The 72,089-nt window shown below is 43.8% G+C and overlaps 1 protein-coding gene across 1 annotated transcript; it reads right to left on the reverse strand.

Annotated features, from left to right (window-relative positions):
* Nucleotides 1-11,295: 11,295 nt before the first annotated feature.
* Nucleotides 11,296-41,294, reverse strand: TGM6 (transglutaminase 6). The gene is made up of 11 exons (XM_036752471.1): nt 41,201-41,294; nt 35,007-35,249; nt 34,571-34,689; nt 34,025-34,153; nt 31,888-32,065; nt 31,323-31,461; nt 28,626-28,729; nt 28,257-28,499; nt 16,738-17,085; nt 13,475-13,629; nt 11,296-11,328 (listed from the first exon to the last, which is right to left on the reverse strand). Exons 1-11 carry the CDS (start codon nt 41,292-41,294, stop codon nt 11,296-11,298), a joined length of 1,785 nt encoding a protein of 594 aa, XP_036608366.1.
* Nucleotides 41,295-72,089: the final 30,795 nt, after the last annotated feature.

The raw sequence follows: 72,089 nt of genomic DNA on the forward strand, positions 1-72,089 counted from the left end.
ATATTTGGAGTGTCCTCTGGGTCAGACTGAATAATTCTGATTTTTGAGGTAATAGAAACATCTTTTTTATTTCCTTGCTTGGTCTTTGTGAGGGAGGAGATGGAAAGTGAGACAAGGGAAGGGACTAGAATAGTACAGTATTGTAGTTAGGTGGATTTAGAACCAGTAGGTTGGCTGGACCCAGAGGATTTGAAGTCAGCTTGGAAAGAGGTTGCTAGTGGCATGACCTAAGGCTTGGCTTTGTGCAATTTTCTAAAAATGAGATTTTATAGAAGTTACTTGTTTTTTTAAGTCACCATAGTGTTCCCTAATATCCTTCCCCTTTCTCCCAGAAAGCTATCTCATATAAGAAATATTTTTTAAAGACAAAAGGAAAAGAAAAAAAATCAGCAAACTGATCAATATGTTGAAAAAATCTTAAAATATTCTACTACTACTTGTCATAGCTCCATTAATTTTGTATAGAATATTTTCAGTTGCATGTAATCAAAATTATCTTTTGTAATTGTCTCTGTTCCATGTTTGGTTAAGAATACAATCTGTCCATAGCTGTGAGAGGTATGATTTGTTTCTCTTGTAATTTTTAAAAATAATTATGATCTTTGCTCTTAAGGTCACTTCATTTAGAATGTATTTGGGAATACGGAGTAAGGTTTTTATACAGTTTTAATGGCATTTTTAGTGACTTGAACAAAGGCTTGGAAAGAATGCTTATTAGATCTGCAGGTAGTACAAAGATGAGAAGGCTAGCTAAAACTGAGTAACAGTACCTAAGTCATGATGGGCTGAATCTAAGAAGATAAGCTTTATAATAGGAACACATGTAAAGTCTTTAAATTCAGTTATAATTTTCCAAGTACAAGAGAGGGAAGGAATGGCTCTACAGCCGTTCATCTGAAGATCTTTTGGATTTAGTGGTGAGTCAGCTCAGTCAAAAAGCATTTATTAAGCATCTGCAATATTCCGGGCTCTGCTAAGCACTAAGGATATAAAGAATTGAAATAGCCCTGTCGCTGACCTTAAAGGTCTCAGATTATAATGGGAAGGAACACATGTGAATTACTATGTGTATAAAAGATAGATGACATCATCTCAGAGGGAAGGCCAGTAGCAGTGGAGGAGGGGGAAGGTGGATGAAACAAGGAAAGGCTTCTTGTGGAAGGTGGAGCTAAGTCTTCAAGATTGGAGGCAGAGGTAAGGAAGGACAGAATTTTAGGCATAAGGGACAGCCAATGAAAAGGTATAGAATTGGAGATGGGAGTGTGTGTGTGTGTGTGTGTGTGTGTGTGTATGCATGCGTGCACGTGTATGTGTGCAGGTTGTGAAGGACTTTAAAAGCCAAACAGGATTTTGTTTTTGATCCTGCAGGTAATAGGAAGCCATTAGAATTTATTGAGTGAGTAAGTTGATATGGTAGATTTATACTTAAGATCATTTTGGCAGCAGAGTGGAGGATAGAGTGGGGAGAGATGAGGAGGGAGACCAACCAGCAGACTTTTTCAGTAGTGCAGACAAGAAGTGTTGAGGGCCTGTAGTAGGGTGGAGCCTTTATAACTGGAAAGAGGAGATATATGTAAGAGATGTGAATGTAGAAATGACAAGATTTGTCAATAGAATGGGTATGTGGGGTGAGTGCAAGTGAAGAGTTGAGGAGAATGGTGGCACCCTTGACCGTTGTAGGGAGCCTGAAGAGAGTTGGGTTTGGGGGCGGGGGAAGATAAGAGTCATTTTGTATATGTTGTTTGAGGTGTCTATGGCATTTAGTTCCAGATGTCTCATTTGGTAATTGGTGATTTGGAACTAGGGCAGCTAGGTGGCACAGTGGGTAGAGCACTGGGCTTGGAATCAGGAAGACATCTTCGTGAGTTCAGATTCAGCTTAGACATTTAGTGGCTGTGTGACCCTGGGCAAGTCATTTAATCCTATTTGCCTTAGTTCCTCATTTGTAAAAATGAGCTGGAGAAGGAAATGGCAAACCATTCCAGTATCTTTGCCAGAAGAACCCCAAAATGAGGTCACAAAGAGTTGGATATGGAACTGTAGCTCAGGAGAGCGACTAGGGTTGGATATATACATCTGCAAGTCATCTATAGATACATGATAATTGAACCCATAAGAACTGAGAGATCACTGAGTAAGACTGAAAAGAGGGAAAAGTGAAGAGGGTTTCGTAAAGCCTTTGGTATAATCCAGTCAAAGACCAGCAACTGGATCATTCACTTAGATAGAACCAGAAGCGAGCAGTGTTATGAAAACCTAGAGAGGAGAGAGCTAGAAGAGTGTGAATGACAGTTTCAAAAGTTGCAGAGAAGTCAAGGTTGATTATTGAGAAAAGTCCGTTCCCATATATGTAGTAGCAAATAACTGGAAGCAGGATAGATGTGCAGTGATTAAGGAATGACTAAACAAATTGTGGTACATGAAGGTAATGGAATATTGCCACGCTGTAAGAAATGATGAATATGATGACTGCAGAGAATCATGGAAAAAGAAAAGGCTGTTAGATTTTCAATTAAGAGATCACTGGTCACTTGAGAAAGCAGTTTCAGTTTAATAATGAAGCTGGAAATCATGCTGCAGAAGGGTTAGAAGGGAGTGAAAGGAGAGAAGTGGAATCACCAAATGACAGATATTTTCAAGGTTAGCTGTAAAAGAGTCAGAATAGTTCAAATGAGGGCTTTTTAAGGTTGGGGGAAGAGATGGGTTTCTAGACAACAGGGAAGTAGCAGTAGGCATGGACTGGAGATCTGTGTGAGTGGGGGCGATCTGCTGGAGAAGACAGGATGGAATAGGAAAGGGTGTCCATTGAAGTTTTGCCTTGTCAAGGAGAAAGGGCCACCTGGTCATGTGAGATGGTTGAAGGAAGAGATAGTGGGGCAAGACATTTGAGTGATGGGAGATGTGGAGAAAGATCTTGGTGAATGGCTTCGATTTTATTTTATTTTTGTGAAGTATGAGGCGAGGTCCTCAGCTGAGAGTTTTGGGGAGGGGAGTGTTGTGTGAGGCCGAAGAGGGGTGAAAGGTTTGCGATAGTCGCTGTAGTGAGTGGGATAGTGACTCCATTAGGGAAATGTTAAAGGACTGGCTTGCTGCAATGAGGTCGAGTTGAGATTATGTAACATAAATTTGCAGTGGACCTAGCACAGTTTTATGATATATAGGAGCAAAGGCAGGTGATGGTGGGAGTAATACAAGGTTGCCACCTGGCAAGGCATGAATAGCAATACAAGGGGGCAAGGAATGCAAGTGTAGAGGAACTCACCAAGGGGTGGAGAGAGGGAAAGGAGAGTATGAGGCGAGTGTGGTCACTGTAGTGATGGCTTGGGAAAGAACTGAGGGGTAGTGATCACCACCCAGATGAAGAATAAGTGTTAGGGGTCTTAAGGATAGGAAAAATAAAAGATAATGACTTGACAATGGTCTTGAGTTGGCCTTAAAATGTTGAGTTGGGCTTATGGTCAGAAAGGTGCCCTTTCCCCAGGGGCATGTGTCCCCAGTTCCTTTCCTCCACATCCAACAAAGGGAGTTGGTTGAACTGCCCCTGATTTTGGGTCTGAAAGTTCTTTCACTGCTGTGATTCACATGTAGTCCATTAGGGGGAAGCATGGGACAGAGGACTGGAGCTGCCATCAGGCACTGGGCTATGAACATTAGTAGAGTCATGGAATGGTACTCTTAGACTTCTGGCATTGGCCCATATGGCTCATAGTCATTTCCATCTGGGGGGAGCCTCTCCACCCAGGTAGCTGAGGACTGCCCAGAACCCAGGGCTACTGGAAATTGGGAAGGGCAGGTTGGCTTCAATTTTGCTCAGGTTTCTATTTCCACTTTGCTGGACCAGCTAAGGCTCAGCAATGAACATGTGCATGTGTACATGATAATAGTGCACATTTATAGAGTGCTTTAAGGTTTTCAAAAAGTTAGCGACCTATGATGTAGGTAGTGAGAGTATTACCCCTATTTTATAGATGTGGAGCCTGAGGCCTAGAGGGATGAAGTGAATTGCTGAAGGTTGACTAGCTTGTTAAATGTGTTAGAATTTGTTTTGGAACCCAGGGCTCTGACTCTGAAGTCTCTTGCACTTTCATAGGATCATAGATTTAGAGCTGGAAAAGAGCTTTACAGGCCATTGAGTGCAACCTGTTCATTTTATAGATGAGAGAACTATGCCTAAGAGAAGTTAAGTGACTTGTCCATGGTCAAATCTCTGAGTTGGGATTTGAATTTAGCTCCTCCTGACTCCAATCTCCTTGCTTTATCCACTATATCTTGATGCCTCTCACAAGGGAGCACCTGTCTAATGGTGTCTTTTTGGGGAGTCAGATAGAGAATTCATTAGGAAGGAGTAAATGTATTGCCTCAATTGAGGGTAGATGTCATATAAACAATGGATCCAGTCAGCTCAGTTGTGTGACTTTAGCTCCATTTGGCGACACTGAGAACACATTATAGGAAGGACATTGACAAGGCAGAGAATGTCCATAGTAGCGCAAGTAGGATATTAAAGGATCTTGAGATCATGCTATGTATACAAGGATCAGTTGAAGGAGCTGGGCTTGTTTAGCCTGGAGAAGAGAATTAGGAGAAACAAGGAAGCTGTCTTTAAGAATTGGAAGTACTTTCCTACAAAAGAGAGATTACACTTGTGCTTGGCCCACAGGGCCAAAACAAGGAGCAGTGGAGGTTGGAAATGTCAGCAAAGACTTCTTTACATTTAGAACTATCCCAAAGTGGAATAGGATGACTTAGAAGGTTGGGGGTTCCTTTTCACTTGCAGTCTTTAAGAAAAGGTAGGATGAGATTAATGAGTGTGTTGTAGAGAAGATCCTTGTTTGGGTATAGGTTAAACTAGATATCTTCTGAGGTTCATTCCAACTCTAAGATTCTGTGATTTTATGTCACTATCTTGCTCAAAAATATTTGGTGACTCCCTGTTACCTACAGGATAAAAATATGAAATTCTTAGTCCAGCACTTAAGCCCCTCCATAACCTAATTCCTACTTGACTTTCCATACTTTTCTTTTCCTCTACTTCCCTTTGGGTACTCTACATTCCTAGAAAACTGAACTACTAGCTGTTCCTTGAAACTGACCTGCCGTCTGCCTCCTTCATATATTTGTGCAGGCCATCTCAATGTCATCCTCAAGTTGGCCACCAGAAGATGATTTTTTTTTTTGGCAATTGCAATTCATAAAGTCCATCTACTAGGTCATGGAGGCCTTGCAGTCTTCCTTGATGGAGGGAGCAGCCACACTGATGGAATCACAAATCTTTTGAATACTAATAGCTCGTATTTATATAGCACTTAAAGTTTACACAGAGTTCCTTCCTCACAACAATTCTGGGAGGTCATTATAATGTAAGAATTATGACTCCCATTATACAGATCAGGGAGCAAAAGTCTAGAATGGTCAAGTAATAATCTCTTTGGCTTATTAAAACAATTTCTTTCCTCTAGACTTCTGCTTGGGTGCCACTTCTTCCATGAAGCCTTCCCTCATCTTTTCAATTGAAAGTGAATTCTTTTAGATTTTTCTCAGGACATTTTTTCTAGATCTTTTCTTTTCCCATCACACTCTTCCTAGTATTCACTTGTGTGCATGCTCTGTCCACATTGATAGACTCTAAGCTTCTCTGAGGTAAGAGACTGTGTCATTTTGCGTCTCTGTACTGCCAGCAAGCACAAAGCCTTACACACAAGTATTTCTAAAATGCTTATTCAATCAAATTCAATAGATTTTAATTGGGAGCATGTCTGGGCATGTGTCTAATAATAATGATAATTAATTCATGTTTTCTATACTGCTTTGTGGCTTACCAATGAATGCACATACTTGGGTGTTTATATTGTGTGTGTGTGTGCACGCATACACACATCTTTATGTGTGAACATCTCCATGTGGGTCTGATTTTTTAATCCAAAGAAAGTTTGGGTTTCAGCTCTTGCAGGAAAACAAGCTCTTGACACTCCCATGGCCAAGAATCCACAAGTAGCTGAGAACACCAGGGAGCGTCTGCTCAGTGGGTCCCTGAACCAAGGAAGAAACTCAGGCTGCTCCCCAATCACATTTGTCCAGCCAGGTGCCTCCCAAATGGACTTTAATAAGCTCCAGGAACTCTAGTATTATCCTCCTCCAAACTCTGTCCCCTCACCTTCCACACCCTCCCTGCCCCCAAATTCGTACACATTTATTCTCATAGCTACATCTCAGGATCAGGATGGAGAAAAAGGAGGCATTCTAGACCAGGGGTGGGGACCTGTGGCCTTGAGGCCACATGTGGCCCTTTGAATCCAAACTTCACAGAACAACTCCTTTTATGGGGATTTGTTCTGTGAAGTTTGAATTCAGTCAAAGGGCTGCACTTGAGGACCTAGAGGGCTGCATGTGTCCTTGAAGCTGCAGGTTCCCCACCCCTGAACTCTAGATGAAGCCACAGCATGAGTGCTATCATTCTGAAACAGTCCTCTGTATTACTAGGGGAGGCTGGAGATCTCTAAGAAAGCTCTGCCACTCAGGGCTCAGCCTGTGACAAGCATTCAGGGTATGTCTAGGGTTCATCCTATGACTAGAGTTAGGGTTCAGTCTGGGGCTGGGCTAAAAGTTCTCACCAGGGTCAGGGCTCAGTCTAGAACTGGAATCAGGGATCAGTCTGAGCCCAGGGTCAAGACTTAGTAGGTTACTTAGGACAGGATGTCCTACAACATTAGGAAATTAGCACAGAGGATCTGTGTTTCACCCCACTGCCATCCTGCTAGTAGGATCTCAGGCCTGGCGCTTATTGGATCCAGTTTCTTACTGAGAGAAAGTGTGCTTTCAGGATCTTAGGCCTGTTTGATAGAACACGTTAATCTAAGATGTTTTTGACAGTCTCCAGCCTTACCCTTCTGATTCTCCCTTCACTCTTGCCCCTCATTTTCAGCCCACGTGACTCATTGTTGGCCTAGCCTGCAGTGGAGATGCAAGAATCACACTTTGTGAAGTTCAAGTATACTATTGGCAACATTGCTGACAAATTAATCCCTAGGCGCCAGAAAGCTGGGAGGAAGACCAGGGCAGGGCAGAGTAGGGATAGGCAGGATAGGGCAAGGCAAGGCAGGGACTGGTTCCCAGGGAAGCTGCTACAGGGTGCCAGACTTGCTGTTGGGTATGGTTCATTCTGACATTGAAACTGGTAGCTTCAAAAGGCAGAGTCCTTGGTTCAGATTCCCCGGCTGGGTATCCTGCCTGTTTTGTAAGTTGGGAGCAGGGCTGGCCCTAAGTAGTATAGGCTGTGGACATGTGATACCCACTTTCCCATCCCAAAATACCTCCCTCACTGATGCTTAAATTGGCCCCAAGGGTAGAATGAGAATTGGCTTTCCCTCCTTTGTAATTCTTCCTTGAATTGGGTCCAGTCACATTCTCTGGTGAATGGAAACCAACTCAACCCACGGTCCCAGGAGGTGGGAGGCAGGAAAAGCATTGTTAACACATGGGCCCAATGGCAGGAAGAATGTTTGTGCCAGGTTTGTTCCCATTAAACCAACCAATACAACTAACTGGTTTAGAGACCTCTTGACCTTTGGTTTTCTGCATCAGTCTGGATCGGGAGAGGCCCAGTCTGTCTCCGTGTGCCCCTTTTGGTTGAGAATGTAGACCTATGGAAGGGGACTCTGGCCCCATGGAATCCTAGGTCCAGCAACTCCTTCCCCAAAAGGCTTGCTTTCAACCAGCCTCACATGGGATAGAACTATTCAGTGTCATTGGCAAACACAAGCTTGGTCCTAATGTCTAGGAAGAGCCCTCTTCAATGGAGTACCTAGAACTAGGCTCTACCCAGTCCTTGAATTCAGGAGTGTTGGATCCTCAGTGTCCTAGTTGTCTGTGGCATAATCTACCCAAAGCCTGCTCTCCACATGTCCCTCCCCAACTCAAGAAGCTACACTCTCTATTACCTTCAGTGTTATGTCCAAGCTCCTCTTGGAGCTCAGGCTTTTCAAGGATCCCCCTCTCTTCTGGCCCTGGCCAGTCACCAGGCCACACCCACCCACCCCCTCACAGGGACTTCTGTACTCTAGCCATCCTGCTGTTCGGCTTGTCTTTCCTCTCCACATATCCAACTCCTATGTATTCTTCAAGGCCCATCTCAGGTTCTTAATCTTCTCTATGAAACCTTCACTGACCACACCCAGCCGTACTCTTCTTCTTCTCCCTGACTGTAGCACACTTCTTGAACCCCTCCAATGATGGGGAGCTTACCATGTCATGGAACAAGCCATTCCATTATTTGGAATTTGGGGTTTAATTGTTAAATCAGTAAATAAATAGAGGGACTGAGTTCCTAACTGAAGCCCTGTTATTGCTTCAGGGTGCCACTGAGATTGTCTTACTGGGATGCCACCTTCTTCCATGAAGCCTTCTCTGAGACCTCAGCTGAGAGTAAGATCTTCCTCCTTGAATGATCCTTGAGTTCTTTCTATGGAGCTCTCCTTTGCTCATATCATATGCTACCTTCTATTGGACTTATTTATGTGCAGGTTGTATCCCTTCTAGCAGACTGTAAGTTCCTTGAGGAGAAGAATTATGTCCATTTTTTTCTATATCTACCATGAGTGTAGCTCCTTGCATACAGCAGGGCCTTAATAAATGCTGGTTGTGGAATGAATGAATAAATAAATGACTCTTGGAAGATTCCAGTTGGAGGATCCTCCCCTTCCTATCAGGGATTCAAGAGAGGGGGCAAAGCTGCAGGGTGCCAGCTATCAGCACAGCTGCTCCACATCCGTATTTGGACCCTGGGATTGTCAACACAGCTTTTCTGTCTTGGCCTCAGAGCCCTGAAAGCTGTTCTTACTCCCTAGGTGTTTGTGAGGGTCTTCACTGAAGGAAGGAAGCAGACTATCCTGGTGACTTTGGTGGACTTGGCCCCAATGTAGGCTCTGCATAGTACAGTGGCAAAACACTTTGCCAGGGCAATCAAGAAGCTTGGGTTCTGTTGCTGACTCTTATGTGACCTTAGGCAACCCACTTCCCTCTCTAGGGGTTGGAGGAGGTCATCTCTAATGCCCCTGTTAGCTCTGACATTTTTCTAAGATCTCTTTCAGCTCTGACCTTCTCTATTCTGAGGCTCCTTCCAGTTCTCATGTTCTATAATTTTATGAAGAGAGGTAGGAGAAAGGAGGGAGAGGTAAGTTCTAAGGTCCCAGGCACTGAATTAGATATAATTTAAGCCAGAGAGAGTCCAGGCCATCAGAACCAGGAGGAAAGAGGAAAAGGGCCATGAGTTGAAATATTGGCTAAGTGAGTTAAACTCATAATACCACCTAATAACCTGGCCAATACACATCCTGGCTCTCTGGAAGGTGCCCATTGTGGGGGATGCTCTAAGTGGGAATGAGGCTGAGTCACTCCTACCACTGACTCCTTACTCCAGTCCACTTGGGCATTTCTCCTACCCAGGGCCTCACTTGTAGTGGTGGCACTTGCTATCTCATCCTTAGTTATGGGATTCTGGCAATAGTTATGGAAAGTGGATGACAAACAGGTGGGAGAATAATAGAGCAATCCTTGAGGGGAGTGAAGGGGCAGAGGCTAATTCTAGGTGGGAAGGGCCATCCCTAGAGAGTGTGAGGGGCTTCAGAGAAAAAACACACCATTATCCCTGTTCCTACTTCCTCAAATAGTATAGGGTCCATTGGACACCCAAGAAGCCCTGTGAAGGAGAAGGTTGTCCCAGTAGGGAAGTCTAAGGGAATATGGAGGGCAGGCTGGAGAGGGAAAAAGATAACTCTCTGAGTTTACCTACATGAGCCTTGGGTATTTTTAGTGCCAGCTGGAGAAGCCCTCAAATGCTCGTCCACAAGCTGACTCCTCCCCCCAGGGACAGCTCTGGGGAAGGGCTGGGGAGACAAACATGGAGGTACAAAGTATGACTTGGGGCTGGAGGGTCTTCAAGGGCAAGGCCTTTTTCTTGTGGAGCATCAGAACGGAAGCTAAGGAATGGAGCAAGATGTGCCGGGGTGTGTCTGGAGGTAGTAACATGGAGAAATCCCTTTAGCTCAGGTTGGTCTTCAGACAGAACCTGATGTGGGAGCTGTAGGCAATGAAGTTGGAGATACTGAGAATAGCAGAGATAACCAAAGTGGGACAGGCCCCTGAGGAGCTGCCCCCATCGCTCCCCCTGGTTTGAAAGATGACCCATGGAGGATTCCAGTGTCCTTTTGCCAATTCTCACAAGTCATAGGGGTCATGGAAGTTCCTGAGTCCAACCAACCCATGGTACATCAGAGCCAGACAAAACCTTAGGATATAGAAGACAATGTCAGAGCTGGGGGATCAGAACACAGAATGTTGGTTTGCGGTGGGGGGGCCCATGAAGGGTTAGGGTTGGAAGGAAGGAGGCTCAGGGCACCACAGAACATAGAGTGTTGGAGCTGGAAGGAGCCGTCGAACACAGAATATCAGAACGAATTAGAGTTAGTCCAACTTCCTCATTTTACCTTTAGAAGGAATCTGAAGGCCAGAGTAGGCAAAGAAACTTTCCCAAGGCCACACAATAATTTTATATAGTACTTTTTAAAGTCTGGTGGTTGTTTTTTTTTTTTTTTTTAAGATGGTACAGTAGATAGAGTATAGGACTCAGAGTCAGGAAGACCTGATTTCCAATCCTGCCTCAGACACTATCTGTGTGACCCTGGGCAAGTCACTTAACCTCTCTGTGACTCAGTTTTCTCATTTATAAAGTGGCGATAATGAAAGCACCCTACTTTACAGGGCTCTTGTGAGGATCAAATGAGTTAACATATGAAGTACTTTGCAAACATTGAAATGCTACATAAATGCTAGTTATTATTATTTATATAGTTTTTTGTTTTTTTAATTTTTAGTTCACAAAAAAATATTTCCTCTCCCTCTTACATCTCCCCGTTGGAAAAAACAAAACAAAACAAAACTCTTGTAACAAATATGCATAGTCAAGAATAACAAATTTCCTGAATTGGCCACGTCTGAAAATACATCTCGTTCTGTACCTCGAGTCCATCACCTTTTTTAAGGAGGCCGCATGATGAGTTAGAAGCTTGGCTGGGTTTAGAACTCAGGCCCTCCAAGATGAGTGAGTTCTTGGAACTAGAAGAGGGTGGACTATGATACGTGTCTCCCATCACTGCTTCCCCAGATCCTCACCAGCCCAATCACTTCGTGGTGGCCACGGGGATGACAAGGAAGCCTTTGACGTTTGGGAAGTAGGTGCTGATGAGATCCACCTGCAGCTGCCTGTTTCCACTTTTGTATGGTGTGATCTCGAACCGGACTCTAGCCCTCTCTTGGGGCTCCAGGGCTGGCACGCTAGAGCAAAGAAGAAAGAACGAGGGTCTGACCTTTAGGCTCCTCTTGTCTCTAGGACTGAACAGTACAAAGTCCTTCATAATTAAAAACCTCCTGCAGATTCCTGTGGCCTACAATAGGACCAAGTCCAAACTCCCCTACCTGGTGTTTGATGCTCGTCACCCTCTGGTTCCAGTTTAACTCTCAAGTATCACCTCTCTGCCCTCATCTCTCCTCTATTATCCTGCATCAACCTTCCCTCAACTTCAGACAGTTAAGACCTCCTCAAGGTCCTTTCCCACTTCCATGGTTTTGCTTATGTGGTTCCCATGCCTGGAATACTCTGCTTTCTCTTCTCCACTTGTCTAAATCCTTCCAATCCTTCAAGGCCCAGCTAAGTCTCACTTCCTCCAGGAAGCCTTTATTGATTTTCCCAGCCCACAAATTTCTTGCCCGCCCCCTCCCCCTACCTCTCATTGTCTGTGATAATAATAACTTAGTTGCACAGCATTTTATCATTTACAGACCTTGTATTCATTGTTTTTATAGCTTTAGGATCAATGGATATAGAGCTGGAAGGGACTGTAGAAAGAGCAAATTGTGCTTTCTTCACAACAACCCTGGAGTTAGGTGGTGTATCATTTATTCCCATTTTATAGATAAAGAAACTGAGTTCCAGAGAGCTAGTGAGTGTCTGAGACAAGATGGGTTACCAAACCCTTCTTTGTACTGTATCACAATTCTGCCTCAATATACATCCCCTCCTCTGATCTTCCCAATAAGTATTCCAGATGGGGAAATGAGACTCAGAGAAGCTTGTACACGGTTACACCGCTAGAGCTTAGACCAAAATGCATCCTTTGGCTGTGCTTCTAGGACTTTTTCTGTCTCACCAGACAGTTCGACTTCCTGGCCTTCACCCATAACAGGCCCTCCTGAAATACCCAAGGCAGCAGGGGTTTTGGGGGTCTGGTTCCTTGCCTCTCTCATAGCCTTTCCCTCCCCAGCCCTAGGGTCTCTTGCCCCCTCATCTCCTCTCCCACCTCCTCTACTCACTCAATGTTGAGCTGCTCCCTCAGGAGCCCACTGCCTTCCATGATCAGCACGCAGTCATCTACCCGCTCGGACAGGGGGTTGGCAATAGTGACCTCCACAGCAAGAACTTCACCTACAACAGCAGGACCCAGCATCTGGAGGGGCAATGCCATAGTAGGTTGGCCTCTGAACCTTTGACCTCATTTCCCTTTTGGGCACCATCGTCCCAGACAGAGTTTGGAGGCTCCCAAGATAAGACATAGAATCACAGTGAGATAAAGGAGGAGGGAAGGGACTTTTAAAAGTCTCTCCCCACTCCAGTCCAACCATCACTCAGTTATCAAAGCGATCATTTTACCCTCTAATTAGGGTAAGTGACTTGCCCTGGGTCACACACCTGGTGAGTGTCTGAGGCTGGATTTGAACTCAAGTCCTCCTGATTCCAGGGCTGTGCTCTATCCACTGTGCCACCTAGCTGTCCCCAAAGGGATCTTCTTAAAATACATGTCTGACCATGTCATCTCCCTATTCAATAAACTCTGGTGACCCCCTATCACCTTCAGGATCAAATATAAAATCCTCTATTTGTTTGCCTTATAAAGCTTCAGAAAATCTGACCCCTGCCTGCCATTCCAGTTTTCTTACACTGTACTCCCTTTCGTATACCTTTTGGTTCAGTGATACCAGCCTCCCTGCTGTTCCTCAGACAAGACAACCAATTCCTTTCTCTGGGCATTTTCACTGGCTATCCCCAATGCCTGGAATGCTCTCCCTCCTGGTCTCCACCACCTGGCTTCCTTGGCCTGCAAGTCTCAGTTAAAATCCACCTCCTACAGGAAGCAGTTCCTGTTTCCTTTAATCCTAGTGCCTTCCCTCTGAAATTATCTCCAGTTTATCCTGTCTAGATCTTGTCTGTACATCATTGTTTGCACGTTGTCTCCTCTATTAGATTGTAAGCTCCCTGAGGGCAGGGACTATCTTTTGCCTTTCTTTGTAGCTTCAGCACTGAGCACAGTGCTTGGCATATAACAGGCACTTAATAAATTCTTGTTGTCCCTTTACCACCACCACTCTTCACCCCAACAACCCGAGGCTCTTTTTGGAGCCAGTTGGTCCCTTGGGCTGGTTTGACCTTAATGGCAATGAAGTCTTCCAAGGTGATGTCCTTCTCTATCAGGAGCTTCTCTCCTTTAGAGACCAGGCACATTGCAGCCACCAGGATCTTCTTGTCATCTGTCAAGTCTTCTTTGTACTCTGAGTAAGAGATCTCCACTGGGATCCTCTTCTCTGAAAGACAAATTGGAGGTTGCCACTTGGGCTGCTATTTGGGAGCAACAGCTAGAAAGGAAATCTGGTACAGTGGAAAGAATCCTGGCTCTGGAATGAGAAGCACCTGTTGTTCAGTCTTATCCAATTCTTCATGACCCCATTGGGGGTTTTCTTGGCAAAGGTACTGGAGTGATTTGCCATTTCCTTCTCCAGCTCATTTTACAGATGAGGAAACTGAGGTAAACAGGACTTGCCCAGGGTCACACAGCTAGTGAGATCTAAGACTATATTTGAACTCAGGTCTTCCTGATTCCAGGCCCAGCACTCTATCCACTAGAGTCAGAAGATCTGGGTTCAGATCCTGCCAAGGTCATTCACCATCTGGGAGACTTAAGCTCAATTTGAATCCTGGATTTGTTACTTATTATCTGTATGACCTTTGTTAGGTCATATAACCTCCATATGCCTCATTTTCTTCATCTAAAAAGTGAAGGGGTTCAACTAGATGGCCTCTGAGGTCCCTTCTAGCTCTATATTTATACCTTAGAATCATAGGATTAAAAGCTAGGAAGAATTCTTCTAGCTCCAGTCTAATCCCTTCGTTTTTACAGATGAGGAAACTGAAGTTCAAAGAGGCCAAATTAATTGACCATGGTCACCTAGGTAGTAAGTGACAGAGTCAGGATTCAAAACAGGTCCTCTGTCACACAAAAAGTGAGCTCAGATCCTCTGAGTTCAGAGCCAATGATCTTTCCACTGTACCATATTATCTCCCTAACTGAGAAACAATCTGGCTGATGCATATACATGAAATGCATAAAATATGCATTTTAAAGGATCATAACTTATGTATAGAGATCACATAGTTCAACCCTATCACTTAACAGATGGGGAAACTGAGGCCTAGAGATGCTAAATGGGTTTCATAAAGTCACAGTCAAGTCAGTCAATATGCATTTATTAAGTACCGAGTATGTGCCAGGCACTGTGCTAAATGCTGGGAATATAAAGAAAGGAAAAGACAGTTCCTGCTGCTCTCAAGAGGCTTATAGTCTAATGGGGGAGACAATATGAAAACAAACTATATACAAACAAGGTATAGACAGGATAAATTGGAGATAGTCCACAGAGGGAAGGTGCTAGAATGAAGGAGGATTGGGAAAGTTTTCCTACAGAAAGTGGGATTTTAGCTGGGATTTGAAGGAAGCCAGGAGGCAAAGATGAGGAGGGAGAATAATCCAGGCATGGGGGACAGCCAGAGAGGATGCCCAGAGCTGAGAGATGGAGTGTCTTGTTTGAGGAATAGCAGGGAGGCCAGAGTCACTAGACTGACAAACACATGGTGGGGTATAAGGTTTAAAAAGACTGAAGGGAAGGAGGAGACCTGATTCTAAAGGGCTTTAAAAACCTAACAAAGTGGGTTTTATATATGATGCCTCAGGTGAAAGGGAGCGTTGGGACTGATTGAGTGAAGGGGTGACATGGTCAGACTTGCTTTGGGAAGTTCGTGGAAGATGAACTGAAGTGGAGAGAGACTTAAGGCAGGTGGACATCGGGCCCCTCCTCCCCCACCCCCATCATCTATTGCAATAGTCCAGGTGTGAGGGGATGAGGGAGAGAAGGGGCATTTATGAGAGATGGTATTAAGGTAGAATTGACAGGACTCAGCAACTGAGTGGACATGGAAGGTGAGCGAGAGTGAGGAGGTGAGGATGGCACCTTGGTTATGAGTCTGAGGGTCTGGGGGCATGGTGGTGTCCTTCATAGTCACAGCTAGTAAGTCACAGAGTATGGACTTGGACCCAGATATTCTGAGTCCAAATTAATGCTCTTTCCCCTGCACCATGAAACTTGTAAAGACAGACCAGAGACTTTATTTGTATGGCCCATGGGTGTGCCACAGAGACAACCAGGCTGTAGGAGGAAGAGAACTGGATAGAGAGTCAAGAGATGTGGGTCCTGGCACTTTCTAGTTGTGCAACTCTGGGCAAGCTCTCTGACTTCCATAAGGCTGGGCTTTCTTATCTGTAAAATGCAGATAGTAACATTTGCACACAGCCCTAGGAAGGAATTTAAAACCCAGAGAAAGGAAAGCTACCAAAGTCGTGTATTATAATCAGTCGCAATTACTTCCTCCGTATGGATTTCATTGAAATGGGGTAGTTCTCCATTCCCCATCCCATACTTCCATATCTTTGCTCCCGCTAAATTATCTGTGCTAGAATGCACCTCCCCCTCCTCTTCCCTGACTCCCCACCCCCACCCCAAACGTGCATCAGCTCTGCCTGTTGGATTCCTATCAATTTTTTAAAATCACCTTCTGTAGGAAGTTTTCCTTAATTCTCCCCCATGTGAACTCCTTAAAGGCAAAAATTATTTTTGTCAGTTTTGTTATCCCCAAGATTTGGCACAATGCTTGACATGGTGAACACTTAATGCTTGTTGACTGATTTTCTCAATGTTATACAGTCTCTCCCCTAGTGCCTAGCATGGTGCTCTGTATCCAGCAGGAACTTTATAAATGTTTGCTGAATTCAAATGAGTTATATCTTGGTTGCTTCCTGTGGAGCTTGTCCTGTCTAAGTTTAACTGTAAGATATAGTCCCTGCCCTTAAAGGAGGGTTGGGATGGAAAGAGTGATGGCTGTGAAATCAGAGGACCTGGGTTCAAATCCTGGCTCTATTATTTCTCTCTGGGTGGTCATGAACAAGTCACTTAACTTTTTGGGGTCTCAGTTTCCTCGGCTCTAAAATGAGGGAGTTGGACTAGCCCTAAATGCCCTCTAAAGAAATCTCTTCTTGGTCTAAACCTATGGGTCTCTAAGGAAATCATCCATTTTCTCTCTGCTTGTTTGAGTCTTTCCTGCTGCCAAGGCTTAGGTTGAGCATTGGCTCTTCCAGGAAGTCTTCCCAGCCCACCATAATCTAATCCAAATGAATCTATTACTAAATGGTCGGGTCAGGAAGCTCAGTCTCATCTTGTTCCTTCCCTCCCTCCTACTCCTACCACCATCACTCACCAAAGGGGGAAGATTTCCCCCATGTCCCGCTGACCTCTCGAGGCCAGATCTCGATGTGCACCAAGACCATTTACCCAGATTGGTCCTTCTAGGAGAAGGGAAGTTACCTTCTTCAGGCTCTAGTTTAATTGAATGGGATTCGTGCAGGATCTCAGCCACTGGTCTCCGGGTATAGAGGATGGTGGCTGCACTCAGGTTCACCTTGACCCTCTGTAGGCGGGAGGTGAGGTTGGTGAGGCAGATGGCCAACTTGATGTCTTGGCCAATGATGGGTGGCTCCAGCAGCTTGAACTTCCCCATAATGTTGGGCTTCTTGGCCGGCTCCAGAACATCATCCCTCCAGGAGGCCCAGCCTCGGCCACTGGCCCTCCGGATCCTGTCTCTTCTCCCTGAGGCTTCCACCCCAAAGAGCTTCCTCACTGCTTTCCTGTATACCTGCCTTTCCTTCCGTGACCCTGAGGGTTGGAAGAGAATGGTTATTAGTGGTATGGGTCTACCTGCCCAGAGCAGGGGCTCTCCAGACAGCTTGTTCCAGAAGGGGTAGAACAATCTCATTTAAGCCAGCTGGGCCATCTTCTAAAGGTCAGGCAAACCAGGGAGAAGCCTGGAATCTTAGACCCCTAATGCTCTCTTCCTTCCCCCCAGACTGCTCCCCCAGATTCTGCCCAAATTCAAATCCCATACTCAATAGATCCCTACCCAAACTCATCCCCCTCCTCCCCATCCCCCTGACATACCCTGTCATTCTCTACACTCCCTCTATAGGGGTTTCATCAACTTCTATGGGTTTCATTATTCTCTGCCTGTAGTGGATTTCAGCTCTTTAGATGAAGTCCTAGCTTCCTTCCTGAGAGTCTCACATCACTAACTCCATAGGACATTCTGAATTGTCCAGGGATTAGCCTCATACATCATAAAGCACTTAATAAATGCTGACTGGACATCTCATAGGCACATCAAACTCATAAGCAGAACGCATATTTTCCCCAAAGTCCTCTACTGAACTTCCCCATTTCCATTAAAGAGCCAATGCCTTTCTAGCCGCTAAAGTATTCAACCTTGGATTGTCTTTGACTCCTCCCTCTCACCCTATGTATCCAACCAATGGTCAAGTCCTTTTATTTCTGCTCCTGTGCCACTATTCACATCCATCTCCTTTCTGCTCCACACGACCCTGCCTTAGTTAGGGCCCCCATTACCTCTCTCCTGGACTATTACAATAGCATCTAAATTCATCTTTTTGCCAAGGATGCCATCTATAGCTTGTTTAGCCATTCCCCAATTGATGGGCATGCCCTCAATTTCCAGTATTTCACCACCACCAAAAGGGCTGATATTAATATTCTTGTACATGTGGGCGCTTTTCCCTTTTCTATGATCTCTTTGGGATACAGACTTAGTAGTGGTATTGCTGGATCAAAAGGTATGCACAGTTTGGTTGCAAGGATGCTATCTACAATCCATCCTCCACACGGCTGCCAAAGTGAATTACCTAAACCATGCTGTTCCCTGATTCAATAAACTCCAGTGGCTTCCTATTAATTCTAGAGTCAAATACAAATCCCTCCGTTTGTCATTTAAAGCCCTGTTTTAAAGCCTGACTGCAATATACCAGTCTAAACTTATTATACATTTCTCTCATTCAGGCAGTCTTTGGCCCGGCCAAATTACCCTTCTTGGTATTCCCCACACAAAATAGCCCTTCTCAAGTCTCCATGCCTTCTCCCAGGCTGGCCCCCGTGCCTGAAGTACATTCTTCCTTCTCCCCCTGCCTCTTACTTACAGTTTCCTTCAAAGCTAAACCAGAGCTCTGTTCTTTTCATGAGAGCCTTCCTGATCTCCTCAGCTTTAGGGCTTTTCCCACCAAATTACCTTGTATCTATTCTTTCAGCATATATTTTGTATACATTTCTATATATGTATATTGCCTTCTTCTAGATCAGAGGTTCCCAACTTATTTGGCCTATCGCCCCCTTTTAAAAAAATTGCCCAGTGTCCCCATGGAAATCTACTTTCTCTAACCCTTTAGTGGTTTTTGAAATTTGCATCATTTCAAAAAAATATATAAAATTTTTAAAAAATGATACATCTTAAATTTAATAATTTTTTGTAAATTTGTGGTTTTTTTCTTGCATTGAAACTTTGATGCTGCAAAATTGTGTCATGTAACCATATAGTATTGTATTGTAAACAAATCATTACATACATATATTCCTGCCGATGCGTGTTGGACTTCCTGACAGTGTGTGACCCACTGGTCTGCCAACACTTGCTTGTTAAGACCTGTTGGGGGACTTGACCACTGATAGGTTATAACTTGCATTTTGTGTGTTTATTTGGAAAATTATGTAATCACTATGACTTTAACTCTATTATACAGCAGATGAAACATATACGAATATTTTTTCAAAAATTTCTTCTCTTTTTTCCTTATGCTTCTACCGCCCTCTTATTTTTATTCAACTCCCCCCAACTGAGGCAGCCTAGTCATACTGGTGGCTGTCTCCTTATAGATCTCACCAAACAAGATTCTGCTAACATGGAGTTTGTTATAATTTGGATCCAATCTGTTTCTAAGAGGAACCTAGAAACCATTTAGTTTAATCCCCTATTTCACAGAAGAAACTGAAGATTTGTCTAATAGGGATTTGCCTGATGTCACACAGCTGGTGATCAGTTGAGGCCAGATTTGAACCCTGGTCTTTTGTCTCTGACCCTTTCCATTACTTCACACCTCTTATTTTATATGCATAGTGGCTAATCTGTTACTTTGGTGAGATAAGGAAGGAAAATAAGCCCTTATCATCCCAGAAGACCTAATCTCTAAAGTCCCATGGAGCCAACACCCACTTCTTTTTGAGGTTCCACTCTACTTTCCTCCCACACTGGGGAAAAGACCTCATATCTTCTTGCCAATACCTTAGGGTATGGCTGTCATAAATCTCTGTGTTCCAAACATGTTCCCACTCAGTGGCAGTGCTGATAGGTGCCAACCAGGAGTAGATAGTACTGAGCTGGTTCCACCATAGCATGCCCTGTTTCCTGCAAAGCCAGTTGTTCAGGAGCCAAATTTGGGGATGGTGGTGGCAAAGGATGGTCTCTCCATGACTCTTGGTGGGAACTGTCTGACTGTTTAATGATGTGTGGTCTGGAGATGGGACTTCAAGCAGGTTCCTTTGGTGGTAATAGGAAGGAATCTAGGTGAGCCGTGACTCAATCTACCTGCATGGAGCTTGGCTAATGTACTGGACCCACATTTATCTAGGGCCTTAGAGTTTGCAAAGTGCTCAACCTATATGATTTCCTTTGTTCCTCACAACAATCCTGGGAGGAAGGTGATATTATCATCCCTATTGTCCAGATAAGAAAGCTGAGGCAAAGAGATTAAATGATTTGACCTGGGTCAGTGTTTGAAGTCAAATCTTTCTGCCTCCTTTACACCACCTAGCTTCCTATATTTACTACCCGCCTATCCGACTAAGGAAAGGACACAGCCCAAAGCTCCGGAAGATGTCAGGAGGAGGGGCCGTCTTTGGAACAAGAAGATCCGACACAGAGTGGGTCCCGGTGGCCTGAGGAGAGCAGGCACCGGATCTCCTTCCTTCCTGAAGGCAGACTGGCAGGCTGGCTTTATGTCTGGGCCAGGCCCCTGTGCTAAGCAAATGATAATAATTCTCATTTCTGTAGTGCTTACAGGTCTACAAAGTGCTTTCCTCACAAAACTCTGTGAGGTAGATGGGGAAGGATTATTACCATTTTACAGATGAGGCGACTGCCTTAGCGAGGGGAAATGATTGGCAAGTCACGGACACAGAAGGAGCCTCAGACCTGGGATCTAAACCCAGGTCTCCTGTCTCCAAGTCTAGTATTCTTCCCCATACTCCTTGGTTCCTCACAATAGATGTGTGTGTGTGTGTGTGTGTGTGTGTGTGTGTGTGTGTGCCTACTTAGATCAGGGAGCTTGTCCATCATCTGTGGCCTTTATCTTAGGACATCTTTGGGTTCTACCAATCCACAATTTTGTCCTTTCTCATTTGGTCTTATAGCAAACCATCAATAAGCATTTATTAAGTGCTTGCTGTATGCCAGACACTATGCTAAGTAAACACTTTCAGTATCAAAGAAGGTAAAAACTAGTCCTTGCTCTCAAAGACCTTAATTTCTAATATGGGAGACATGTTATATACAAGACACTGAGTAGAGGAAAGATGATCCCTGAAGAGAAGGCTCCGGCAGCTCCTGACTGCAGAGCTTTACAGAACTGGGTGAGTGCAGTGTGTAGAATGCTAGGCCTAGAGTCAGGAAGACCTGAGTTCAAATCCACCCTCAGGCATTTGCTATCGGTGTGACCCTGGGCAAGTCACTTAACCTCTCTCTGCTTCAGTACCTCATTTGCTCCTACCTCCCAGAGTTGTAGTTAGAATCCTATGACATAATAATTGTAAAGCGTGTGGCACAGTGCCTGGCACATAGTACGTGCTTAATAAATGTTAGCTATTACTGCTTTGTTTTCTTTGCCAAGGAGAATATACTTTGGATTGAAAAGCAAAAAACAAAAGTAGATAATAGGGAGTTGGTACCCGAAGTAATTAAGGAGAGGGTAAGAAAACACTCAATGCTGTTGACATATTCAACGCCGCTGACCCGGATGAGCAATATCTTTGAGTACTAAAGAACCCCCAAAACCAAAACAGCACCCTGGCAGATGTGATTCCTTAGCCACTGTCAGTGATTTTTAAAATACTGTGGAAAGTGGCAGTGGAGCTAAAGGATTGGAGAAACGTAAATGGGAAGAGAACCGACTCTGTGAACCACAAAATCAGGGAGGGAGATACCCATTCCTGGAAAAATTCTAGAACATGTTATTAAGCACATTATTATTAATCATTGAATTATGGCAATTATTAAACCTATTATTAAAGAGGCTGGCGAAAGGTGAACTATATCTTTACTAGAGATCAAAGACATCCAAAAAAGAGGAAAAGGTGCCAGATGCCCAAAAATATTTATAGCAGCTCTTTTTATAGTAGCCCCAAACTGGAAACTGAGAGGTGTGTGAGGGGGAACGGCTGAACTATAATGGAATATTAGCGTGCCGTGAGAAATAGTGAAATGGAGTATTTCAGAGGAAAGTGGGAAGACCTCTGTGACTCAATATGGAGCAAAGTGAGCAGAACTACCTGAACAAGTTATATGAGGACAACACTGTGGAGAAAAATAACTCGGAAAGACTTTGGAACTCTGATTAGTGCAATGATAGAAAATGAGTACAGAAAACTAAAGATGAATCATACCATCCCCCCCTCCCACCACCTACACACATCCTGCCTGAGACGTGATGGTCTTAAATGAGATGTGCATTTTTGGACGTGGCCAAAGTGGGTATTTACTTTGCTGGACTATGGGAATTTGTTGTAAGGGTTTTGTTTTTTGTTCTTTTTATTGTTCATTTGAGGGGGGAATGGGAGGGAAAGATAGTGATTGCTTTTAAAATTAATTTTAAAATATTCTTTCTAAAAAGAAAAAGTGACTACATGTGGCTAGTATGGCTTTACAAAGAACAGGTCATATCAGACTTACCTTATTTCTATTTTTTGATCACCAAATGGTAGATCAGGTAGCTAGGTGGTGCAGTGGGTAGAGTGCCCAGGATCTGAAGTCAGGAAGACTCATTTTCCTGAGTTCAAATTTGACCTCAGAAGTTTACTAGCTGTGTGACCTTGGATAAGCCACTTAAGCTGTTTGCCTCAGTTTCCCCATCTGTAAAATAAGCTGGAGAAGGAAATGGCAAGCCACTCTAGTATCTTTGTCACAAGAACGCCAAATGGGGTCAACAGAGAGTCAAATATGACTGAAATGACTAAACAACAGATCAGAGGAATACTCCAAGCTCAGCCAAGTATTAGATTTTTTGTGTGAACATTTACACCTTGGAAATCTCCAAATCAGGGCCCGGTTTTTTGTTTGGTTGAATGTCTAGGCTTAAGAAAGTGATGGAAAAATGCTAATAATTCAGATTAAATTTAAAAGTATGCTGTGGGTACAGTTATTGTTTTCATTTTCAGGTAGCTGGTTGTTAAACATTTATCAGTGCATCCCTGGTTTTAGATCAAGGTCTACCCAGGTCTTAGCAAGCATTTGATAAAACATATGCTATTTATCCATGCAAGAGATGACAGATGTGGGTTGGATGATGATGCAATTCAATGACCATGGAACTGGCTGAGTAGTTGGATGTGATCTTAGTCTCCAATGGAAGGTCTCAGAGATTTGTGCTTTGCTCTCTGCTATTAAATATTTTTAATAATAACTTGGATGGCATGCTTATCAAATTTTCAGATGACACAAAGCTGGGAGCAGTAGCTCACACACTGGATGAGAGTCAGGATCCAAAAAGCTCTTGACAGGATAGATTGTTGGGTCGAATCTAATAAGGCAAAATTCCATTGAGAAGAAAAATAAAGTCCCACATTTGGGTTAAAAAATATATTTCACTGGCATAAGGCAGAGGAAGCATAGGTAGACAGTAGGTTTCCTAAAAAAAAGATCTGGGGGTTAGGGTGGTTTGAAAGCTCAATGTGAGCCATTCGTATGATATGGCAGCCAAGTGAGCTAATGTGATCTTGGGCTGCCTTAAGAGAAGCACAGCTTTGGGGAATAGTCCTCTCACACTCTGCTCTGGTAACATAGTACCTGGAGTACTCTGTTCAGTTCTGGGCTGCACATTTTAGGGAGGCTATTGATGGGCTTAAGGGCATTCAGATAAAGGTAGTCAGAATGACGAAGAGCCTCAAGCTTATGCCATATATGATTAGGCAGCAAGCTAGTACAGTGTGGCTAGAGTGTTGGAATTGGAGTCAAAAAGACCTGAGTTCAAATCCTGTCTTAGACACATTTGCTGGGTGACCCTGGACAAATCACTTAACCTCTGTCTACCTCAGTGTCATCATCTGTAAAATGGGGAAAATAACAGCATCTAGCTCCTAGGATTGTTGCGAAGATAAAATAATATACGTAAAGCACTGAAGATCGACATAAATGTTAGCTATTATTATGTGAAGGAACTGAGAGTGTGTAGCGGGACATGATGACTACCTTTAAGTATCTGAAGAGCTATCACTTGGAAGAAGGGTTATACTTCAGCCAGTCAGATGATCAATCAATCAATCAATCGAGAAGCATTTATCTAGCGCTTATGTGCCAGGCTTTGGGTGATGCTCTGAGAATACAAAGAAAACAGTCTTGTTCTGTTTGGCCCCCAGAGGGCAGAAGCAGGCGGAATGAATGAAAGCAGCAAAGAAGCAAGTGAAGGCTTGATATTAGGATGAACTTCCTAATAGATTGGAGGCATCCAGAATTGGGATGGGTCGCCTGGGGTGGTGGCAGGCTTCCTGTCACTGAAGGCAAGAATAGGCTTGATGACCATTTGTTAGGGATGTTGTATAAGAGACCTTTGTGGGGAGATATTGGAGAAATTGGATCAGATGGCTACAGCAGTCTCTTCTGGCTCTGAAATTCTATAATTTTGTCATAGAAAGAGCCATTCTCCACACCCTAGATGCCAGGTTTTGGAGGTTGGTTAGGAAAATGTGGATTTGGTAAGAGTAGATGATGAAGAAAGTTCTTGTTATGCTAAATCTAGTTATATGGAAGTAACTCAATCAGACAATTAGCCTGCAATTTATTACATGCCTACTTTTTCCCCCCAGGGGGCAGCTAGGTGGTGCAGTAGATAGAGTGCCAGGCCTGGAATCAGGAAGACTCATTTTCTTGACTTCAAATCTGGCCTCAGACACTTACTAGCTGTGGGACCCTGGGCAAGTCAGTTAACCCTGTTTGCCTCAGTTTCCTCATCTGTAAAATGAGCTGGAGAAAGAAATGGCAAACCACTTTAGTATCTTTGTTAAGAAAAGCCCAAATGGGGTTCTGAAGAGTCAAACACAACCAAACAACTTTTTTTTTTAAGCTTTGTGCTAGATTGGGGGAGAGATTGGGGTGGAGGGAGAGATAAAAAGTGAAAGGAGCATACATTTTACTAGATAAATGTAAAGTCCTACAGTTGAGCTAAAAAATCAATAGGACCAAGGTGGCACAGCTAGACAGTAATTCATGTGATAAGGACATGTAGGTTTTAGTGACTGAAAGCTCAATATTAGTAGGTTGTGAGATGCGGCAACAGCCAAGCAAGGTGATGAGATTTCAGGCTGCATCAGTAGAAGTCCAGCAGGCAAAACATAGGAAGTGATGATGTTGCCATCTTCCACCTTGGGCACACCCTCTTTGGCCTTTTGTGTTTAGTTCTGGGGCCTTACATTTTAGGAGCATCATTGACATGAGAGTTTGTCTAAGGAGAGAGGACCAGGAAGGTGAGGGGACTAAGGACCTTATGAGAGTCCCTTGAAGGAACCGGAGAAGAGAAGACCCACTGAGTCTGGGGATGGGGAGGGAAGCAGGGTGGCTGGGTTCAAGTAGAGTTAAATGGCAAAGAAAAATTAGATTTGGTCTGTTCACTCTCAGAGAGCAGAACTGGAATCGGGAAGTGGGAGCTGCAGAGAGGAAGATTTGGTTCAACATAAGGAAAAGAATTCCCAGCAAAAGTGCAGTGGGAAAGGTCAGAGAGCACTTTCTCTCTTTTCCTCTTCCCCCCAACCCTTTCTCCTCCACCTAGCACAAAACCTGGGAACAAGTAGGCACTTAATGACGCATACTGATCGACAGATTAAGGTATTCACTCCCATCTAGTTGTTCACCCTTCTTTTAGTCTATTCTGTCAAATTCACATTTTCCTAACCAACCTCCAAAGCTTGGGTAGTAGAGGGTGGGGAATGGCTCTTTCTTTCTCTCACAATATCATATAGGGTTTCCCCTCCTTGGAGGTCTCTAAGCAGAGGGGGGATGACCACTTGTTGGGCAGGAATCATTGAGGGGATTCTTGTTGAGATACTTGTTTGACTAGATGACCTCTAAGGTCACTCCTCCCACCCCAGGATTCATGATAAACACCCAAAGTGCAGGAGGTGCTGGCACCCCATCTCCTTCTCAGGGTCCTGTATTCTTCCAGGGGTGCACCACAGATAGTTTTCTTTGTAATCTCAACCCTCATCTCTTCCCATTTACTAACTCACCCCATAAAATGACTAGGAGACTGAGTCAGAAACCAAACTGAAACTTGGCATAGCTTCCAGCTAATTCGAGAAACATGCATGTGCCCCAGGAGTTGGAATCTTTGAAAAAGATGTCTGAATTCTTCTCTTTGAAGATAAGAGACAACGTGGTGTGGCAGAGAGCACCCTGAGCTTATAGGCAGGGAATGTAGGTCTGAACCTGACTCAGTCTTAGTAGCTTTGTAGCCTTGGGCAAATTTTCTTCTCTCTCAGTCTCAGTTTCCCCCTCTCTAAAATAGGATTAATGAAGGTTGTACTATTCCCTTCATAGGCTATTTATGGTACGGAAGTGCTTTGTAAACTTTACAATACTAAGAGAAATGACAGATGTTATTTTTATTGACGGTTATCAGGACCTGGGTAAATATTCATCACTGGCCATTCAGCCCCACCTTTGGGGATAAAAGGATTTGGGTAAAGTTGTGTCCATTCTGGCTATGGTGATATCCCCTCCCCCCCACCCCCTTTGATAATCACCTTCAGACCCCAACCTTGGCTGTTTGGGCTCTTTTAAGGTCCAGCCATTGCTGGGAAAGCCCTGTGCTGCTCCCATTGCAACCATCACTGTCTTTTCCTTCTTAGGGAATGATGCAACTTACTCTTCTGGGAGCTATCTCAGCCTCCCACCTCAGCCTTCAATGTCCTCAGCGACATTGAGGTCCCAGCTTGGTCAACTCCCGTCTTTCTGTTCCATCATGACACAGCATTGACTCCTTCTTACACAACCCAGTCAATTTCAACTTTCCTGCTCCTGTAAAGAACCCCTGCTCTCTCTGCATCCCAGCCTGCCCTGCAGCCCATAGTATCTTATGTTCCCCACCTCTCCTTGCATCAGCTCATCTGGCTGTGCCAGATCTAAGTCGGTGGCATTACCGCCTGTGCAGTAGATCTAACTGCCTTCCAAGTTATTGAATGTCACAGACCCTCCGGTTGAGAAGGCGCCTTAGAGGACCTCTAGTCCACCCTACACAAGCATCCCCTCAGGCACATCACTGAAAATCAGGCATCAAGTCTCCTTCGGAAGACCTCTGCTGAGAGGGAACTTACCACCTCCCAGGGCAGACTTTTCCTCTCGGTGGCAAACTGTTAGGAAGTTTTCCTGCCATCAAATCTAAGTCAGCCTTTCTCTAACTTTCACTCACGGCTCCTAGCTCTATCCTCTCAAACCAAGGAAAACAAGTTTACTTCTTCTTCCATGTTTTGAATGATTGAAGACAGCCCTCCATTTCTGATGGCAGGTTGCCCAGGGATGGGGAGACTTCTGGGGCATTCCTTAGATAATCCCACCGGTGACCAATCAGCCTCTTGTACCCTGAGAGTATGTATAAAGGGGTTGACTGCCTTGGGGAGCTGCTGCTGGCAGAGGCCCTTACAAGGGCCAAGGAGCAGGCATGGGGTGGTACTCGCCGATTCCTGGGTCAAAGAGAATCAGCCCATGGGCTGTCTCGGCTGCATGCAGCAGCCTCTGTTCTCACAGTAATAAATAGTACGACAATTCACATTTCTGAAATCTTGTGTGGCAGCCTCTGTTCTCACAGTAATTAATAGTGCAACAATTCACATTTCTGAAACGCTAAGGTTTACAAAGTACTTTTTTACAGATGAGGAAAGATAACTTAAGTGACTTGCTTAAGGTTACACAGCAAGTATGTGAGCTAGAATTCAAATCCAGATCCCTCTTGCTCTTTGGTCGCACATTCTCCACCATAGCATCCCGTCAGCTCACATCCAAATCCTTTGGGTTTATAAAACACTTCCCTCATAATAGGCAGGTAGTGCAATTTACTTCCACAAACATTTATTAAGCACCTACTCTGTTCCAGGCGCTGGGGATAGAAAGAAAAAAAGGAAAAATATTGCCTGCCCTCAAGGAACTTACAGTCTACTAGAGGGATATAGAATGTAGATAGGGAAGTAAATTTAGAGTTATACAATATAATTAAGAGAGAGAGAGGGACAGAGACAGAGAGAGATAGAGATGGAGACTGACACAGAGACAGAGAGGGAAAGCATTTCCAACTGGAGGCACAAGGAATGGCTCCATGTAGAAGATGGCCCCTGGGCTGGGCTTTAAGGGGAGCTGGGGATTCTAAGAGGTAGAGATAAGGAAGGAGTACATTGCAAGCCAGAAGAATCACTTATACAAAGGCAAAAGGTGGCATATGGGATGTTAGGTATGGGGAACAGCTAGGCCCTTTTTACAGATGGGGAAACTGAGACCCAGAGAAGGAAAGCACTTGCCTGTGGCTACACAACTTGTAAGTGATAGAGCTGGGACTCAAACCCAGATCTTTCACCTCTAAGACTTGGACTCTTTTTTTATCCATTAGAATGTAATCTTCTTGAGAGTTGGGACTCTGTCGATTTTGTATTTGTATGCCCATCCCTGAACACAGTGCACTAAATAAATGCTTGTTGATGGAGCTATCAGGCAGTAGGACTAGCCCATGTTATGGCCTTACCTTCTGGGTACTTGTAATGGCTGGTGATGTCCACACGGGTATTGCTGCCCACAGCCTTGGTGCTGATGCATTTGCCAACCTTCTTGGTATCTGAGTAGACCCGCTCCCGGCTGTCGTCCTCATTCCAGAGCCATGTGATGTAGTCGGCATTGACTTCAGCAAACACAAAGGGTCCATCGTGGGCCAGGTGCACATCGCCCTCCCGGATGGCAGTGACAGAGGCTGGCCCACACTGAAACACACCTGGGTGTGGGACCAATGGAAAAGAAAGTGGGCATGAGGGATGCCAACCCTCAGATGGAGACTCTGGGTCAGGAAGTCCAGGAGACCTTGTCCCAAATGGAAACACAAACCCTAGTATCTGGTTACCTTCACTCTCCTCCTGTGGTGTGGCATCCAGGACCTGCCAGCCATTGTAGGAGGAGCCAAGGTCTCTCCGGGCAAACCAGCTTTCATTCCAGACATGGAAATTCCTGGAACAGAGAAAAAATACAAATGCAGATAGAACAGATGTTTATTAAGCATGGCTGCGTGCAAAGCGCTGTGCTGGTGAGACACCACATTTAGATAAAACACAGTTCCTGACCTTAAGACGCTGTTTTGCAGGACAAGACAGCCAGAGTATACACTACATGATAAGTTCATTAGAAATTTATAAAACAAAATGCTATGTGAGGTCTGGGTAGGAAAGTCATTATCAATCAGTGAGGATCATCGTGTGCAACCCTTCATGATCTCATTTGAGGTTTCCTTGGCAAAGATACTGGAGTGGTTTGCCATTTCCTTCTCTATTTTACAGATGAAGAAACTGAGGCAAACAGGCATAAATGACTTGCCCCTGGTCACCCAGCTGTCTGTGGCCATATTTGAACTCAGGAAGATGAGTCTTCCTGACTCCAGGCCCGGCACTCTACCCACTGCGGCACCTAGCTGCCCTGAAAGGAGAGATGGGGCTGACTGTATTCACAGGTGTACGAGAGAACCCTAGGTGGAAAGGCCTTCCTACCCAGAAAGACCTCCTAGTCTATCCTGTCAAAGTGCCTGAAATCCAAATAATTGGTTTTCTCCTGGAGCCAAGGAATTATTCCTTTTGAAGCCTGAAGACTTTGAGGCCATTTGGAATCCCTGATGAAAAAGCAAACGTCCCCAGCAGAAAGAACCTCTGAAGCCTTTATTGGCTCATACCGAGCCGTAGTCAGGATTAGTTGAGAGCTAGTTTAGCTCATGGCCCTATGGGGCAGGAGCTTTGGGGAAGTGTAGGCAGATAGGGGATAGAGTGGATAGAGTACTGATCCTAGAGACAGGAAGAACTGAGTTCAAAGCCTGCCTCAGTTGTTAGTTGTTTTCTAGCTGTGTGACCTTTGCAAATCACTTCATCTTTCTCTCCGTCAGGTTTGTCAGCTGTAAAATGGGGAGAATAACAGCACCCACTTCTAGGGCTGTATCCCAAGGAGATCACACAAGTTGGAAAGGGATCTGGACGTAGAGAAACATTTATAGCGGCTCTTTTTGTGGTGGCCGAGAATTGGAAATCAAGGGGATGCCCATCACCTGGGGAATGGCTAAACAAGTTGTCCTATACGAATGTAATGGAATACTGTTGTGTTATAAGAAATGAGGAGCAGATGGACTTCATTATCACCTGGAAAGACTTATATGATCTGATGATGAGTGAAGGGAGCAGAACCAGGACACTGTACACAACCACAGACACATTACTTCTGGGCTGACTGACTTTGATAGACTTGGCTCTTCTCAACAATGCAAGGTTCTAAGACAGCTCCAGAAGACTCATGATGAGAAAGGCTATCCATATCCGGAAGAAGAATTACGGAGTCTGAATGCAGATTGAAGCAAACTATTTGCTCTCTTATTTCATGTTTTTTTTGGTTTTGTTTCATCTTTCTCATGGTTCATTTCGTTGGTTATAATTCTTCTTTACAACTTGATTATTGGGAAAATAAGTTTAATGTGAAGGTGTATGTAGAACCTCTATCAGATCACATGCCATCTTGGGCAGGGGAGGGAGAAAATTTGGAACTCAAAAACTTGTGGGACTGAGTGCTGTAAACTAAAATAAAAATAATTAATTAACTAATAAAAAATTTTTAAAAAGTAACGGCACCTACCTCTTAGGGTTCTTGTGAGGCTAAAATGAGATATTTGCAAAGAACTTTGCAAACTTTGCCGTGCTACATAACTGTGAGCTATGAGGGGTACTGGGACACCAGGAACATAGTGTGAGGGAACGGAAATGAAAGTCAGGTGAGAGAGGGTACACCAAAGACAAATTTAACCTCTTATAATATTTCCTGGAGAGAGGCCTCTACCATTTTAGGATTTTAGGATTCTATGATTCTGTTCATCTACAATTTTAACTGTAAATCATGGTGCATGACTCTGTGGATTTACATGCACAGAGTTCAGTCTTGGTGACTTCTCAATACTGATCTCTCTTTAGCTTGTGCCCCCTTGGGGTTTCCCCTGGAAATGTCAGGACTTGGCTTATTTCTAGGTCTCCACTACGAAAACAGAAGAACAATGAATTCTCTTAATCTGACCTTCCAAGTTTGGGTCTCTGTCTGTGCCCCCATTTCTGCTCTCCTTTTTAAAGGTCAAGCTAGAGGTGTAGCTTAAGTAATTGGCTATCGGTCAGTCACCCTCAGTGTGGTATCAGTGAGACAATCCAGGGCAAGGCAAGGGATGGACATCTTATCAAGGTGACATCATCAATGTTGCTCTGTGGATGCAAGGACCCAGGAGATTGGGCAATGTCTACTGCATAAGAATCTGTGACTCTGATATGACGGGTCCAAGGTTTTAGAATTCTAAGTGTCAGAGAGGAGAACCCTGATTTGGCTAAATTTGTCTTTAGGAGACTTGGCCCAGAGGCAGTATTGTAGGGCTCAGGACTACGCTGCTGAGTTTGTTCCTTATTCTTGGGGAACGTTGAGGGGGCAGTGCCCCACATGTCTTCTCTGCCACGTGCCTGCTGTCTCCTGGGGGAGGTCCCCACAGACCTGGGGGAAGGGAAGGAGCTATCAGGGGGCACAATCAGATACTCACCACATACTGTCTTCAGTTATGTCTTCCAGGGTCCTTCCAAATGAGTCCACATATTTGTCCACACTCAAGTTCTTATCTGTGTCATGGGCTGAGTTGAAATTGGAGACCACCCGGGTGGCAATTCCTAAACACCTTAGGACTAAAACAATCATAGACTAGGAATGTTCTGGACCATCCTGGGAAAGACTTTCCTACTCCAGATTTCTTCACTCCCCTCCATCCCCCTCCCCCCAAAGAGGGAGCTGAGTGACAATCCTGATGGTATCTCTCCACTTACTACTCCCACTCAACTCTTGCCCTCTACTTTCCTGCTCTTAATTCTATGATTTTCACGTATTTAGGTTGTTTAAAGTGAAGTACACTTGAAATGTGTTTGCGAGTGAAACCTAGAAGTAGTTGTACTGAATTCTCTGGTAATTTTTTCTAGTGAGATGGGTATTTTCTGTGGTTGTGCTCTCCTAGTGCAGACAGCTGAGACCAAAGAAGCTGGGGGGAGCCAGGGGCGCTTCATGCAAATCTAAGACAAGGGAAGGGAGAGCCAAGCCCTCCTCACCCACCCAGGTACCTGTGCACATGACTCCGGCAAAGACCCAGCACTGGCCATACTTGACAGGCTTAAACCTGCCCTTGTACCACTTGTAGAGGATGGCGACGCTGCCCCGCCAGTGCAGGGGGCTGGTCCCACCGATGTACTTGCCCCGCCACTGGCCCTGGACCACACCTTTGTCATCATTGCTGTTCACCTGCCAGGAGAGGCCTCATTCAGTTATCTAGGCTGGGAACTTTGAGGGGGAAATAGGACTGGATGGCCCAGTGGCCAGAGCATAGGACCTCAAAATCCTATGGGATCGAGGGTGCTATCTAAGAATGGGTCAGAGTACATCGCCACCTCTGCCCTCCTCCATGGGATTGAGTGTGCCATCTTAGAATGGGTGAGAGTACATTGTCACCCTTCCCCCTTCCATTTGAGATGGAAGGCCTTATGCCCAAGTGGGAGAACGTAGATGGCTCTGTTTATCCCAGTCCCACCCAGAAGATGTGTTCTGTTGAGTATGGGAGCTGAAAAAGGGGAAGAGGGTGTGATATGGTACAAAGACCAGGAGAGTATATATCCTAAAATATTCATAGCACACTTTTTTGTGGTAGCAAAGAATTGGAAACAAAGTGGGTGCCCATTAACTGTAATAGAATATTATTGTGCCATAACAAATGATGACCATGAGGAATTCAGAGCAACCTGGGAAGACATATACACTGAAGCTGACTGGGATAAACAGAACTGGGAGAAAAAGATGCATAGTGACCAGGGAGGCAGATGAAAAGGACACTAAGAGGAAGCTGAGCTCTGAGTAGTAACCAATAGTAATCAATATTATAATAATAATAATTATATTAACCAACCCTGGTCATGGAGGACTGGTAATGACAGAGGTGGAGGAGCATGGAGGCAGAAGGATGTATATATTATCAGATGGAGACACTATATCCGTTGGTTTTGCTTAATTTGTTTTTCTTTTTTTAGAAGAGAAGGTTCAGTGCTGGGGGCGGGGCAGTGCATTCAGAAAGAATACGATGAAAAAACTGAAATAACCACACTGAACTTAATTTTTTTTTTAAAGAAAAAATGTTGGAGTCTAAAGACTTGAATTCTAGTCCCAGCTTTGTTATGACTTTTATCAAGTTATTTATATAAGTGGAATGGAACTCTCTTTCTATGTACTAAGGTCAGTCCCAGCTCAGACCATTGCTCTGCCTGAACGTGCACTTCTATGGTCTACATTCAAAGGCCATTTTCCACATGAAAAATCTAGGATTTCTTCCAGTTCCAACATTCTATGTCTAGAGCTCCTTCCCATTCAGGTAATCTATGGTAAAGGCTTTAGGTCTCAGGAGTGGGGAACCTGCAGCCTCAAGGCCACATGCGGCCCCTAGGTCCTCAAGTGAAGCCTTTTGATTGAATCTAAACTTCACAGAACAAATCCCCTTAATAAAAGGATCTGTTCTAGATAACTTGGACTCAGTCAAAAGGCTGGACCTGAGGCCCTAGAGGGCCACACATGGCCTCGAGGCCATAGGTTCCCCACCCCTGATTTAGAATGATGATAGAATTCTAAGCCAAAGCCAAGACATTATTCATCCATCATTCCATCCATTTCATCCATTCAGTTTCTTTGTTTTTGTCTTTTAATTATCTCTGATTTTTGGATTGTCTCCAGAATGTTGCAATGGAAGGAGTATTGGATAGGAGTCAGGAGCCCCAAGCTTGAATCCTGCCTCTTAGACCCTCAGTTTCTTCTTCTTTGAATTGAGATTACCTATAGTTGGGATCTATAGTACTCACCTCACAAATCTGTTAAGGAAAGCATTTTGCAAACCCTAAGCCATTATAAAATTGTCTTTTAACTTATTATTCCTTTCCCTTAGATGAACAAGAATTAACTGTAACTTTGCTCATTGTGGGGTTTTCACCGACATTTGCAGGCCTCTTGGTATATATGTATACACACACACACACGCACACACACACACATACTTTGTAGCCTTCTTGGGATGTAGAGAAGAGAGCGGGTCCCATTCCCTTCCTTACAGATAAGGGGAGCTATGGACCAGAGAGCCTTTGCTGAACTGGCTGTGGGTCACACAGCTCAGAATTTGGGTTGGCCTTCAGGTCTTAGCAGAGGAGCTCCCCAAACTGTCCTCACCATGGCACTGATCACTCTGGTCACATAGACAGGGTCATTTCGTTGGGACACGTCAGTAACTGGATCTTCCTGGTAGCTGGGGCTCCGGTCCAGTATAGAGAGGCAGATGTTCAGAATGTCCTCTTCAAACTGTGGTCCAGAAAAGCTGAGCTCAGTATGGTCTCAGGGCAAGTTCCTGGAGCTATGTGACCTTACCTCTGATTAGACTGTCAAAGGCCCCCAGATCACCCGAACTAATCAGTATCAATAACATTGGAACCATAGGGCTTTGCCTGGAAGCCTGTGCAATAAACAGTCCCTCCTTCTGTGGGGAGAAAATGAACTCCATATCTGTTGAATTCTAATGCCCCTCCTAGGCATGTCATACATAGGCAATCCCAAGCCTCAGAAACACCCAGTGTCAACCAGAGGCAAACTGGAAAGCTTTGTCGTTCTTTTTTTTTTTTAAGGGATTGTCTGACCCTGGGGTGGGGAGCAGAGAGCAGGGACATTTGGCCACTTTCCTCCCCCCTCCCAGAGCCCCACGGTGACTGCTCCCCTGGAGACCTGCCCGTAGTTCCAGCCCTGGGCTCGGATGTGTTTCTCCACTCCACGGAAGATGATTCCATTGTCATTCAGCACATACTCCTGCCGTTCTTCCTCTTCAGCCAGGTACACATCGTCCTCTGGAAAGTAGTCACCAGGACGGGAAGTCCTCCAAGGACTGAGTGAGATGGGGCTGGGGACTCTGCCTTTGCTAGACTGGGGGGGGGTGATGTTGTATATCATTGGGGGATGCTCCCAGAGGGCAGGAGGCACCTGGGAACCTGGTGGGGGAAACTGCCCTGTTGGCCCCGGGATGAAGGGGAGAGGGAAGAAAGGTGGTGTGGAGCTCTGAACTTTGCCTTTGGGGAATGGGTCTAGTTAGCTGGTCCCACACAGAACTGAAGGAGGGGACATCTGATGCCAGCTGGAGGACTGATCTGACAGTCTGGGGGCTTACCTGAGCACCAAGGGTTGAACAGGAGAACAAAGTGGCCCAATTTCTTGTTGTTGTGTTTGGCCCGGGAGGAGACCCTCCCACTCAGCTTGTAATGGCCAATGACTGCATCGGGTGGACTGGAGATGGTGACGGTCATAGAATTCTCTTCCCTGGTTTCTTGCACGGCTCTCCAGGTACCCTTGCGCTTGTACTCTGATGCTTCAAATATACATTTAGTCTGGAGGGCTTCAGAGGCCTGGGGTCCTATCAAGAGAATTGACTGTGAAACAGTGCTGAAAGCCAAAGATGAGAAAGGGAGAGAAATGCTGTCTGGTCTAGGCAGGTGGGGTAGGTGCCGTAGTGGATAGAGTCACACCTGGAGTCAGGAAAATCTGAGTTCAAATTTGACCTCATCCACTTACTAGCTGTGTGACCCATGGCAAGTCACTTAACCCTGTTTGCCTCAGTTTCCTCATCTGTAAAATGAGCTGGAGAAGGAAATGGCAAACTGCTTCTGTGTCTTTGCCAAGAAAACATGAAGAGTCAGACATGACTGAAAAATGGCCAAATGACAACAACAGTCTAGGTAGGAAATTTGGGTACATTGTGCAGGATTGACTTCAGAGGTTCACAATGAATCCCAGGGCCATTGCAGAATACTAGAATCCTCGGGACTGGAGGAAGTTTCTGGGGATGTCACCTCATCCAGCCCCTGACTCCACATCTGCATCCATACTGTTCCTGAAGCAGGATGGTGTAATGAAAAGACTACTGGCTTTGGGGCAGGATTCGCTTTTAAATCGTGGCTTTGCCATTGACTAGATCTCAGCTGGGCTGCATACTTCCTTGTCTGAACCTGGGCAAGTCGCCTTTTCTTTTTTGGGGCCTTAGAGCTCATGTATGTAAAATTAGACAGTTGGCCTGCATATCTTCCAGCTCTAAATCTATAATCATTGAGTCCAACACTCTCATTTTACAGAAGTGGAAACTGAGGCCCAGGGAAAGTGACTCTTCCAAGGTCATGCAGTGTGACAGAGTTAGCATTTGAACCAGGCCTCCTGATTCTTTAGTTTAGTGGACATATTCTATAACCATGAAATATGCACCGAATCTTGACCAGTCCTTGAAAAGGTGTACCCTGGGTCACAAGCCATCCTGACTGAGAGACCATGGATGGTTCCTTAGGAGCAGCTGTCCCTGTAGCTGCTTCAAAAGCTAATGCAATCATGCAAACTTAGCCAGCATGGATTGACATCCAGGGAGCAGGACAAAGAAGGTCTTGATTGTCTGCCGTCTTTGCCCAGGTCAGGTCCCATCTGGAAGTCAGATTTTAGATGATCAACATTGACAAACTGATTACATCCAGAGGATGTGGATGTGGGAGGGTGTGGGGGGGAGGAGTGGAAACTGTAGCAAATAAGAGTATTTTGAAATGTGGAGATGTGTAGCTTGGGGGAAGGAGAGAGAGAGAGAGAGAGAGAGAGAGAGAGAGAGAGAGAGAGAGAGAGAGAGACGGACAGAGAGAGATGGAGAGACAGAGATGGAGACAGAGAGAGGAGAAGGAGAGAGAGATGGGGGGGGGCGGAGAGAGAGAGAGAATGTAGTAGCTGTCTTCAAGCATCTGAAGGATTGTAATGTGAGAAGGGGGAGCAAACTTTTTCTGTGTGGCTCCAGAGGATACCAGTACTAGGAGTGATAGGTGGGATATAATTTTAGCCAAAAGATTGAGAAGTGCTAATCCTCCCTGCGCTGAGATCTGGGATATATGAAATCAGAATCCCAAGACTGCACAGCTGAGACTTCAGAAGTCTCTCATCTGACCCGCACCTGAACAAGAACATGCCCAAGTGGATAGTCTTGACGTTGCTTGAAGACCTCACATGAAGGGGACTCCAAGGCATCCCATGGTAGGTGTTACATAAATACTTATTCCCTTTCTTCCCCCTTCTCATTACAATTTTGGATAGTTCTACATATCAGGAAGTTTTGCCTTAATTTGCTTCTTGTATCTCCCATTTATTTCTCCTAGCTCTGCCCTTTGGGACCAAGAAGAACAAGAACCCCTGTAAGTCTTTACTTCTCTAGCCTAAAGATCTGTAGTTACTTTAGTTGATCCTCTTGTGTATAAATGAAGGCTCTCCACCATCCTGGCTGCTCTCCTGTGGACACTAGTACAGATACTAGGATGGAAGGGAAGCGAACAAGCATTTTTGAAGTGCCTACTATGTGCCAGGCACTGTATTGCTAATTTTATAAATATTATATCATTTGATCCTCTAAACTACTCTGGGAGGTTGATGTTATTATGAATATAATATAATGTAATGTAACGTAATATAAAGTAACGTAATGTAATGTAATGTAACGTCATGCAATGTAATGTAATGTAATGTAATATGATAATAGTATGGAAAACCAAGAGAGGCAGAAGTTCAGTGACTTGCCCAGGGTCACACAGCTAGTAAGGAACTGAGACTGGATTTGAACTTAGGTCTATCCTGATTCCTGACCCAGCACTCGATCCACAGCACCACCAGTTGCTTCACTATCCAGTTTATCAGTATCCTTCCTAAAACGTAATACTCACAACTGAGCACAATACTTTAGATGGGGTGGGTCTGACCAGGACAAAGAACGGTAGGACCCTCACCTCCCTAGTCCTGGACATTGTATCTCAGGATTCAGCCTCAAGTTGCTTTCTTGATTGTCATATCATATACTTGAGAGGCCACTAGGTGGCGCAGTGGGGACATGCTGCACTTAGAGTCAGGAAGACCTAAATTCAAATGCCTCCTCACCCATACGTCCTGGCTGTGTCACCCTGGGGAGCCTCGGACCTCTCTCAATCTGGTTTCTTTTCTGTAAAATGGGGGCAATGATAGCATCTACCTTTCAGGGTTGTTTTGAGGATCAAATGAAATAACATGTAAGCGCTGTGTGAACTATAAAAGCCTATATAAGTATTAGCTATTACATCGCACTGTTGACCCCCTTTAAAGTGGTAGTCCACTAAAACCCACCCCCACCCCCTCCACCTCCAGGTCTTTTTCAGAAAAATTTCTGCTTATCCCTTACTACATATATGTGAAATTGGGCTTTTGAATCCAAGTACAAGATTTTAAATTTATCTCTATTAAATTTCTTATCTCAGATTCAGAACCAAGTTCTAGCCTGTTAAGAATCCTATGATTCACTATATCAGCTATCCTTTGGAGTTTTTGTATTGTCTGCCCATTTCATAAGCCTGCTATATCTTCAGGGGTGTGCTAGAGCCTCCTCCAAGGGGCTTCTGAGGGCCAAATGTTAAATTTTCAGTGTCAGCATTTATACCTCAGAAATTAGTACATATCAGGGCTTCGTTTATTGTTTCGTTTATCGTCTAGATTTCAGAAAGTGTTAGCAATGCAGATTAAACTTAAAGATGTGTGTGCAGACTTCAGAATTTCTTCCCCCTTGTTAAATATTTGCCAGCACACCGCTGCATTGCTCTATAGGCATTGCCTGAGCTCAGCAGAAGTGCAGCAGAAGGTTCAGGGAATGAAGAAGGCATTACCAGACCTGGAGGCCTGGGGATGGTAGGATAGTAATAATTGATGATGATGATGGTGGTGGTGATGATGACGATGTTAGCAACTGGCATTTATTTATAAAGTGCTTTAAGATTTACTTAGATCTTATTCAACATCTCATTTGAACCTCACAAGACTCTTGCAGCTATGCCTTGGTCTGAGTCACTGATAAAAATGGTAAACAGCATAGATCCCTTAGGCACTTCATTGGAGACTTTCTTCCCTAGTTGACATTGAACCATTAATAACCACCCTTTGGGCCTGACCATTTTACTGGCTCCAATTACACCTAACTGTACCATAATCTAGCTCACATTTCTCCATTCCCCACAAAAACAGCATGAGAAACTTGGTCAAAATGCTTTGCTAGAATCTAGCTAAACTCTAGATGTAGCATTACCGTGCTCTCCTGGTCTAATAACTCAAGTCAAAATAGGTAAGTCTGGTGGGACCTGTTTTTGAAGAACCCAAGGTGGTTCTTTGTGATGGTCACCACTTTCTTTTCTAGTTATTCCCCACTCAGCCCCTTTAACAATCTGGCTCTGAATTTTGCCACAAATTGAAGTCAAACTCATGAGCCCTTTAGTTTTCAAACTTCCTTCTCTTCCCTTGCTTGACAACCAGGGCCACACGTGTGTCCTTCTTCAATTCTGGGGCATCTCTCCTGCTCTCAATGATCTTTCAGAGATCACTGAGAGTGCCTCAAAAATCCCATCTGCCAGTTCTTTCAGTACCCTAGGATGGACAGTATCTGGGCCAAAGTGACTTAAACCCATCAATCGCAGCTTGGGGCTATTGTTGTCACCTGACTAATCTTGGGCATCAGCTCCCTATTAGCTAGTTTTTTTTTCCTGTCCTTTCTATTCCAAAGATCATTCTCCATGACTATAAGAAATGTTCAGTTTTGTTTTTGCCCCACCTTCAGTTATTATTCCATCTTGGGAATCTCCTCTTTTCCCCAATATAGCTAAAAAGGAAAAAAAAAAAACCCAACAGCAGCAGCAACAACAAAAATGCTTCTTGTGATCCTTAAATTTCCTTGACAGCTTTAGCTTATGCCAAGCTTTAGCATTACCTTATGGGGCTCTGGGATTCTGGGATTTTAAGATACTGTCATATACCATGATTTTAGGGTTATATGTTCTTGGTTCTGATTCTAAGATTTGGAGATTTTAGTATTCAATATTCTAGGGATATGGAGACAATAAGGTTTTGTGATAGACAAACTACAACACAAAGTGTGGTTGTTGGTGTTATTATTGGTTTTTAAATGGCTGGAAGGTAATAGAATCATAGATCTAGAGTTAGAAGGGATTCTAAAGGCCACCTAGCCTAAGTCTCCCATTTTCCATGAAAGGAAAGAGGGTGGATGAATGACTTGCCCAATGTTACACAGGTAGTGACAACCAGGCTTTGGACCCAGGTTCTCTGACACTAAAGCCCATGTTCTTTCCACTGTACCATGCAAAATAAAGGCAGAAATATGGTTCAAGGGTTAGGATGTTGATAGGAGAGATCGATAGCTTTATCTTCCTTGCTTAACTTTTGTTCATGTTCAACTTCTTTTGCGTGCCAATTGGGGAGCATTTGCGGAGCTCTAGACTCAAGACAGCTTCTATTATTATTTTTTTGTTGTTGCAGAGTCTTTGAAGTTGGTTTTGGGTACAGAGTTGCCCTATAGGAATTAAAGGAATTTTCTAACTCTAAGTTGGATTGTTGTTCGGGATCATGGACTTTGAATCTGCACTAGGCTAGATAGTCAAAAGAACAGGCTTAGCCAGGGGGACTTCTGGCTGGCTTTTGTTAGCTGCCTTTAGCTAGTTGTGGGAGCTCATAATCCCCACCATGGATTAAAAGAGCTATCAGTCTTTTTTTTCCAGGGAGAAGCTTTCTAGTCACAACACCTTAGCAGATGGGAACAAATCTAGGGCCAACCAGTAGATGGCCCTAAAAAGCTGAGTCTCAGAAGATAATGGCAGAAAGACCACAGAGACATCCAGAAGAAACAATGGAAGTAGCGAGACACCCAGAAGAGATGATATGCCCAGTAGAGAGCAGAGATATGATATCTGGCAGAGTAGTACAATGATATTTGTAAAGAGGTTGTTGATAAGTGTAGTATTGGAGTTTCTCCATCTATGTGTGTTCCTAGCCACATATGTGCTCTCCATATATGTTCCCTCCATATGTGTTTCTTGGCCACAAATCTACATTTCTACTTTTTCCCTTTGTTGGTATGGTAACCTGTGGGAGAATGTACCTCATCTGTACCTGGCTGAATCTATTCTTGTCACTTTATTTTCCACGCTATTCAATTGAACATCTTTTGTTTTGAATTAAGTTGTCTTTTGGTTAGCTGGTAAAAGTTACACATCAGTGAGGACTCGGGTGCTAAGCTTACCCATGCAGTATCTCATCCTAGGGTATTTTTCTGAGGGCCCTTTTCTAAGGGGATCCCCAGAGGCTACTTTTGAGTTCAATATTGTGTGTTCTAAGATTCTAGGATTCTGTGTAAAATTCTATGATACTGGGATACAATGTTCCATCACTTTGTGATTCTACCAGAGGAAAAAACTCAGTAATGGGGTTCAAAGCACATGCAAGGAGAATTTCAGTGTGTGGGAGGAGAAGGTGGGGAGAGAATACCTGTTTCCACGGTGAATATCAGGGTCTCCTCACTCTCCAGAGCCCTGCTGAACTTGAAGCTGAGTGTGAACCTCTGGCCCCTCCTCACCACCATCTCTGAGCCTGGGTACTCTTCAGTGTGGTGAGCACGAGTGTTTTTCTCTTGTTGCCAGTCCACTTCTGTTATTTTGATTGCTGGCGGGGTCCAGAAGCAGAGGAGGAAAGAAAGGGAAGGAGAGGAAAGAAATTAATCTAAACCTTTAGGAAAATCCCCCTCCTCTTCTTCCCTCATTGCTCACTGTCCCCTGTTTAATAAATTATAGTAGGGACAGAGGAGACAGACTTGAAAAGGACCACTTTCATCCAAGTCTTTGCATATTCAAAAGCTTTTATTGGCTTCCCAATGTCTTCAGCATAGACTCTAAGCCTCTTAGCCTGGTATTTGAGGCTCTCCCCAAGCCCATCGTTCCAGTCTTATTTCAGTGAATCCTGTGCTCTGACCAGGCCACTCTTCTCACTCTCCCTGGAACCTTGCACTTTTCTGCTTTGGTGTGTTTACTTATGCTGTTATCTTCCTACCACCATCTCTGCTCCTAAGCTGATGGAAAATCTTAGCCAGAATGTAATGCAAAGAAGACTGGTGTTGGCGTCAGTAGACCTGTGATGGAGTCTCATTTGTGGTCCTTATTAGCTTTGTGACCATAAAAAACCCCCAAACAATTGACTGCCCTGAGCTTCTGTGTTCCCTCATCTGTGAAATGGGGATAATAATCCTTGTGTCTATAGCTTGCTTCACAGTATTGTAAAAACAGAGCTTTATAAAGTGGTGTTATAGAAATGTGAATTTGCTATTGATATTTTTTGTTATTACTATCATTATCTTTCAAGTCCCACCTCCTCTTCAAGACTTCTCTGACCTCCCTTCATCCTCTGAGCTCCTGACTCCTGGGGTGAGGGAGGGGGATGCTGAGAGTAGGACAAATCACACACTGTGTAACCTCTTCCTACTCCTGCTCCCATAATCACAACACTTGTATCCTGGAGAACTTTGGCCACAATGGATGCCCAAGGCCATCATCATTGAACAAAAGGGTTTCAACTGGACTCCCAGAGGGGTGGGTGAGAGGAGGGATGTCCAGGCCCTCAGTATGAACAAGGCAAGTGGAAGAGGTCTTCAGGTAGCTACATGAGCCTCAGAGCTGACTCCTTGCTTGTGTGCTGCCTACCTGGGTCATGCTCCATGAGACTCTCCCACTTAGGAGCTGAGAAGGACATGGCCTTGGGCTTTGCTATAGCTCCCACCATATTGGTCTATACACGGTGTAGCTTTTCCCCCAAATCTGTCTTGCATAAAGCCTTTGTTGCTGTCTAGGTCCGGCAGTCTGTATTCTACGTTCTAAGGTCCCTTCTAACTTGAATATTTATATCATGTGTTCTAAAATCCCTTCCGGGTCTGATGATGACAATAACCATGACGATGATGCCAACAACAGTTTTCCACAAAATCTATCTTGTATAAAACCTACATGTAACCTATTAAGAATCTTTTTTTCCAGTGTTTATCAACAGTTTTTCCTTCTTAAGGAGAGCCTGATTTGAGTAGTGTGGCCCATGTCCTAGACCCGAAGTAGTGTCATATTCACTATGTGTCTCACTCTTTGGGCTCTTTTCTTGCACAAGAATGCCAGGCTCAATGCTGGTTCTCTGTGTGCCCACCCTCCCCAGATGGACTGTGAGTTCCTTAAGGGCAGGAGACCAGGTCTCTCTTCTTTTTCTCTCTGGTATTCGATCTGCATTCTTAGGTCCCTTCCTTCCAGCTCTAGAGGTCTGTTTTCTATATTTTAGGGTGTTTTCTAGTTCTGGTAGTCTATGTTTTAAAGTCCCTTCCACTTTTGATAGTCTATGTTCTATGTTGTAAGGTCACTTCTAGCTCTAGTAATTTATGTTGTATGTTCTAACACCCTTCCAGGTCTGACAGTCTATGTTCTATGTTCTAAGATCACTTTTTTGAGGGTGGAAGGCAGGGCAATTGGGGTTAAGTGACTTGCCCAAGGTCACATAGCTAGTAAATGTGTCAAGTGTCTGAGGCCAGATTTGAATTCAAGTCCTCCTGACTCCAGGGCTTGTGCTCTACTCGCTGTGCCAACTAGCTGCCCCTCTAAGGTCACTTCTAGCTCTAGTAATTTATGTTGTATGTTCTAACACCTTTCCAGGTCTGACAGTCTGTATTCTACGTTCCAAGATTCCTCCCACCTTTGACAAACTCTGTTTTTTTGTTTTTCCAGTTTTAGAGTTTTGTAATTTTATGAAACTAAATATCAATGTCTCCTAAAGCCATCCCCTTGCCTTCGGCAAACTCCAATTTCTAGGCACTTTGCCCAGTCCTGGGGCCATGAAACAATCTCTGACACCAGCTTCTCTCAGTCTATGAATCACTCCCGGAGGGTAATTGGCCTGAGGAAGGTTAATTGTAGGGCACTCACAATAGGCTGTGTGCTCCTCTGATACCTGAGTGGCACGGCTCCTGCCCTTTGTCATCCTTCTGCCTCCAGGCTAGTCTGCCCCCTCACTCAGCTCAGATTGATGGGGTCAGGGGAGGGGAGGACCAAGGAGAAGGATGAGAGGTGGCAGGAAGGAGAGAAAATGAGCATCTGCTTTTCTCCTGAGCTCTGGTCTGTTTCCTTCCAATTCATCCTGGACAAGGCTGCCGAGCCAATCCTTCAAAATGGTCAGCTCTAATCAGGTCACCCTTTTCCAACTTCACATAAGCACACAAACACACAGAGTCAACAGCTCCCCTTGTGTCAATCCACTAGCATTTACTAGGTGCAAACTCCTACTCCTGTCCTTTTCAGGCCCTCCACAGTCTGACCCCCAACATACTTATCCACCTTTATCCCCTTTCCTTCCTTACTACACTTGCAATGATCTGGCTCATCACAACTCCTGTGTGCTTGACCCCAGAGGGAAGAACTAGGAGAATATGTACTAGTTTTCTCTTCTTTGTGCTTTCACTCATGCCTTTCCATCCACCAGGAATGCTCTTCTCTACACTGTCCACCCCTGCCCAATACTGATATACCTGTTGACATCTACTTAAGACCATTGTAATGCTATCTCCTCCAGATAGCCTTTCCCACTGCCTCCCAGGTGGAAATGATCCCTCCCTCCTTTGGTTCAACTCCCCCCTCTTCCCCCTCCCCCCCCCCCCCTCCCCCCCCCCCCCCCCCCCCCCCGCAACCTGCCAAAGTATTATTTCTCTAACCCTCCAAAAACACTTAGTACATCCTGCCTCATGTTGTAGTTTGTGCGTCTTATTCTTCCCTGCTCGCCTTCATCAATCACTGTCCAGTTCATTAAGAACTCGTTCAAGTCTCAGGCTGTGTCTCATTTGTGTCCCTTCCTCAAGTGCTAATCATGAACCTCCCCCCCCACCAACCATGTGCCAATCTCAGGGCCCTGCCCCTAGTTGGTTTCAGCATCTGTTTTTTGAGTTGTATTATTGTGAGTCTCAGGGAGGATAGTCTATGGCTTTCCTCTGCCTCCTGGCTGCTTGGAAAATAGTCATAGGATCTGACACCTAAAAGGGACCTCAGAGGCCACCTAGTTCAATCTTCTCATTTTATAGATGATAAAACCAAGACTCAGAGATTTGCCTAAGGTCACATAGGAAGCAAGGGTCAAAGGTAAGATTTGAACTCTGGTCCTCTGACTCCAGAACCAGGGCTTTTTCCATGGTGCCATGATGCCTCCCCTCTGGTATTGGGAATTTTTATCTGCAGAAAAGAAGCCTGGGTGATTGGAGGAAAACAAGTATGGAAAAGGGATGAGACTTGTTCTGTGTGACCCCAGAGGGAAGAACTTGGAATAACTAACTCATTGTTGAACAAATATTCATTTAGTGCTCTTTCTGTTACCCAGTAGCAGTGTGGCATAGTGGATAAAGAACTGGCTTTCATGTCAGGAAGAGGGGGTTTAAATTTTACTTTTGGTTTGCTGTGTGACCCCTGGGCAAGCCACTTAACCTTTCAATCAAGAATTCTCTAAGATAGGGATTCTCAAACTTTTTTTATGTCATGAACCCCTTTGGCATTCTGGTTAAGCTAGAATAATGTTTTTAAGTGCATAAAATAAAATATATAGGATTATAGAAGAAACCAATCATATTGAAATATATTTATAAATATAAATATATATATGCACATAAATATTATATATATTTTAACAGCAAGTTCATGGACTCCAGGTTAAGAACCCTGGCCTATGACTATATAGAAGATGTTGATCTTATATAGGGAGTCCTAAAAATCTTAGTGTGGATTAAAGCTGCATGGGGATTCAAACTCAGGTCTTCCTGACTCTAAGTCCAGTGTTCCAGTCATTGAGCCATGCTTCCAAAGCTGCATGCATTGTGATCTCTGAGTTCTCCTCAGTGATTTACAGAAACCTCTACCTCCCACCTGATGTTCTGGTTATAGTGTGACCTTTGCCCTGTGACTTCATTGTGGTTTAGGGCTACACTAAGACTTTTGGGACACTCTGTGTGCACTCCTTGCCATGGAGCTCCATATACAGATGAAATCATAAGTCCAGAACCCTTCCCTCTCTCAAAAAAGAATGTGGTAGTCACTGTGCTGAGGATACAAAGACAAAGCGAACAACAGCCTCTCTCTTTGAGGGGCTTGTAAAGAGGCAGGTCTATACCAAGAGTAATGAAAAGCTTCAGATCGAAGCCATTAAAAATAGGATGAGCTGCCTCAAGAGGTAATGAGTTCTCCTCTAGTCAGTCAGTCAATGAGAATTTATTGAGCTCCTACTATGTGCTAAGCACTGGGGATACAAAGAAAGGCAAACAGCAGCCCCTGACCTCCCTGACCTGGGCTGGGATGAGACCATTACTCATCTCTTTTTGGCTTTGTCCTCTGCCTTAGCAGCAGAGCTGGATTCCCTGGGCAATTTGGTTCCACATCAGGATCTGGGAGAATAATGATCATGCCTTTAGCAAACAGATATTTTCAAGCCACCTACTTTAGGCCTTTTAAGTTTCCAAAGTCCTTTCATGCCTCTGATTTCCTTTGATCTTCATAACCTTTCCCTATTATGTAGGCAGGGATTATGATTTTCCTTTTACACATGTGGAAGCTGAGGCCCAAAGACTTTGAGACCTGGAGAAGTGCGTGATGTGGTAGAAGAAGCATAGGATTGAAGTTAGGAGGATGTGGCTCACCTAGGGCCCACCACTTACTTGCTTCTTGGTCTGGGGAAAATTGTCTCCCCTCTCTGGGCTTAAGTTCCCTATTCTGTACAAAGAAGAGGTTGGGCCAGATGATTTCTGGGGATCTGAAGCTTCTAAGTGCCATGCCTAAGGTTACTCGGCTGCAGGTGTCAGAGCTGGAAGTAGAAGCCAGGACTTGCAGCCTCCTCACTGTGCCCCAGGGTCTCTGGTGGAATGTGGTGTTTATCTCCTCCACAGAACTCTCAGCATCTCTACCCTGTCTTGGGCCTCTTTCTGCTACCTCTATCTGTAGAACAATCTTACTGGAAGTGAGTCACCAGGAAGGAGGTGACGTTAATGGGCAATAATTACTTAGCCCTTGGACTGGGTCCAGACAGAATGCCAGGTGTGGGGTGGGGGTGCTTGTGAATCATAGACTCTTTTTTCAGAGCCAGAAGGGACCTGAGAAGTCTTCTAATCCAACCTTCTTGCAATGCATCAATTGCCACTATATCAGCTCCAATATCTGGTTGTCTGCTTTTTGCTTAAACACCTTCAGTGATGGGGAACTTGTCACCTCACAAGACCCATTCCAATTTTCAACATCTCTTATTTAAGAAGCTCTTCGTTATATTGAATCAAAATACGCTTCCCTGTAACTCCCCTTCCCCACCTCCTCCAGTAATTGCTTCTGGTTTTCCATTCTGCAGCTACTCAAAACACACCTAATTTCTCTTCCCTGTGATAACCCCGTTACCATGGTCTCCACTAAGCCTTCTCGCTGCTAAACATTCTCAGATCCTATAACAAGGTTGAATTCCCCCGCTATCCCAACCATCCTCCTCTAGACACCACGCTTTGTATGATGATCAGCTTTGGAGGCAGGGGGCATTTCCAAATCTTGCTTCCATGTAACCTTAGGAACAGCTTAGGAGCCCTAGAAACCATCTGGTCCAGCCTCTTCATTTTACAGAAGAGAAAAACTGAGGCCCAGAGAAGGGAAATAATTTTCCCCAGACCACAAAGCAAGCGAGTGGTGGCTGGCCCTAGGTGAGCCCCGCATCCTCCTGACTTCAATTCTGTGCTTGTTCTACCGAATCTTGCTTTACACTGGCAAAGTGTGTTGAAAAGATGGGCCTTTGTTGTCATGGGAAGCATAAGCATTCTGCAATCTCTTGAATGCAATGCATTCTGTTATTCTCTTTCTTTTCAACTCTGTGACCAGCTCACTATCCGGCTGTATCGTCCATCCTAGATGGACAAGCTCCATGGGGTGTCTATTCAGATGCATGGGCAGTAGACATTCTTCATTTATTTGGTCTTTCCTGTGTGAATGGACACATCAGATTCCTTAAAACAGATGTTCTTAACCAAGGGTCCATGAAATTGGTTTTAAAAATGTTTTGATAACTGTATTTCAACACAATTGGTTTTCTTAGTAATCCTATGTATTTTACTTTATGCGTTTAAAAACATTATTCTGAGAAGGGCTCCAGAGGCTTCGCTAGACTGCCAAGGGGTCCATGACATAAAAAGGTGAAGAACCTCCTGACTCAGAGTGGTTAGATATCTTTTTCCAGGAGACTCTGCAAAGTCTTGGGGCTTGATGCTATCAGTAAAATGCAGGAGAATCTGGAAGACCTCACAATCCACAGGTAATCCCTCCTGCTCCCAGACTCCACCCTGGATTCAGTATACTTTTGGTGAGCAGATATCTTCCCACTTTATACCTTTCCTATCTATTATCAGAGGGTCATTACATAGAGTCGTTTCTGTCGTTACATCTTTCAAGGAATACTGCATGACCTTGACATGAAGGGGGGACTTTTTGATGTAAAGGCCTACGAGGCATCATTTTTATTCTGCGAGGTCAAGTGCTTTTGTGTAATTAACAAACAATGAACCCAATGGCATATTGTATTCTGGACATCTTTCAGTCAGTTGTGAGATAGTAAAGATGTGGTCTATGGTTGAATATCATGACCATTTTCTGTATTTGTCCTACCAGTACCTTCATTAAGGATGCCTTCAGTTCTCATCAAGATTTTGTACAGAAAGGAGAATAGGAATATAGGCCACTAGTTACTGATATTCTGTCACCTTGTATCAATAAAGTATGAGATTTTTTTCAATATCTTTGGTCTCTTCCCCTCTTTTAGATACTTTGTACATAGGTCCCCGTGATAATTGTAATCTTTGTGTTGTTTGATGTTATAGTTATAATGCTAGAACTCCAATATGGAGTCACTTAGTCTAAGTGGTCCTAATGCCCATAAATCATATAGGCAAAGACAGACAAAGGTTATATTTTTTTCACTTTTCTGACTTATGCTAACCTTGTTTCAGGTGCTTAATGCTCTCAGTTTCTGATTGGACAAAACTAAGTGCAGAAGTCTCCAAGTCATTCTCCTCCTGCTGCCTTAGTTAACTCAGACCCTTTCCCAGCCTCAGGTTAAGTGACCCTGAGAACTTTTCTACCACTTCCAGGTCTGAATATGAATGCCCCCTCTCAATCTGGCACCAATGACCTGTTTGTTCTCAACCAAACTCATTTTTAGGGAAAATAATTTCACTACCTGAATCTTAACTTTAAGCATGTTATTTCCCCAACATATTTCTCCCTCTCTTGTGCTGGGTGACTTTCTTGCATCCAAGCAGTAAAACTCCTGTCTATTATGTTGCCATATAGAGTGGGTATATATGCTTTTTTTTGCCTGCTTACTGCACCACATAGTAATAAAGCTCTTGTTTGTACCAGCTTCCTGAGTACCAGTTTCCTATAAATTCTTGAACCCAGGTCTTTGCTTTAACCAGAACTGTGAGACCAAATAAAACAATCCCTCAATGCCCTCACAATTTTATCTCCTCCAACCCATCTCTATAAATCCTTGATCCATTCTAATTTTCCCATCTTTATTATTTTTAGTGCCATTTCTACTTCAGAGACTGTGAAGTTAGGATCCAAGTGTGGAGGATCTACTATTCTTGATTGGGAAAAGTGTGTTGTAACTGTTTCTGCAAATCTTTTTTCTTCTCCTTTGCCTCCTTCTCCTTACTCCTTCTCCTCTTTCCCTCTCCCCTCCTTCTCCTCTTCCTCCTCCTCCTCCAATATTCTTTCTCTTTTCATCCTTCAATGCCCTTGGGATGACTTTATTTAGTTGGATATCATGCTAAGCTTTCTTTAGATTAGTTTTGCCTTAATAACACTAGCTTTTATTACATGGAATCATAGATTTAGAGCTGGAAGGGATCTTAGGGGCAGATGAAAAACTGAAGTACAAAGATCAGGGTCATACAGTAAATGGCCCAGGCAGATTAGTGCCTTATCCGTTCCACCACACTGCTTCTCATTTATATAGTCCATCAAGATTTTCAAGGCACTTTATGTACATTATCTCTGATGCTCACAGCAATCCTGAATTATTATCCCTAGAGACCAGTGCACAGAGAGATTAAGTGACTTACCCAAAGTCACACAGCTAATGTCTAAGGCAGGAGTCAAACCAAAGTCTTCCTGACTCCAAGATCCCCCTTTAACCTTTACACAACCCTGCCACTTGGTAGTGCTAATGAAGGGTCCTAAGATTACTTGTAATGGAAGAAAGCAGTAGGGAGGTATCCTCTTCCTGGCAGAGAGAATAAGTTTGTTGAGGAAGTGGTAGTGGCGGGGTGGGGAGGGAAGCTTATTTTAAGGGTATGCAGATTCATTGTCAGTGCCTGGTTTGAGTGATTGTGGGTGTGGATGAACTCCCCTCTGTAACACAGACGGGTGTGTTTGTGTTTGCATAAGCGTAGATCAGGTAAACGTCAGCTTCTTGGACTCACCCACAACGTTGCTGTCCCTGCCCCTCTAGTCTCTGCAGCTGAGTGGCATCCTCCCAGCCCCAGAGACAGCATCACGATAGGTCCATAATCCTCCATGCGCCTGTTTAGCACATTCCAATCTGTTTCCTTCTTCCTTCCTTTCCCATGAGGGACAAGGAGAGTAAGGGGTTCTGCTGAAAAGACAACTAGGTCACCTAGTTCTGGGTGCAGACTCTCCAAAGGGTCCTGATGCCCTTCAGGAGACAAAGTGGTCCCCGATCTGTTACAAGTGTGTCATGCTACATTCCCCTGCCCTCTCCAAGGTCCTGAAAAAGTCTATCATTCTCAGGAATTGTTGAATGGGAGAAGAGATCTCTAGACCTTTTCCACCTGAAGAAAAAGGGGTTTCCAGGGTGAGTCAAGGTCAGGAAGTGCAAATGTCTGAGATTTCATGTCTAGAGGAAGCATTTTCAGGACCCCAGGCCATTGTTGGCTGGGTCAGAGGCCAATGGGACTGACTCCTTTCGACCCCCTGGCATGAGTTTCTTGTCTCATAGAGAAACCCAGATTTAGCAAGAAGTCTATTATAAAGGAGGGCACAGAAACCCTGGGGGTGGGGGGAGAAGTACAATGAATGTCCTGTGGGCAGGGATGCCTCTGAGCAGGGAGGAAAAAAAATTTCTACTGGGCATCACAAGCAGATTGGCTTAGCATGAAATGATACAAATCAGTTCAATTCAATAAACATTTATGAAGCACCTACTAGGTTCAGGGCCCTTTGCTCGATGCTAGAAATATAAATGCAAAAGAACATAGCCCTTGGTCTCAAGGAGCTTATAGTTAAATAGGGGAGAATATGACATATGTGTAAACAAGTATGATATCATATAAGAAAATGTAATTGGTTCAAAGAAGAGATCCAGACAACGTGCTCTGGGAAAATTTGTGGAGCAAAATTTTAGCTGGGAGTGATCAGGGAAGGCTTCATGGAGGAGGTGGCATCTGACCTAGACCTTGCAGAAAGAAGATTTGGAAAAAATGTTGATGAGGACTGTGAATTTCAAGGATGGGAAGCAGCCTTCAGGAATATTTGGGAAGGCTTAGATCATACCTTTGCCAAATTGGGCTCTCCTTGGCCTCTTCCTGATTTCTACTATCTGTGCTCAGCATCTTTCCTCCCTTTCCTTCCTCTCCCCTGTCTCTGTCTCCTTTCTCTTCCTCATCCATCCTCTGGCTGAGAAACCTATTGGCTCTAGAAGCCTGGAGGAGAGCCATCTCTGATTCCCTGACCTACACAGAGAGACTTTCTCCAAGGTAATATTTCCCCTCCACATTTCTCATGAAACTACAGCTCTCCTAGACTCAGTTGGTCCTTTCTCATCCAGTTCCTCAAAGAAATATGACAGAAAGACAAGCTCCCCAGGTGAGGTGGTGGGGGTTGTCACGACAGATGTCTTTTATGAGTCCCCTTTCTCCTCTCTGCCAGTCCAAATCCTATACTGTCTTCAAGACCCAACTCAAACACATCTTCCTTAAGAAACCCAGATCTCAAGGCTCTGTCTCCCCTCAGGTCTCCTATAGCACTTTATGTCTGTGCTATACAGGCTCACACTTCTCTGTCCATTATTCTTTAAAAGATTATGGACTTTAGAGCTCACCTGGTTCAACTCTTCACCCCACCCCCACCCCACCCCCAATTTACGGAGGAGGAAACCAAAGTCTAGAGGGGTCAAGTGACTTGTCAAATGGCATACAGCTAGCAAGTGAGAGAGATGGCACTTGAACCCAGATCTTCTAACTCCTGGTCCAATGTTCTTTCTATTATGCCATAAAGCATTTCTTGTGCTTAACCAAGCTATCCAGTGTGGCAGAACACACACCTCCCCACATAGGTGATCCTTAATGAAAGTCTAAGCCTGAAAGACAAATCCCAGAATTCAGCTAGCCTACTACCTGGTCTTCCCCACTCTCAGCTGCTCCCTCCCCCATGCCCCAATTTCATCCTCCCCACTCTTGCCTGTGTAACATTCTTAATGTACTCCTATGCTTGCCAGTCCTCTAACCTTCAGTAGTTCTCTGTTACCTACAGAATAAATCTGAAGCTCTCGATCCTGGCATCTAAGGCCTTTTTCATCTTTTCAGCACCCAGCACAAGGTCTTGCTCATGCTACTATGGCAGGTCTTTAAATGCTTATTGAACTGTCAAATGGCTAAGACTTGAAGTCACCAGATTTGAGGTGGAGAAGAAGGGGAGGAATTGGAATCTCTCCTTATTCTTAAGAATCCTGAGGCCAGTCCTTTCTTCAGAGGTCAATGGTCTGATAGCCTGTGCTTTCCTGTCTCAGGTCTAGTCATCCCTAACCTCACACCTGGATTAGGGCCATAACGTTTTAACTGGTTTCCCTGATTTCAGTCTCTCCCCCTTCCAATCATCTTTCATAAGCTGCCAATCATTTATCTAATTCATTGCTCTGAGTGTGTTTCTCTGAGCATATCACTCAAGACACCTTCCATTACTCTCTGTTGTCTACAGCAGAGGCATCAAACACTCAGCCTACAGCACTCCTGAGTATAGCCCAAAACAGATTAAATGTAGTTCCTCTCTCATTTTAATAGGTTGATATACTAATATTTTGGTGTATTAATGTATGTATACACATATTACATATGCATATGGACACATATGTATAGAGACATATGCAGAGACATGTGCACATGCCTATATACATGTGTGCATATATACACACCTACACATATATAAAAACAGTTCCTTCCAGGTCTGGCATTTTTGTTCTAAATTTGACATTGTTTTCTGTGTATTAATGCCCAATGGAAACCTTCACTTAATCAAAGATTCTGTCTGTGCTGGGGATGACCTAGGGTTGATAGGCTGTTGCTTTGCTGGAGAGAGAAGCTAATGATTCCTGGTCTGCATTGGAAGAATTAATTTAACTTCTAATTAATCAAAATTAGCTGTAAAGGTCAGATGTCAGTGACACATTAGCCAAGGACATAATGGAAGAGATTAAAAATCAATTACACGTAAGTGAGTCATCCAGATGCACTCTGGAGGGAGAGAAGGGTATAGCAGGAGGTTTCTAAGTCAATATGAGGCCTGCTGTCATCCTTTTTTGTAGTTGTTCAGTCCTTTTTCAATTGTGTTTGACTCTTCATGACCCCATTTGGGATTTGCTTGGCAAATATCCTGGAGTGGGTTTCCATTTCCTTCTCCAGCTCATTTTACAGATGAAGAAACTGAGGCAAACAGTGTTAAGTGACTTAACCAGGAACACATAGCTAGTAAGTGTCTGAGGTCGGATTTGAACTCAGGAAGATGAGTCTTCTTAACTCCAGACCTGGTACTCTATCCACTGAACCACCCAGCTGCTCCACAATCATCCTTATGTATAGTTTAATGGCCCCCATAACTTTTTTTAGTTTGACTCTATTGGCCTATAGAATCAAGGCCAAAAACTTTAGGTAACAGGAGTATTCTAGGCTTCATAGTCTAGTGCCATTCTACCCCTCTAACCTTATCCCCCAGTACTGCCCATCACAGACCCCAGCAGGTTATCTCTCTATGGTTTTATGTTTAGAGATCAGCCAACTGAAAAATCATCTGCTCGAACCAGGAGCAGCTCTGGTCCACACTAGCTGTATGTGTTTGCTGATCCAAGTGGGCCAGGACCCCCTTCCTGCCCCTTCCACCTCTGGTTCAGTCTTTCTGCTTCAGACTTGGTAGAATAGGAAGATTCAACAGCTCTGGGTGACTGACTGACGTGTAATTGATTTTTAATCTGTTCCATTATGTCCTTGGCTAATGTGTCACTGACATCTGACCTTTACAGCTAGTTGATTAATTAAGGGTTTCACTAATTCTTCCAATAGAGACCAGGAATCATTAACTTCTCTCTTGAGCAAAGCAATGGCATCAACCCCGGGTCATCCCCAGTACAGACAGAATCTTGGATTAAGTGAATGTTTCCATTGGACGTTAATATACAGAAAGCAGTATGTCAGATCTAAAACAAAAAAAAAAAGTCAGACCTGGAAGAGACCATAGAAAATATGCTTGAAGTTCGATGGACTCTAGAACATTGAATATCAGAACTAGAAAGGAATATCACGGCTAGGAGAGATCCTTGGGCATAGAGCACAGAAAGAGCTGGAAAAGACATGAATGATTCTTCAGTCTTATTTTGCAGGGTGAGTTATCAACAGAAGCGGTGCTGGAGCCCAGCTCTTGTCTCCTCTTCTGGATCTCTTTAGCATCCCCTCACTGCCTCCTGAATTATCCGCTAGCCTTTATTTGGTTCTGACTGTGCATAAGGCTCCGTGCTGGGGGTGTTGTATAGAGCCCTGCCCTTTAGAAGGTTGACACAGTGGAAAGAGGCCTGGATTTAGAGTCAGGAGACCCGGGTTTGAATCCTACTGCAGACAGTTACTATGGGTAGAAGTGGTTTAACTTCTTGGAAATTTATTTTCTTCACCCACAAAATGGAGATGATAATATCTGTACTGCTCACTTTATAGGGTTGTTGTGAAGAAAATAGTTTGCAAAACCTTTGTATTATAGAAATGAGAAGGGAATAAGCATTTCAATAGCACCTACTGTATGCCAGGCACTGTGCCTTAGCCCTTTACAAATATTACCTGACTTGATCCTCATAGCAACCCTATACGGTAGGTGCGGTTATTATTCCTGTTTTATAGTTGAGGAAACTGAGGCAGATAGGGATTAAGTGATTAGTGCAGGAGGAGAAAAATCTCCTTTCCCTGGGCTCACCATCCCTTGAGGAATCTCTTGTAGTCTTTGGTTACATGCCACATAACTGGTAAGCATCTGAGGCTGGATTTGAACTCAGGTCTTCCTATGCTCAATCCACTATTATTGTCTCCTCATTGGGGTGATGAAACATGTACCTATGAACACTATACAAGGCTGAGTATGAGCAGGGACCAGTGAGGGATAGACAGTAAGTGCCCTAGGAAGGAGAGATCCCTATAGGTTGGGATGGTCAGGGAGGGCTTCCTGGAGTAGAGAAACCCAGCTCAAAGAAAACAAACTCTGAGCAGGCTCCCAATAGTCTCAACTCACATTTCTATGTGAGACAGTGAGATGTGAACAGAGAGCTGTCCTTGAAGCCAAGAAGACATGGTCAAGTCCTGTTTCTGACACTTACTGACTGTGTGACCCTTTTCCCTCTTAATGTTTTAGGCAGCTTCCTAAGACTATAAATTGTAGACAAAGAGCCACCTGCTTTGGCGGAGGAAGGGCACTTTATCTGGAAGTTCTCTAAAAAATCTTCTATTTAGCTTTAAAGCCCTAGCCCCTATCCATCTTTCCAGTCTTCTTAAACCTTACATACTCCTCCCCTTACGTACGTACCCTGCAATCTAGTGACACTGTCATTCGTCACAGAAGAAACTCCAGCTCTGTCTGAGGGCATTTTCACTCGCTGTCCCCCATGCCTGGAATCCTCCCCCTCCTCATCCCCACCTCCTGGCTTCTTTCAAGTCCCAGCTAATATCCCACCTTCTACAGGAAGCCTTTCCTTATTTCTCTTAATTCTAGCACCTTGCCTCTGTTGAATATCTCCAAATTATGCTGTTATAGCCTGTTTGTACATAGTTATTGGAATGTTCTCTCCCCTATTAGACTGTGAACTCCTCGAGAGCCCTCCTCTGTATTCCCAGCATTCAGTACAGTGCCTGGCACATAGTAGGTGCTTAACAAATGTTTATTGACTGACTGACTCTATATCAATGAAATCAGAGGTCTGGGAGTTATCCCTATTTTTATGGAATTTAAATTTTCCAAAGCACCTTCCTCAAAACAACCCCATGAGATAGAGAGTTCCAGAATTATAATCCCATTTTAGAGATGAGGAATCTGAAGTTCGGAGAAGTTGGGTGGCTTGGCCATCATCACACAACTAAATGAGTTTCAGAGTTAGGATTTAAACCTAATTCTTTTGATAAGTCCTGGCTTTTTCCACCTTACCTCTCCAAGATCTGATACAGAGAGCTTCTAGGGTGAAATGTGGAACTATAGCCATGCTCTGGGACCCCTGACTCTCATGGCCACCAATCCAAGGTCCCTTTGAAAAACCAAGTGGGTCCAGGGACGCCCAAGGAAGGGAAACTAAACCAAATTCAGTGGACTCTTAGCCATTCGAGTGGGGCTTGTGTCCTTGATAAATTATCCACACTTTGGGCAGCAATAATAAGGAACTGGCTCTCTCTCAAACCGTACACCCACACAGAACACTTAAACATTAGAAGAAGATAAAAGCAACAGCAGGAAAAATAGAACATGTGGTAGAAAAAAGTTCTGGGTTTGGAGTTGACTGATATGATTTTCAACACAAGCTCTGCCACTTGCTAGTGGAAATTACTTTTCCTCTCTGGGCCTCAGTTTCTTCATCTATGAAACAGGGAGAATGATAGTTGCAATACCTGTCTTACAAGGATGTTGAGGATCAAATGATATGATGACGTAAAACACCCTGTGGCCTGTAAAGCGTTATATAGAGGTGAGCTGTTATTATTTCAGGATTTTAACAGCCCTTTAAACTTGCGGGTTGGGGACCAGACATGTTAGGGAGGAGGTCCTCACAGTCTCTGATTATAGGCTAGGCCCTTGGATTCCCTGGTTACACATCACCAACTTTTCCCTAAGCTCAGAAGAGTAGGAATGATTTTTAAAAATCTAGTCCAAATCAGTACTCATTTACTGAGTGCCAACTCTATCCAGGACCTTGAACTAGGCTGCCCTTTATGAAAGACCAAAGAAAATGATATCCTCATCTTTTCTACTTGAGTTGGGAGTGAAGAACACTTTAGGCCCCAAGTAAGGGTCTTCTTTTCTCCAGCCAGAGACATATGGGTTACTGCAGTGTCCTTGAGTTGAATGAAAAAACCTTTGGTCTCTGCTGCTGTCCTTATGCTTCCAATTCTACTCACTATTCATGAGATAAAGGTAAAAGAGGTCTAAAGTCTAGTCTAAAGGTCATCTAATCCAGTTCCCTCATTTTACAGATGAGGAAAGTGAGACAAGACAGTGTCAGTGACTTGCCCAAGGTCACACACCTAGCACGTACCAGAGCTGGGAATTATCAGCAGGCTCATAATACTAGTTTATATTTCTATGGTACTTTGCGTTTTTTTTTAAAAAGTTTGTATACAACAATATATCAAGACAAGGAATATAAAATTATTACCCCCATTTTAGAGTAGAAACATCTGAGGTTCACATGGGCTATGTAACTGGACTTGGTAGCGTAGTTTAGGAAAGGTCAGACCTGGGATTCAAATCCAAGTTTCTGGCTTTGAGTCTGCAGCCTTTAGGGATTCTCCTAAAAATCATTGCCTAGTGAGTAAAGCCAAGGTTACTTTTTTCCTAAGACTGATATTCAAAGCCCTCCATAATTTGGCTCCAGTCTTCCTTTTCCTCCATCCTTCCCTCCATGCATTTCATGTTCCATTCAGACCAAACTCCCCTCTGTCTCTCATTCTCTTCCTGCTCTCTCTCATCCCTATGCCTTTGCCCATCCAATTTCCCATCTTAGAATGGCCTTCCTGTCCATCTCCATCCCTATATCTCCATCTGTTAAACCATCTCCCTTCTCTCAAGGTCCAGTCAGATGCCCTCTCCTTCACGAAGCCATCCTTGATCCCCTCTCCTTTTTCATTTCCTGCCTCCTCCCCTCAACCAGCTCCTCTTCCTCTAATTTTCATAGCGTTCTGCCTGCCCCTTTCATGTGTGGTTATAACTCTTTCCTTTGCATCTTACATATTTGTGTGCTTCCCCTTCTTCCACTAATCTATAATTGCTTTGAGAATACGGTCTGTGTCACCACTATCTTTGTATCCCCAGTGCCAAGAATACCATTTTACTTCAGCGGATTCATAAAAAGTTAGCTTTGGAAGGGACTTCAAAAAATCATCATGAGCCCAATTTCATTGTTTTACAGATAAGGATACTTAAGCCCTGAGAGGGGAAGGAATTGTCCTAAGACTACACAACCAGTGAATGGCAGAGCTGGAACTCACACCTATATCTCTTGACTCCTAGCCCTATGTTATTCCCACAGCATCATATAGTTTCCCTTATACATAGCAGGCACTTGTTACATGTTCATTGAACTAAATTGAGGCTTCGATTCTAGTCCCAAATCTGGCTGCTGATTTACTGTGTGACTTTGAGTAACTTCTTTTCCCCTCTCTTGGCCTCAGTTTACCTATCTATAAAACGAAGGGGTTGCAGGAGATAGGTTTCTTCTAAGTATAAGTCTGGGGAGCTACAATTCTGCTTTGGCTTCCAATCAAAGGTCTCATCCTCCAGTGAAATCCCAGGGACCACAAGCACATCTTCATGTCTAAAGGGAAATCATCACCTACCCACCTCCCCAGTGGCCTCGTGCCCAAGTTCCACTCACCAGCCATGATGGTTCCAGGGGCCCCAGACTCCCCTTTCCCTCAGCACTTTGGTGAAAGGACAGGACAGTGTTAGCCAACAGCCAGACAGAAGAACATTAATGAGGGAAGTCTGAGGACACTGTTCACGCAGGGAAGCCAGCATTCAAAGGCAGGGGCGTGGCCCCTTCAACCTTCAATAAGATGACTTGTTATTCACCAGGTAAAGTACATAATCATCCACAGTAATTACCTTCACTCACCTGTTCCTGGAAGGTGGCCATGGAAGGCAGCATCCCAGCATGGAGAGTCCTCAGAATCTGAGAAGTGTGGAATGTTGATGTCAGTTGGGACCTTTGAAAATCAAACACAGAATGCAAAAACTGGGAGGGACCTTAGAATATAGACCACAAGATATCAAAACTGGAGGGAAATTCAAAGCAGAAAATATTAGAGATGGAGGAGAGCTAAGAGTATAGAATGTCAGCAGAAATGGAAGGGACTTTAAAACATAAAACAGAACACCCAAGCAAACGATTTCTGAGCGCAGAAAGTCAAAATTTGAAGGGACCTTAGGTCATAAAACATAGAATGTTGGAGTGGGAATTGTTCTTAGAAAATGGAAAATTGAACCAAGAGGGACCTTAGCACATAGAGTGACATAGCCAGAAGGGATTTTAGAACATACGCATAGAATGTTGGAGCTTGAAGGAATCTTAAAAAACAGAAATTTAGAAGGTTGGAGGTGGAAGGTGTCAGGTCCGGTCTTCTCCTCTTATAGATAAGGAAATTGATCCTAAGAAAGGGGAAGCCACTTTTCCATAGTGGAAGATTGGAAACTAGAAAACTCAGATTTCTCGACTCCAAGTCCATGTGGCTCTTTCTAATCCCTGGGTGAGATGAGCGAAGGAACAGATGAGAGAGGGAACCGAATGGGAGTCTTTGCCAGAGGCCCTAGGAGCACTGACCTGCTCCTCCATTCTCATTCATGTCCATTCAAAATTGGGGCTTCTTGTGATTTCCCTTAATGTCCCCATTTCAGTTTGGGAATGGTATAAGTAGAGCTGTGAGAAAGAATTACCTCAAGGTCATCCTTGTGCTCCCATCATCAAAGACTCAAGTTTTCAGTACACTTCCCTAATCATATTCCTCCCCTACTCAAAACTTGTCCCGAGCCCACCTATTTCCTACAGGAGGAAGTCCAAGTTCTTCAGCCCAGTGTTCTCCCTGCAGGTCCCCCGCCTACAGTATTGGGCTTGGAGATCAGTCTGAGAAGATGCGGGTACTAGGAGCAGCCTGGCCACACAAGCCTTAGTTCAAGAGTTTAGACTTAAAGAACAAAAAAAATTTAAATTTTATTCTCTTCTCCCTCTCCACATTTCATACTTCCCAATTGCCTCATCTGTAGATGAGGGAACTAAGGTTCAGAGAAGGGAAGTATTGACTTGCCCAAAGTTACAACAGCCATTAGAAGTGGCATAAGACCCCACATCTCCTGATTCATTGACCACTGAGTGCTCTTTTTGCTATATGACATTGCTTCTTTCCTTGCTTCCCAGGTACCTGCTGGGACAGGGGTGATGGAATGCCCAGAGTCACCTGTGTAGGAGCAGGGACCCGTGGATCCTACCAGTCCTACAGAAACCAGTCCCTTTTATTGTCCATTATAAAATCTCAGTACTGCGAGTCAGGAGACTGAAGTTTCTCAATCTGTAAAGTGAATGAGTTGGACTAAATTATTTTTAATGTCCCTTCCATCTCCAATATTCTACATTCTAAAGCAGGAAGGGGTTTTTAATCTTTTGTGTGTGTGTTTTGTGCCCCTTTGGAAATTGGTGAAACCTATGGATTCCTTCTCAAAGTAATGTTTTTAAATAATTCAGAAAAAATGCTAAATTTCATTTAGAAGTTAGTGAAAATAAAGATGATTTTCCCCCATCCAAGCTCACAGATTCCCTGAAATCTATCCATGGACCCCTTCTGTGGACCCCAAAGAGCCCTAGTTCTGCTGGTTGAGGTAGAATGTACTTATAATCTCTACTACCAGGGAGGCTGAGACTGGTGGATGTCTTGAATTCTGTAGTTTTGGGCTGTAATGCGATATTAGCACTAAGTCCAACACTAATGTGGGGACCCCCAGAAAGGGGTGGGGCACCAACTTACCTAGTGAGGAGCAAACTGGTCCAGGTTAGAGAGAGAGCAGGTCAAAGCCCTCATGCTGATCAGAGTAGAAATAGTCTTGTAGGTAGTCCCTATGCTTTCAGCCTGGGTAAGACTGTCTCAAAAAAAAAGGAAGGAAGGAGGAAGGAGGAAGTGAAGGAAGAGTAGAAAGAAAAAAAGGAAGGAAAGAAGGAAGAAAAAGAAAGGCGGGCGGGGGCGGGGTGGAGGGAAGGGAAGGAGAAGGAAAAGAAAAAAACACCTCCTTCTATGTCCCCTTCCAATGCTGATATTCTCTAACTCCATTCTTTATGTTTAAAGGTTTCCCCAATAGAAACCCAGGAGCATGTTCTAAGGCACTAGGCATTGTTCTAAGCATTCTGAGTATGTGAAAGAAATGGAATTTCTAGCACAGTGGAGATGCTTAATAAATATTTATTGAATCTGTTGAAGATCTAGTCAGTAGACCAAAAAGTAAGATAAATCCTATTCCTCCCTTAGATTCTCAGAAGGCTTTACAAACTCTGCCTCAGAGGATTCAGTCTGATCACCAAATGGAATTTCCTGTGACTTCTGTCATCCCCCCTTTCCCCTTTCCAACCCTCCATGAAGTCATTGAAAAAAATCTCCTTTTTTAGAACTCCAGAATGGGTTCTGTCGCAAACTATCCCAGTTAGTTCCAGAAGAAATACTGAATAGTCTCAGAATGAGAGAGAAACACTAAAAATATCATTTAAAATAACCCCATGTATAAAAGGCCCTTAAAATACAGTGTGTTAGGGCTGAAAGGTTATTTAGAATATAGAATGTCAGAGCTGGAAGGGCCTTATGAGAAAGACCTAAAGGAATTTACCTGAAAGAACTTCAGAAATCGTCTTGTTTCCTGCCCTCCCCACCTTTTAAAATTACAGATGAGAAAATGGAAGCCAGAGAGAACAACTGCCTATCAGCCTCTCAGAATCTCTATTTGGGATTTCTCCCCTCCTCTTGGGAGGGAAGAATATTTCTGAAATTTAGTCTGGGTTTTTATACACAAGAACTGAGGACTTAAAATATGTGGGTCCTAGTTAACATAGAAATGTAACATAGAATATTAAAGCTGATGGGACCTTAGAGAAAACATGGGATAGTGGAAAGAGGCCTGGGCTTTCAGGCAGGCTGGAACGTGCTCTTCCTCCTTCTAGCTGTATGACTTTGAGTAAGTCACTTGATGTCTCTATTAAAAAGTGGGTTAATCGTGTGTTTCACAAAATGTTACTGGAAGAGACTATAGAAATCATTTAGTACAATCCCCCCCCGCCGCCCCCCTTTTTTTTAAATAAGGAAACTGAGACCCAGAGAAAAGTGCCTTGCCCAATGTCACGCAGTTAATTGACAGCATAGTTAGGACCTCTGGTGTTTCCTCATACTTCGCTTTCTGGAATAGTCCAACCCTTAGAATACAAATGGGGAGAATGAGGAATTCAGGCGATCAACCGAGGCCAGCACTACCTGGTTGTGGGTGGCAAACTTTGAAGAGGGAAGGAAATGAGAGCGGTTTGGAGCTGCCCAAGAGCCAGCCCAACAGTGGTTTAAGCTCTTTTAGCAGCTCAGCCCTAGTCCTGACCTACCCTGTAATCAGGATAATCCCTGGCTGTGGTCATTTGTGAATCATTTCCATAATGGCCCCAGAGTATTGGCTGGCTGACAGAACAAGCCCAGGGCCTTTGTGGAAGGAGTTTTTCCACCCCGGCTGGACCAGGCTCCTCCTCCAGGCTTGATAGCCTTGATCCGAGCCTTTTCATCTTGTCTTCGTCAAGTTATCTTTAGAACGGGAATATTCGAGAGTGGTCACTCTAGGTGGACCAACATTCAGAACTCAACCAAGGCAAAGGCGGGGCTGGGGAGGCTGGGGGACTGATTAAGATCATAGGATCAAGTCTGGGAGATTAGAGATCATCCTACCTCCTCATTTCAGAGATGAGGAAGCAGGTTTAGAGGGGAAGTGATCTAAGGTCACACAGCCTGCAGCACACAGTAGACCACAGTAGTGGGATTCAAATCTAGGACCTTTGATTCCAAGGCCAAGGTTCATACTATGCTTCCTGTTTATGTAGAGAGGCAGAAGTTTGGGAGCTGGTCTTGAAGCCAGGAGACCCTGTGTTCAAATCCTGCCTCTGATGCGTATTAGCTGTGTAAATAACAAGTCACCATCCTCTAGGTGACTCTCCAAGACTTTATTGTAGAGAAGCTAGTGATTTTCCTTTTTGCTTTTTTGGAGGCAATCCAGGTTAAGTGATTTGGCCAAGGTCACACAAGCTAGTAAGTGTCTGAGGCTGGATTTGAACTCAGGTGCTCCTGAGCCAACTAGCTGCCTCCATGATCTGATTTGCTTTAATAGAAGGCATTTCCTCATGTGGGGAGTTTCCCTTTACTCAAGGATGTGATAGGAAATGTTGGACAACTGGCTCGCTAGGAAAAAAAAAATATAACTGGGACATTCTTTTAAGCTTAATCTGCACCATTAACATTTTCTTCATCACTTTGTTAAGTCTAGACCAGAGGTGTCTAAGTGAGCCTGAACCAGATTAAAATGTATTTGGGAAATATTTAACAAAATAAACACCAATACAATAAAACCAAGATAACATTACATTTCAAAACTAGGTCGACACGTAGCCCTCCTTGTCCTCTTTCTCTTCCTCTTCTATCCCTCTTTGCATCCTCTTCTTCCTGTCTACATATTCTATCCTGTCCTTCCTATCTTCCTTTGCCTCTTGCCTCTGCTTCTAGACTTACTCATGTCTCTCCAGTCCTAAAAAAACAAAAAACAAAAAGCCCAACCCAAACCCAACCTCTCTTGACCTTTCTATCTGGTTCAGCTATTGCCCCATCCCTCCACCCACCTTCCCTATTAAACTTCTCTACCGAGTCTCCGGAGCCTGCTATCTCTACTTACTCACCGCCTTCTCTTCTCCTCAACCCCTTGTGGTTGAGTTTCTGCCCCCACCACCCACCGCTTTAATGAAGTGACCTCTTCAAGGTCACTAATGACCTCATTGCCAAATCCTCTAGCCTTCTTTCCACATTTATCCTGCTTGACCTCTCTGTTGTTTTTGACATTGTGACGGCCTTCCTCGCTACACCTGGTATTTTTCTTTCTTTGCCTTCAAAGGTACCACACTTTTCTCATTCTCTTCTTACTTTAATGTTTCTTCTCTCTCCTCTTCGTTGAATCCCCAACCTACAAATGGGGATATTCCCCAGAGTCTTGGCGTAGGCCCCTTCCCTCCATTTTCTCCCTTTGCAATTTCATTTACTCCTACAGCCTCAGCCACCATCTCTATGCAGACGACTCCCAGATCTCTTTGACTTCTCTTCTGCGTGTCCAGTTACCTACAAGAAATCTCCCCCCGCATCATCTCCGTCCACGGGCTTCACTAGCACCTCAAACGTGGAACGTCTTGCTGTTGTTATTGTTCTGTCGTATATGACACTTAACAACCCCATTTTGGGTTTTCTTGGCGAAGATACTGGAGTGGTTTGCCATTTCCTTCTCTAGCTCATTTGACAGATGAGGAAACAGAGGCAACCAGGGTGAAGTGACTTGCCCAGGGTCACACAGTTAGTAAGTATCTGAGGCAAGATTTGAACTCAGGTCTTCCTGACTCCAGGCCTGGTGCTCTATCCACTGAGCCACCTAGCAGCCCTGCCATCATGTTATAAACTAAGCTTATTCTTTTCCCTAAACTTGCTTTTCATTTTGGATTCACCATTCTGTGGCAACATCATCAAAAGCATCTCTCACACTTGAAAACTTGAGGTTTTCTTTTTTGGTAAATTCTTTTTATGTTATAAAATATTTTTTAAATTTTGAACTTTACAAACAACAAAAGCATCCCCTGAGCATTTCTGTATACAAAGTAGCAAACAAAAAGAGAATCGTTTACGAAACTATGAATCTCTATTTGATGTCACCTGCTCTTTAAGAAAAGGTATATTAATATATTCAACCTAGAGGCTGTCTTTGATTCTTTCTTCTTCCTCACCTGTCATAGCTTTATTTTCCTTTTGAATATTTATTGATCTTTTCTTTTTATGACAGCACTGTTCCTTCTCGGTGACTCCTCCCAACCCCTTTCCCTTGTAACCAATAGCAGATGAAACAAATCAGCACAGTGACCATGTGTGGAAATGCATGCCGTGTTCTGCACCTGGAATCCACTTCGCCCTGTGTCAAGAGACAGGAGGCAGTCCCCCGAAGTCATGATTGATCACTGCACTGATGGGAGCTATTTCCTGGTGGTTTACCTTTACGTTCTTGGCATTGCCTCATTTTTCCTATCACCTGTTACCAAGTTGTGTGAATTTCACCACCACAGCATCTCTCTAATCCATCTTTGCCTATATTATTTCACTGCTACAATCTGGTTTAGATCTTTATTACCACACTCCTGGACTCTTTGAATGGGCAGCTAGGTGGCCCATTGGAGAGAGTGCCAGGCCTGGAGTAAGGAAGATTCATCTTCCTGAAGTCAAATCCAGCCTCAGACACTGGTTATGAGACCCTGGGAAAGTCACTTAACTCTGTTTGCCTGAGGTCCTCATCTGTCAAATGAGTTGGAGAAGGAAATGGCAAACTACTCCAGTATCTTTGCCAAGAACACCCCAAATGAGGTCAGGAGGAGTTGGACATGACGGCAAAACAACTGAACAAAGACTACTTCAATAGCTTCCTGGTGGTTTTTCTGCCTCTACTCTCTCTCCCCATTTCCTCCCCTCCTTCACATCATCCTTTTATAACACAGCCAGAATAGTCTTTCTTCCTCTCCTTGAGACAAAGACCCATCTTCTTAACGCTGATATTCTTCTAGGCATATTATATGACTATGGAGGCTGAATATAGGATATGTAAAGATATGAAAGTTGTGGATCATGTAAAGGGCAATGGAGAAAAGCACGATATGTGGACATGAGCTGTGTGCAGTATGTTACCAACAAAAAACTGGGCAGGAGACGCGGCATAAGAGAATTATCTGGGAACCAGAGGACCAGAAGAGCATGTGGATCAGTAGCATAGTGAAAGTGAGAGATAACAGATGGACTTCCATGTGTGTCGTTGGTACCTGCAAAATGTCATGCAATCTAAAGGAAAGTATGTATTCAGTAGACATGTCACCCCTCCTGAACACGCATCCCATTGGAGAGGATTTATAAGAGGATGTGGATGAACTTCACCTTTGGACAGTGAGATCACAGATCCATGAAAGCACATATAGATCTGGTTATATCACTTCCCTTCTCAAAAATCTTCAGTGGCTCTCTATTGCCTACTGAGTACAGTGTGAACTCCTTTGAAATATTCAAGGTATACAATCTAGCAGGTATACAATCTGGCACCACCTTACACTTCAGCCTTATATAATATGATTCCCTCTGTGTAATACATGTTCTAGCCAAACAAGGCATCTCTCTATTCCTTGGACAAGTACCCTCCAACTTGCTTGATGTATAATGTTCCTTATGCTTCTGATGAGTTATGAATTCCCTATACTCCTTATTGAATTCTTACCCATCCTTTAAATCTTAACTCACATGCCACTTTTTCCAGGAAGCTTTTCTGGATCAATCCAAGTGGCAACAACTTTTTATTTCTAACTTTCTTAAGCAGGTAATATTTTATGTTATAGTTGTCTGTGTTGATATCTCATCCCCTTTCTAGACTCTAAGCTCTTTGAAAGAAGTGCTCAGTGCCCATGATGAACACTTAATAAATATTTGTTGAAAAGACATTCTATATCCCAAGATCACTTGCAGCTCCAACATTCTATGCTCTATGATTTATCCAAAAGTTACAAATTTCTACTGCTTTATTATCAACAGCTTCCAAGTGGTTTGCAATCAGTCTGTTGAAGGGGGTGAGAGAGGAGTGTTTTTCTTTAGCTCTCAGAACAAATGGAGAAGATAATACTATAAAAAGCAACATACATTACGTTACACTTTGCTGTGATAGATATGATCATCTTTCACCTGCAACAGGACAGCCCCAACAATATAACAGGTAGCCTAGAAGGCTTCCTCAGGCTGAACACCCTTTATGGGTCAGACTATTATATTCCAGGTGCTACATATGGGATTGCTTGTCTTGTTCCCCATACCCTATCTCTGGTAGATAGTTTGTTAACATTCACACAGATTTCAAATACATAATTAAATGAAAAGTTTAATTGGATTAGGAAACACATAGCAAAATCAAGATGCATTGAGCTCACATATCATAGAATGTTGCAGTCATTTCCAACAACCCAAGGCAAAACCTACCCCATTATCTTTCAGGTTGGAGTCTATTTCCTGCCCTCAGTATCCTGGACTGATAGAGAGTCAACCGTAAAGTTAATAATCTTAACCAAAACCTCACATCTCCCAGTCAAGTGGTAGTTGGACACAGTTTAAGTTACAACAGGTTCCTACAGAGGGACTGAGCAATGTAGCAGGAGTCTCTTGGTCACAACTATAAGATTGAGCAGGATCCTGGATCTTATATGGCTCCAGGGATCCAGAAACTCAATGATGCATCAGTCTGACTCATATACTAGTCTATCCTAAAACTCAACACTGGAAAGGAATCCTATTTAGTCACCCTCAAAGCTGATGCCAAACAGATAGTCACCCCTCTCTCTCAAATTGAATGCCAAAGAATTGCAGCAAGCTGGTAGGGATGAGTTGTAGCCTCAGCCTCCATTTCTTTTTCCTGCAAATTCCTTGAATTTTTGTGCATCACTCCTCCATCTTGTGTCATATCCCCAAATTGGACTAGTCTGGGCCATGCAGATACCCATGCCAAAAGGAAAACATCCCAGTACTAGCAGATCTTGTTGCAAACACTATCCCAAAAGATAGGCTTTTTTCATCCTTTCCTAAGTAAAGCTTTGCAAATCCTGCAAATCATATGGGTACACTGGGATATCTCTGAATATTCATCATTAACATAATAAGTTAACATATTATAGTCATAATGAATCCAATTACACAGTACACACGCAGATAGCTAATACATTATCCATGTATTAATTGCATGAAGCAAAAAAAGAACACATAAAGAGAGAATACATGGATGATAAGAACATAAATCCCATTTAATACATGACATATATCATTACATGAATGAATAAATGAAAAGGCAGTTATTCATATTAAGCAGGTATTTTATGCCAAGAACTGTAGTAAGTGCTGGGGATACAAATCCCCAAAAGAAGACAGTCCTTGTCCTCAAGGAGCTTACTTTTTAATGAAGGAGATAATACCCAAAGGGGAGTGGCAGCCTTGGAAGGTTACTTCTAGAAAGTTAAAGGGATGAGGGAGGCCATAGGGAAATCAATTGATACACCCTATCCAGGATTCATGGTAAAGTTGATTTGATCATGGTTCCAAAACTCTCTCTCTCTCTCTCTGTCTCTGTCTCTGTCTCTCTCTGTCTCTGTCTCTGTCTCTCTGTCTCTGTCTCTCTGTCTCTCTCTGTCTGTCTCTGTCTGTCTCTCTGTCTGTGTCTCTCTCTGTCTCTGTGTGTGTGTGTGTGTGTGTGTGTGTGTGTATGTGTGTGAGTGTGTATGTGTGTAATAAGAAAGGGAACCTACTTAGGGACAAGGCAGATGGAGAAGTTATGGAGAAGATAATTAGAAAGTTAGAAGTGAAGTTAAATATGGTTGGTTTTTTCCCCCAGGAGAGTCAGTTACTAATCAGGAAAAAGACCTGGGGGTGAAAGTTCTTGTGCAGGAAGGTGGCTGGTGAGAGAGACATGGGAGGAGATGGCTGGATAGTCAAGACTGAAAAAATGTATCCCAGGGTTTAGCAGTAACCACATGCTTGTAGACACAATTGATGCACAGATATCACGAGCATTTGTGGCATCAGCATATTAGCATATATAGCAAAGTATGATAAAAGCAAGGGTGCAGCATGACATTATTTGCTATGGTGACATACAGACCTGATGTTACATTTACTCTGATGAAAGGTATAATCTGACTTCCTGGACAATCCCATCACCCATTACGCCCATTGTGAATATCATAAGTGAGCCTGACCAGTGGCCAACTACTCCTGCTACTTCTAACATTACCTATCATGAGTTCTACATCCTTGTTATCATCAAACTTATTGTTCTGCAGTCTTGGTGATGAATTTGTGAGGTCCCACGCTAGTCATCACTATTTCCAGTCATAATGGATGAACTCTATTCTCCAGGGATTTCCACAGGTGAAGTAAGAAGCAGGAAAGGGTAGCTTCTGGGTTTAACCATTTTCCCCTTTTTGGGCAGAGGTGTGCATCAGGGTAGAATAGACCTGCTGGACTTTCCTGACCCTCTGGTGGATATCAACACACTTTTATCCTTTATGAATCATTCACTCCCAAGCTTTCATCCAAAATCTAATAATCTCTCTGCAGCACGTTCATGGGCCTTAATTCTTAGAACTCACTTGGCTGACTTTCCATCTCTATTTTCCCTTTTGGTCACTTAGGAGTCATACCAATTCTCCAATGAGCAAAAGGTAGTTGTGATGTATCATTTTTGTAGGGTGCTTTTGTAGCCTGGCAAGTTGCCCAGTCTTTCAAACACCTGGATGACTTTTCATTGATCCATTATCTTGTGTGTCCTTGCACTCACACATTCTTGACAGGAAACTTTAGCATCATAAGTTTGCATCTTCCCATCAGAGCATTTCTGAGCTGAGGTCATACCTAGCCAGTTGACCTCCTTCAGCTGATCTCCCAGTCAAGAGACATCCTGGTTGTGAATCTCTGTTTTTTTCCATCTTCTTTGTACCAAAGCACAAACCGATAGGCAGAAATGGCTCTCACCCAAGCAGCTGATGTGGTGGAAAAACCTGTCGCATCATTCTTGGGAGCATCATATGCATGTGATCCTTCTCAGGTCTCATATTCCCCAGCATTTTTAATAGCAAGGTGCTAATGTAATGTTCTGGATTTTTTGATTCCTCCAAGATCAACACCTCCTTGAATAGCCTATACTCAAAGTCTCTCTCATATTCCTTAATGGTAGGATCTGCCTTCCTTTTTTTCTTTACATACAGAGCACTTAGTGTAGTGCCTGGCACATAGGAGATGTTTACTATATGTTTATTGATTAGCTGTTTGATCAAAGTGCATCCTTATAGGGAAACCATAAATGGAGAAATACTTTTTCCACAACCCCTTGGTCACTGAAGAAGCTTTTTGACTTCTGGTTGGGTTTGACTGCAAACGCTAGGTGGAATGATCTGCAATGTCTTGCTCATATTCTTTCTGTCTCTTTCCAGAGACACACCAGCTCCAATGGTTTGCTGGTACTCATACTCCTCACAAATTCAGTACAATTGGCTAGATTGGCAGCAGTTGTTTTGCTTTCATCTTTGCATTCCCAGGACCTAGCACAGTGCCTGGCACATAGTGGGTGTTCAATCAGTGCTTGGTGACTGATTGATTGACATGAACTGGTATCACTTTCCTTCAAATACACTTCTGTAGGAAAGGCTGGTAGACTCAGATATGTCCCTTGGTAGTTCAGGTTTGATATTGTAAAATAATGAAACTCTCATAGCAGATTTTACAGTTAACAAAAGGAGATTTACTTAGTTATAGCAGGGAAAGGATATTCAATAAGTACATTCAATGATGACACTGTGTTAGTTCGGCCGAGCACAGCTTCTCTGCCTCTGTGTTGCCCGGGGTGGTCTATTGGTCAAACATGAGGGATGAGCTCCTCTTGGATTTTTGTGCTTAGCTGACCAGGAAAAGATGTCAATGACAGCTCGGTGGCATAATGGGTAGTACAATGGTCCTGGCATCAGGAAGATCTGAGTTTAAAACAGGCTTAGCTGTGTGACCCTGGATAAATTACTTGTCCTCTTCCTGACTCAGTTTTCTCAACTGTAAACTGAGGATAGTAATAGCCCCTACCTCACAAGGTGGCTATGGGGATCAAATGGGATAATAGTTATAAAGTGCTTAGTACAGTGGTAAGTGCTTAATAAATGTTTATTCCCTTCCCTTGCATCTTAAAGGCCCAAGCCTTTAGTTCCCCTGAGGCAATTAAGTCTTGAAGATAGTTTCAAAACCTTTTAAAGAAAAGAGCCAGTCTAGTCACATGGTAGGGGACGCTGGTAGATTAACATCTATATTGAGTACAAGTCTCATACTTGTCATCTTGGGCCAGTAGAACCTGTTCCATACTAACTCCAAGATTCTCTCTTGTTTCAAGTGTCCAAATGTAGTGTTTTCATGGCCATAGAGCAAAATGTCTTTGACAGCACCAGTTGTCCTCTGCTTTCCAAGAGTGGGATTAATTCCAGTCCAACACAGAACTCCATTGCATTGTTCTAACTTCTAACTTCTCTTAATAACAAAGTATTCTTGGGGAAATGAAGTTTGAGTGACTGAAGATCATACCCTTGCTTCTTAGCTAGCAAGAGCTTCTTGGAGTTCTTTATCACACAGACATTTCTGTTGCCAGTCATTCAAGGGTAACTGGGGCTTCCATAGGTTTAGTGCAGCAGAGTTCATATTTATTGATGTTATGCTCCCTGCTGGATGGCCCAGACCTTTGGCTGCACTTTCATATGAGAAGTCTAGCTTTCTCAGTGTGACAAATAATCTTTCCTTCTTCTATGGGTTTTGCCATAGCTTCAGATTCATGACCACCTATGGAAGAGGGCGTCTGCATCCACACGCCTTCACTAGCTGATAGGACAGGCTGAACTCAGAGTTGGCTAATATTGCTACCTTTCCCAGCAGGCAGCATCCATCTTAGCACTGGTCATAATGTAAGTCAGTGGATTTTTGTCTGTCTACACTTGAAGTTGGGCTCCATACCTGGTCTCGGAACTTATGAGTGACAGCTCATTTTAAGGCCAAGAACTCTTACTCATGTTTGGGATGATGATAATAACTAATAACTATACGGCACTTTAAGGTTTGAAAATAACTTTATACCTATTACCTCATTTGAATCTCACAAAAATCCTGTGAAAGAAGTGGTACTCATGATTCTCATTTTATAGACATAAGAACTGAGGCTCAAAAAATTGTCTGAGGTTAAACTTGAACCTAGGTCTACTTGACTCAAGAGCTGACTTTCTAAGTACTACAATACACCGCCTCTCTATAATGAGGAGATAACAAATAAATAATAAGTCTCACTGTCAGTAGGTCCTCTACTAGAAAATGCAATAGGTCTTTGGCAGCCATTGCTCCTCTAACATAAGACTTCTCCCAAGCATTCTGTATTAGCATTAGTGTGTTAACACAAAGGGCTTGCTTGGGTCAGTACTAGCCAACCTG

This window comes from Trichosurus vulpecula, chromosome 3, assembly GCF_011100635.1.
Source record: "Trichosurus vulpecula isolate mTriVul1 chromosome 3, mTriVul1.pri, whole genome shotgun sequence".
Classification (NCBI taxonomy): Eukaryota; Metazoa; Chordata; class Mammalia; order Diprotodontia; family Phalangeridae; genus Trichosurus; species Trichosurus vulpecula.

What these genes read in the sequence shown, in the direction of transcription:
- TGM6 (XM_036752471.1), bottom strand. Translation starts at nt 41,294, where the DNA reads ATGGTGGTGAGGAGGGGCCAGAGGTTCACACTCAGCTTCAAGTTCAGC. An exon ending in CCAGAGTGATCAGTGCCATG is followed by an intron (nt 32,066 to 34,024) that starts GTGAGGACAGTT and finishes CTCTCCTGGCAG; the next exon opens with GTGAACAGCAATGATGACAA. An exon ending in TAAACTAGAGCCTGAAGAAG is followed by an intron (nt 13,630 to 16,737) that starts GTAACTTCCCTT and finishes TTTGTCTTTCAG; the next exon opens with AGAAGAGGATCCCAGTGGAG.